Below are 71,881 nucleotides of genomic sequence, written 5' to 3' on the forward strand. Positions count from 1 at the left end.
CTAGCTTATAGTCTTTTTATTTCTTTCATGAATCACATCTCTCGATAGTTCCATTCTCAATGTTTCCCTAGATCGAACCCTCATCCTTTAGTACGCTTTTTTTGAAGCTTGTCGGTGTTTTAGACCGTCAACCCGCCTAGGGGGTACCCTAGGTGGTCTTTTATGCGGTAAGGTTTGTCGAGAATCAAGGAACCAATGGTGACGCAAGGAACACGATTTAGACAGGTTCGGGCCGCTGGATCGCGTAATACCCTATGTCCTGTGTGTTGGTTTTGTATTGATCTTGAGAGAGATGCCTTTGAGGGGGGTCCCTGCCCGGCCTTATATACACGGGAGGGCAGGGTTACAAGTCTGAGTCCTAGTCGGGTACTATTACAGAGTTCTACTCGGTAATGGCCCGAGTAGTTTTCCATAAACATACAAGACTAATCCGAGAAGGATACGCCCATCCTTGTTCTGACCTTGTCCGAGTACGTCCCTTGGTGGGGCGTCCAAGGCCTACTCGTGGACTTGGGGTGTATGCCCGACAAGCCCCCGAGTACTTTGTAGTCGTGCGCCACAGTCTTGGGCATTGCCGGCGCCATCCGAGTAGCTTGGTCGTAGAGGTTGCAGATTGAAGTGCTCGAGTACTGTCGCGTGGCTGGAAGGTACTCTTTTTGCTTTCTTCGAGTTGTCTCCGTTCCCGAGTAATTTTATATGGTAGTGCAATGTCAATCGCACTCCATATGGAGTAGCCCCCGAGCCTTAGGTTGAGTCGAAGAGTCAGGCTTAGGGTCAAACCAGCTTTTGTCCATTTTACCCTTGGAGATCTTGAAAAGAAAAAACTGACCAACGGGTACGGTACCCGCAGCCCCCGAGCACTTAGGCGATTTCTGTCGTTGAAGTGGTCAGCAGTCCGTTGAATAGAGTAGCCGTTGGGTGTTTAAGGCGATTGATACGCGATTAATCTGTCCGTTGCGCAACTGACGCGTGGAAACCGGAGCCGGCGGAGATAAAACTGGAAGGCCCCCTTTCGGTTGCTGTTACGCCGTACGGTAATCAGATCCCTTTTCTTCCTTTTCTACGCCTCCGCTCTGTGTTTCGCCGCCGCCAGTGACGCCGCCGCCGCCATTGACGCTTTTTGAGAAAGATCCGAGTGTGAGCCCTTTGAGGTTGAGTCCGTCGAATGCGCACCAAGAAGATGGGCAAGAAACCCGAGAAGATCCAGGGCAAGGCTCCGGCGACGGGCAAGGTCAAATCCAAGAAGGGGAAGGAGTTGGTGCTGCCGGCGTTGAAAGTGGGGCCGACGAACCAAACTGCGCCGCCGCCGCCTGGGGCAACTTGGCAACACTCGGTGATGAAGGAGGAAGCTGTCCAGGCGCTAGTTGATGCGAAGCTCCTTCAGCCGAAGGAGATTCTTGAGTGGCGCCCCGCGTTTCCCAATGCGTGGCAGTTTGAGGAACATCCTGCCGAGATGGTGATGCTTGCGCATTTTGTGGAAAGGGGATTGGCGGTGCCCACCTCCGACTTCTTTAGAGGTATTCTTGAGTACTATAAACTCCAGCTCGTCCACTTGAATCCCAATGGTGTACTGCACATGTCTATTTTTGTACACCTGTGCGAAGTTTACCTGGGAGTACCTCCAAGTCTCGAGTTATTTAGGAAGCTGTTCCGTTGTAAGCCTCAGCCGAGTGCTCAGTGGACGAAAGTCTTTGGAGGCGCCGGGTTGCAGCTTAGGAACTCGGGCGCGTATATTGAGTATAATCTGACCGACTCCCATGGGGAGTGGAAGAAAAGGTGGTTCTACATCGGGAACCATGGACTCCACTTGCCTGTGGTGACTGGTCATGAGCCCAAGCATGCGGAGAACTGGGTGAGCGAGCCTGAGGACACCCCTGAGCTTGATCACCTAATGCAGCAGATCACCAAGTTGAAGGCACTCGGTTTGACTGGGATCAATGTGGCGGCCAGCTTTCTGAAGAGAAGGGTTCAGCCGCTCCAACAACGTGCTCACTCGGGAAGTGAGTACGTAGGTCTGAAGGATCCGTCGCGTATGTTCGATGAGGACATATCCGATGATGACGTAGAGGCGCTGCTGGCTAAGTTTTTTAGGAACTATCAGGGAGTACCAGTAATCCTTGCAGCCCTTCATCAGTATGATGCCTGGTACGAGCCAGAAGTGGTAAGTGTTTTCCTCCTGACTTGTCCTTTCTTTGACTTGTGATTCTTGCTGCTGATACTGATTTGTCGTTTTGAAGTTCCAAGTTCTTGCCGGCTACTTGGCGCAGTCGGAAGAAGAGTCGAAAGCTGTCGTCGAGGAGTCGGAGGACGAGCCTTCTCCTCCCGTTAAAAGACGCAGAGTAGTCCGCAAGATGTCTGCGGCTAAGTCTGCTTCAACCCCTAAGAAGTCTCGGGGTACCAAGGTATGTAGTCGGTAACATATTTGTTACTGATGGTTTTGAACTCATTATTGATGTGCCAAATTTTGTCTTGGTTCGTGAAGGCTGTGGATACGGCGCTTGGTGAAGATGAGGCTATTTCTGAAGAAATGGCCGTGACCGACCCAGAAGTCGGTGATGTGGCTGTTAACATGGTGCCGGAGAGGGTACCATCAACAGATACTGGGGTAGCCCCCGAGTTAACCGTGTCAACTCCATCGGACATCATGCCGCCTATTGCTGACCAGGCGGTCTTGGGGCTGCCTGCTGGAGTAGCGGGTACAGTGAAGGAGGTGTCGCCAGTACTCGCTACTGGTACCTTGCTGTCCAATGTGATCGCCAGTGGTAAGCGTTGTCCCCTCTGGTTGTATTCATTCGAGTAGTATTTTAGTCTTAACTTCGGTTTTGTAGGCCTTGGCGAGAAGACAGCGCCCGCGGCGCCTAGTACTCGGCCACCTGTCGCCGAGAAGAAGCGTGTGCGACTACCACCACGTTCAACCCGGTGAACGTCCTTGTCTTTTTGAATGACTTTGGGTTGTCTTGAAATCATGTAGTGACACTTTTGTGGTGCAGAGATGCAGAGGAGACTATCCCTGTAGAGACAGGGGTAGTGCCAGATCCCTCGACTACAACATCTATTCCTTTGGAGGACTTAACTGTCGAAGAGGTACCCGAGGTTGACGCCGGCCGTCTTGGAGCTACTATGTCAATGCTTCAAGACGTGATTCGCTCGGTGGAGGTTTCCGCTGCTGCATCGGGTTCGGGGAGCGCTGCTTTATCGTCATCTACTGGCGGATCGCTGACCGTAGTAGATGTTGAGAAAGCCAAACAAACGACTGCTCCAGGTATTTTGATGTAGTCTGTTTATTGTAGTCGTGGCCGATAGCTGACGCGATGAATGTTGTAGGTGCTACTCTGGGTACGGTTCCTCATCTTGTGGAGAGTACTCAAAGGGCAGTACCTAGCCTGCCTTCTGATTTGGAGTTCCAGAGAGCCATCGATGTTTTCCGAGGCTTCCAGGTAGATTTCCATGTTGATTTTGTTGTATGACCCGAGTAGTCGTGAGTCTTGAAACTTATCACACCATACTTGGATGCTTTCAGGAAAGAAGCCATCAGTTGGAGCAGGAATGTGCCCGACTGACAGAAGCTCTTCGGGTTCATGAAGTCGGGGTGAAGTCCTTTGCCGTGGAACGCGCGGGTCACGCGGTTCTGCAGGAAAAACTGGAGAGCCGCTACAAGTCCTTGAACAAGAAGTATCAAGGTAAGCATTGCGACTACTCTGAGTGCGTTCAATTGTAGTTGGCTGTGGCCTGAATTCTTTGTTTTGTAGAGCTGAAGAAGCAGGAAGCTGCTGCAAGGAGCCAAGTCATCGACTGGAGAAACGCTCATGACCGGGTGGCAGATGAAGCCGAACATCTTCGGGCAGCGCTGACGGAAGCACGGGCTGCTTGCGAGCATCAGCGGGACCGAAAGATGCAAAATGGCGTGATGCTTGCCATGGCCATGGTGGCATGTAGAGATCATGCCCAGACCCTGGGAAGACTTCGGGGCGAACTCCAGGAGCTATCTGGAGCGGCCGAAGACTTGGTGAACGCCATAGCTCCCGTGGAGGAAGGCGCACAGCCGCAATCGCTAGTCGAGCGACTAAGAGCTGCCCCGAGTAAAGTAGCGGGACTTTGCAAGACTGTTTGCAAACAGGTTCTTGCAGTTGTGAAGTCCTACTACCCGAGGGCAGACTTGTCGGCAGCTGGAGATGGCGTGGCTCTCAACTGCACAGAGGAAGCATATGCACAGTACCTCGAGGAAGCGGAGCCTATTGCAGCCAAGATGTCGGAGTTTGTTTCCCTAGAAGAGCTTTGAGCTTTTTGTGTGTACTCTTGTTCTTGTACCGAGTACGTTGATACTTTTGAATATCAAGCTTTTGGATTTTGAAGTTTGTTGTCTTGCAAAGAGTAGTTTTACTCCATTTTGTCCAATCCAGAGTACTGGAGTTGGCTGGGCCCGACCCTCTAGGGAGGAGATTCGTCCCGCCTGACCTTGAGTCTTGGGGTCGGCTAAGCCTGACCCCTTCGAGGGTAAAAACTCCGCCTTGCCCGACCCTGGGTCCTGGGGTCGGAGTAGTCGAAGGCCCCGAGATGTAGGCCATGCTTGGCTTGTACTAGTCCCGAGTGTCAAGTAGTCGTAATGCTGTTTGAGTACTCGTCTTTTGAGGGACACGGGTGTACTGTACTCTTTTGTCTTTTGTGGATGCATGGGTGTACTGTACTCTTTTGTCCTTTGTGGATGCACGGGTGTACTGTACTCTTTTGTCCGTTGTGGCATGAGTGCGGTCACATGGGCAGAGTCAAGAGTCATCAGACTCATTGATCACGGGTGCATAGTAACTCTTGACCAGGTGGTAGTTGGGGCTTTCAGCTATAAATAGGGTCATCTGGTGGGCGAACCTGTTGGGATACGAGGTAGGCTACACTAGCGCAAAACAAAAATTTTCTACCGCGTAAAACAGGAAAACTGCCGTATAAGGATCACGGGATTACCACTCGACGCACTACTGGTGCGGAAGATGTAGATTCGCGTCAATACAACGAAGTTGATCAACGTAGTCGTACGTAGTTGATCACGTCGACGTCCAGCAGCTCCTCAGCAGCTCGTCCACGTGCAGCAAGATCTCCCTCATGTCGCGGCTCGTCATCGGCTCGTCGTGGCTTGTCGGTGGCTCGTCGTGGCTCGTCGGCGGCTCGTCCAAGTGCTGCAGGCGCAACACCTCCAAGGTATCCACACGTGCAGGGAGGAAGCGTCACAAGCCGGACTGCTAGATCCGTGAGTTGCAACAGGCGAGGGCCTGGGAGGCGCGGCAGATGAGTTTCACCAAAAACGTGTAAACCCTAGGGCGCCCCCACCCCTCTATTTATAGAGGTTCCTAACGGGCCTCTGGGTCCGAGGCCCATTAGTATTTCTAAACCTAATCCAACTCGGATCACATCCGAATTGGGCTTCCAGCCCCTTAAGTGTGTGACCTTATGGGTTCGGATACGTATAGACATGGCCCGAGTACTCCTACTCGGCCCAATAGTCGGTAGCGGCCTCTAGCAAGACGTGCCAACTCCTATACGCACACGAAGATCATATCAGATGAACCATCACAACATAATATACATGCTATTCCCTTTGCCTCACGATATTTGGTCTAGCTTCAAGCCGACCGCTCTTTCTCGATCCTGTGATTCGGAATCCCTTTGTAGGTTAACTCTTAACCGTACGTAGCATGGCCATGCATTTTCGGATCCGATCACTCGAGGGGCCCAGAGATATCTCTCTCAATAAGAGAGGGGCAAATCCCATCTTGATTGACCATGTCTCACAGCATGCTTCTTGACAAACCCGAAAGCTACCTTTATAACTACCCTGTTACGGCGTAGCGTTTGATAGCCCCTAAGTAGGTCGATCCACATCTTGAATACATGCGACAATCTCAGGTTTAAGGACAAAGCGTATATGTTGTTTAAAGAGAGAACTACTTCTCGTGTTGGGTCAGTCCTAGCACATGTCTCCACATGTGCCCACATTATTAGTTCAACATCACCATGTCCATGACTTGTGAAACATAGTCATCAACTAATACATGTGCTAGTCTAATATTCATGTGTGTCCTCACATGAACTCCGACTAGGGACAACTTTAGAATAACCATACAAGTAAAGAGTTTCACACACAATTCACATAATTGCAAATCAATTCAAGTAGCCTTTAATGGATATTCAAGGAACACAATACAAATCATGGATACAAATGGAATATCATCATCTCTATGATTGCCTCTAGGGCATACCTCCAACAGAACCAACTCAAGTTCCTGAGTAGCGACGGATTGCCTTCGGTTGCTTCTATTTGAGTGTAGAGAGCCATCAAAGAGTGCACCGGTGCTAGAAGATTCCTCGTAGATTGAGGCCACCTTCCCTCCACAGACTCCTGCCCTCATAGGGATAGCCGCGATGCTAGAAGAATCCTCGTAGGAGGTTTCGTCGCACGCCTCATCTTGGAGCTCATGATCCAGTGGGGTACGCGCTGGAACTCGCGAGTGATGGGTGATGAGTGCTGCGGTCTTTATCTCGCTCTGAAAGGGGTGGAGGTGCGGCCGTAGAGTAGATGGGCTCCGCAAGGCTAGCAAAAGAGCAGCCTTGGTTCCCTCTAGGCGCGTCGTGCCGGTTTCGTCGTTGCCGCTGTCAAGGCAGTGGCAATGCTGGAGTTCCTGGCATTGCCTTGGGTAGGGTACCTGGGCATGGCTGTATTTTGTGCAGCTTCCTTGCGTGTGGGCCCTTCCTCTTGTGGTCGACAGACCTGAGTGGCCTTGTGATATAGTAAAAGCCTGAGGCTTAAATGCAGCCCGCCAGTAGGCAGTTGCTTGTAGTCTTCGTGTATTCCAAGTACTTGTACTCGTATGTAACTTGATGTACTCTTGTTTCAGTAAAGATTGATACGAAGATTTTTGTACCGGGGCAATAATCCTTGTTATGCTGAAAGCTCATGTCGAAGCTGAGATACTTTAAAATCGGTATTTGGGCAGTCGTCCTGAGTAGTTGCCTTGAAGTGATTACTCGGGTGCTGCTATGGTTAATACCGACAGAGATGTTCGATATTCCAGGAATTTGGCATTTGTTCTCCTGAGAGCTCTTGTAGTCTGTAAGATCCGGGTCCCGTAACCTTTGATACGATGTAAGGACCTTCCCACGGTGAATTGAGTTTATGCAATCCTGACGTGTCTTGGATACGCTTAAGGACCATATCGCCCGAGTTGAAAGATCTTTCCTTGACGTTGCGGTTGTGATAACGCCTTAAACCGTCAAGGTATGTGGCAGATTGCACTAGTGCTGCGCATCTTGTTTCTTCTAAACTGTCTACATCTGTTTGCCGTGTTTCTATTGCAAGTTCTTCATCGTATTGTTCAACGGATGGTGATTGCCACATGATGTCGGCGGGTAGTATGGCTTCCGAGCCATATACCAGAAAATAGGGTGATAGTCCCTTAGTCTTGCATGGTTGGGTACGTAGGCCCCACAATGCATTGGGTAACTCTTTGAGCCATCTGCCACATTTGGTGTTGCCAACGTCATGTAGTCGTTTCTTCAGAGCGTCGAGTATCATGCCATTAGCACGCTCGACTTGTCCATTGGCTCGCGGGTGAGCAACCGAGACATAGCGGACATCGATGCCATTGTTCTCGCAATATTCCCAAAAGTCGTGATTATTGAAGTTTGACCCTAGGTCTGTGATGATCCTGTTGGGAAAACCATAGCGATGTACGATTTCATCCAAGAAGTCGAGGACTCGGTCTGCCTTGGGGCAAGTGACCGATTTGACCTCGATCCATTTGGTGAATTTGTCGATTGCCATGAGTACTCTGTTGAATCCTCCTGGTGCAGTTGGTAACGGGCCTATCATGTCGAGCCCCCAACAGGCAAATGACCATGTTGGAGGTATTGTGACTAGTTTGTAGGCCGGCACATGTTGCTGTTTTGTGAAGAATTGACAACCTTTGCATTTCTCAACTAGTTGTTTGGCGTTGGCCAAAGCCATTGGCCAGTAGAAGCCCGCTCTGAAAGCCTTGCCAACTAGTGTCCTCGAAGAGGCGTGGTTGCTACAGATTCCTCTATGAATCTCTTCTAGGATTTCTTGGCCATCTTCTCTGGTGACGCACTTCATGAGTACTCCAGATGATGCACCTTTCCTGTAGAGCTTGTCTCCAACTAGAACGTAATTCTTTACTCGCCGGGAGATTTGCTCAGCTTTATTCTTGTCGGATGGTAGCTAGTGATCTTTGATGTAGTCGATGACGGGTGTCCTCCAGTCGACTTCTATCATCATGATTTCTCGGGAGACGTCGGCAGTCGAGACTACTGGCGGTGTGACCTATTCAGGTATGGATGGCTTGCGTAGTTCGTGTACGAAAATTTCTGCTGGAACTTCTGCACGAGTTGAGCCCATTTTGGATAAAACGTCGGCGGCAACGTTGTTGTCGCGGACGATGTGATGAAACTCCAAGCCTGAGAATTTGTTTTCCAGTTTACGGACTTCTTTGCAATCAGCGTCCATGTTGTCCTTGTTTCAGTCCCACTCGTCATTGACCTAGTTTATGACGACTAGGGAGTCTCCATACACCAGTAGTCGTTTGATGCCGAGGGAGATTGCAAGGCGAAGGCTGTGTAGCAGTGCTTCGTACTCGACTTCGTTATTAGATGCTTCCCAGAGTATCTGCAGCATGTACTTGAGTTGGTCTCCCTTAGGAGAGATGAGTAAGACGCCTGCAGCAGCTCCTTCAAGTTTGAGGGATCCGTCAAAGTACATTACCCAATGTTCCGGTTGTTCGACTGGTGTTGGAACTTGATTTTCAGTCCACTCAGCTATGAAGTCGACCAAAGCTTGAGATTTGATGGTTGTCCTTGGCTTAAAGTTCAAAGTGAGAGCTCCGAGTTCAACTGCCCATTTGGAGATTCTACCCGTGGCATCTCTGTTATGGAGAATTTCGCCGAGCGGGAAGTCGGAGATGACTGTGATGTTATACTCTTGGAAATAATGGCGCAGGTTCCGGGAGGTGAGCAGAATAGCGTATAAGAGCTTTTGTATCGGTGAATACTGAGTTTTGGAGTCCGAGAGTACTTCGCTGATGAAGTAGACAGGTCGTTGGACCTTGTAAGTGTGGTCTGGTTCAGACCGTTCGACTATTATTGCCATGCTGACGATATGAGTAGTAGCGGAGATGTATAGGATCAAGTCTTCGTTCGGAGAGGGAGCGGTGAGTACAGGAGGCTTAGACAAAAAGTCTTTGAGTTGTGTTAATGCCTCGTCTGCCTCTTCCGTCCATTTAAACTTGTCTTGTCGTTTGAGAAGCTTGAAGAAGGGTAGTCCTCGTTCTCCAAGTTTCGAGATGAACCGGTTGAGAGCGGCCATGCAGCCTGTGAGTTTCTGCACATCCTTAATGCTGGCTGGTACCTGCATGTTTGTGATGGCAGATATCTTCTCCGGGTTTGCCTCAATGCCGCGATGGCTAATGATGAACCCGAGTAATTTGCCGGATGGTACTCCAAAGATGCACTTAGTAGGATTGAGTTTCCATCGGAAAGCGCGGAGACTGGAGAAAGTTTCCTCCAAGTCAGCAATGAGTTCCTCTCGGTTTCTTGTTTTGATGATGACGTCGTCGACATAAGCTTCGACATTGCGATAAAGTTGCTTTTCGAAGCACATCTGTATAGCCCTTTGATAAGTTGCTCCTGCATTTTTTAGTCCGAAGGACATTGTTTTGTAGCAGAAGGCTCCAAAGGGCGTGATGAACGCTGTTTTGGCTTGATCTTCCTCTTTGAGGCTTATCTGGTAATAGCCGGAGTAGCAGTCAAGAAAGCATAGCAAGGTGCACCCGGCGGTGGAGTCAACCACTTGATCGATCCTGGAGTAGCCCGAAAGGATCTTTTAGGCAGTGTTTGTTGAGGTCAGTGTAGTCGACACACATTCTCCATTCGTTATTTTTCTTTCGAACAAGCACAGGATTGGCGAGCCAGTCAGGATGAAAGACTTCTTTGATGAATCCTGCCGCGAGTAGCTTGGCTAACTCTTTTTTGATTGCTTCTCGTCTGTCTTGAGCGAACCGGCGTAGTCGTTGCCGTTTTGGAGTAGCTTTGGGATCGACATTGAGAGAATGCTCGATCAGTTCCTTGGGCACACCTGGCATGCCAGCTGACTTCCAAGCGAAGATATCATGGTTAGCCCGAAGGAAACTGACGAGCGCGAATTCCTATTTAGGATCCAGCCCTGTTTCGATCAGAGCTGTCTTGGAAGGATCTTCGGTCTGGAGGTCGACCGATTTGAAGTCTTGCTCACTATTCACAAATTGATCTGCTCATGATTTATCTGTGATCTACAAAAGAATATGAATGAATTGTCTGAAAAAAAACATTATAATTGAGGGAAAATTGGTTGTGATACCCTTCTTAATCGTTTCCATAGTGAACACAAAATAGATAATTCTCTGAAGATGTTTGTATGCTCAACAGGAATTTTGTAAGAATCCAACGAGATAAGTGTGGCGGATCCACTTCGGATCTATTGGTTAGACATGATTTAGCCGCCTGATATGCGACACTCATGCCTAAGCCAATTAAACACAAAGTGCCGTCGGATTTTCCTCCGATTTAACCACTTGAACAGGACCGATTTAGCAGACTCACACAAAGGTGAGCGGTTCCAGAGAGTACAACAAGTCCACCAAGATAACAAATTAACCACTGGATTTAGTTGCGAAAAGAACATCAGAGTTTTACAAGTTTCCTGAAAACAACAGAAGGTAAACACTAGCGGAAGCAATCGTCGGGGTCGGATGTCCTGGTGAGGCTAGCCGGGACATCACTGGTCCCTCTCCTCGCCGTCCGAGGAGGGGTCCCACTCGACCGTCCAGCCCGTCGGGAGCTGGGGCGGCCAAGCGCCAGCAAGAGAGGGGTCGGGAGCAGCAACTTCACCTGAAAAACAGGAGCCACAACAGGGCTGAGCTACTAAGCTCAACAAGACTTAACCGATAGGAGTAAAACTACTCCACACTTCTAGACATGCAGGGCTTTCTGGCTGAGGGGTTTGCTTGCCAAAAGCACTAGGTAAAACCTATTTTCAAGTTTTAGCTCCGGTTCTACATTCATTAGCCGGTCTAGGTTTGCAACCTATTCTAAGCAATCCTAGAGCCAAACAAGGTATGAATATATATCACCAAACCATGTCATCATCAGATTCCTCATTTACTCAGGGTGACATAGCGATCAAGCAATCTCAAACTGTGAGAGGCAGACGAATCGATTCGAATTCTTAAACCATGCATGGTGAACCTAGCCTCACGACATCCACGTACCCGGAGGTCGCTTCCTGTGTCGGCCTTCCCCATCAATCCCCTAACCCGTGTCGGGCCCATTTCCTTTGGTGCAAGGTTCCACAGACCCGGCCTCTGCCGTTCTGTGACCACACATGCCACCACGTGCGACATCCAGCAGGGGAAACTCCGTTCCAAGAACAATGGGGCGACCGCTCACGTCTAGGTTCAATCCGGTACTAGGCTTCCTCATCCCATACTAAGTATGAGGCTAGTACTTTCAAACACTTGATCACGAACACCACCACTGTCGGGCCTTAGCAAGTTTTCATAGACAGACGGGGCAACCATCCGTCCACCAAAGAGTTACCAAAACCCTGCCCCGTCCACCGTCCTTATAGTTATAACAGAGAGGTAGACATGCAACTCCTACAACTCGCGAGTGACAGGAAATCACTCAGCTTTTACCGTCTCCTAATTAAGCAATGCAACTACTCGGTCCAACAGCTAGTGTTCAAAACATGGGAATAACTAAGTCATGTATCTAGGGCTTCAAACAACTCCTATACTGTAAATGCACAAGCATGTTACAGAAGGCATGCGCAAGTTTGGAAAACAACGCAGGGTTTTCATGCAACCGGGGCTTGCCTTCGAGCAAAGAGGAAGGGAACTGCTCGACTTCGGGGGCGACTTCGGCTTCAGCGGGCAAGAGCTCAGCTACAGCTTCGTCTTCTGGTGCCGGGTGCAGCTCGTAAAAGCCGTCGGCGAGGCGTAGCTCTACACAAATGCAATGCAAGAGTTAGCATAGACGGTTATTTTAACAGCAACACTTGCTCTCCTGAGCCCAGAAACTCGCGACAAAAGAGCAGGAGGGTGGGGAGGTTCAAGAGAGCTGGTGAAGATCAAAAGGCAAGGGTCGGAAAGGAACTTATGATCTGATCCTTGAACTAGAGGAGGTGGTATACTAGGGATCCTCCGACGCAAGCGCTGAAGGGTTCCGAAGTTTTACACATACACCCTCGGGTTGAAGAAAAAGATCACAGCCGAGCCCTCGGGCGAGGCGGATAGGGTCGGCGGAACAGATAGGGTCGGGCGAGACGGAACCGGGGTCGGGCGGATAGGAGGGGTCGGGCGAAGCGGACTGGGGTCGGCAGCTTACCTTCTTTCTACAGGGAAGGTTTGGGGTCGGGAAGAAGCAGACTTGGGCGGGGGGACTAAGGCTTTGAACAACGGCTAAGACCTGCAGTACTCCGGTGACGGCGGTGCTTCTTGCAGATCACAAGAGAGCTTTTACGCAGCACGGAGGAGCAAGCGGCTGGGTGGCTTGGGGAAAACTGAGGGAAGCTGAGGGGAGAGTCCCTCAAGAGCTTAGCGGGCGGCGCTAGGAGCTTGAGCAGGGAGCAAGAGAATGGCTGAAGGCAACAATGGCGGAGGAAACTCCGGCGGGCTTGCGCATTCCTTTATATAGCTGCTGGAACGGGGAAGGGAAGCGGCGCGGGAGAGAGAAGGGGAGCGGCGCGAAGGCCGGGGAGAGGCAATGGAGTGCTCTGCCGGGGCGGTGATTGAGCGAAGAGGGCGGTGGTGCAGGACTCGGGGATGACGCCAGCGGTCATTGGGTTCTGTCGTCAGGGCGGCGCAGGAGCGGGTATGCCGGTGGTTGAGATTTAGCGGAGGCGGGCATCGTCGTGCGGAGGATTTGATAGAATCGACTGGTTAAACGGCGCTAGAATCGAGGGCGCACAGGTGAAAAGACATGCAGCCGCGGGCGCGTGGGCGAGCGCGGAGCAACAGATTGTCGGGCAGTTTCTAGCAGGGCGGGGGAAAGGAGCTGTCGCTGCCGTGGCCAGGGTTGGCGATGGAGGAATCGTCGTGTAGCGGAGACCAGGCGGCGCGACTGAGCTCGAAGTGACGGAAAAGACGAGCGACATCGGGCTCTGCGGCTGGGATCTGGCGGTGTGATGATGGGCGCGGGAGGTGTGGTGCTGCAGAAAGGTTGCAGAGAGGCTTCCACCATCATTGGGAAATGGGGCGCGAGGATCCATTCGGTCACGAGCTAGAGACAAAACTGAGCGGCGGGCGTCGGAGAAGATGAGCCATGCGGTGGGAAGACCCTGAAGCGGGCATGCAACTCGAGTGCTCCGGTCGCGGAAGATCTGGGGAAAAGATCTCGCGGGTCCACCGGGCGGGTAGAACAGCGTTTGGGAAGGACTTAGAAGATCCGACGGTGGGTTGGTTTGGCAGGGTCGGAACCGAAGCAAGCGGGGAGGGGTCGGGTCTCAGGGGTCGGGGCCGGTCGGAAGGCTGAGCACTCAGGCGTGGCAAAACAAGGCAGATGATCAGGGCTAGGATACGATTAACATGAAAGATTTGGGGCCAGTCGTCACAGCCTACCCCTCTTAAAAAGAATCTCGTCCCGAGATTCAGATATCAAAAAGGGGTGTGTGGTTCTTACCTCCTTGGCAAGATAGGAATCCTGGGAAGCGCTTGTTCAGATATTCGTCCATTTCCCATGTTGCTTCATCTTTGGTGTGGTTTTTCCAGAGAATCTTGTACATTTTTACCACTTGGTGCCGGGTATGCCTTTCTTTCTGGTCAAGGATTCGGTCTGGGTACTCGGCGTAGGTCAGGTCGGGTTCTATCCGAAGCTGCGCTTGCTCTAAGATCTCTGCTGGAACTCAGACACATTTCTTCAGTTGAGACACATGGAAAACATTGTGTATGGACGATAGTTGTTCTGGGAGTTGGATCCTGTAAGCAACGGGTCCACATATCTCCACAATCTCATAAGGGCCAATGTAACGGGGAGCTAACTTGCCTTTTACCCCAAACCGTTGTACTCCTTTGGTCGGGGAGACTCGAAGATACACCTCATCACCAAGGTCGAACTGCAGGGGTCTTCTCCGCCGGTCGGAATAACTCTTTTGTCGAGATTAGGCAGCCTTGAGGTTGGCTTGAATTACCCTTACTTGCTCTTCGGCTTCTGTCACTAAGTCAGGGCCATAGACCTATCTTTCTCCTGTTTGGGACCAGTTCAAGGGTGTTCGGCATCTCCGGCCATACAGGGCTTCGAACGGTGCCATCTTCAAACTGGCCTGGTAGCTGTTGTTGTAGGAGAATTCTGCCAAGGGCAGGCACTTGTCCCAATTCTTGTCATAGTGGATGACACAAGCTCTTAACATGTCTTCGAGGACCTGATTTACTCTCTCGGTTTGGCCATCGGTTTGAGGGTGATATGTCGAGCTACGGATGAGCTTGGTGCCCATGGATGCTTGTAGCTGTTCCCAAAAGCATGCCACAAACTGAACTCCTCGATCAGAGATGATGGTCTTGGGTACACCGTGTAGGGAAACTATGCGGTCGAGGTACAACTCTGCATACTGCTTGACTGTGTGGGTGGTGCGGACAGGAAGGAAGTGGGCGGTCTTGGTCAAACGGTCAACTATAACCCAGATGGAATCATAGCGCTGTGATGTAAGGGGCAATCCAACTATGAAGTCCATGCTGATGTCTTCCTATTTCCAAGAGGGAATAGGTAGTGGCTGAAGGGTACCTGCTACCTTTAGATGGCTAGCCTTGACACGTTGACAGGTGTCACATTCTGAAACATACCGAGCTATCTCCGGTTTCATTCCACTCCACCAAAAGATTTGACGGAGATCATGGTACATCTTATTGTTGCCAGGATGGATTGAGAACTTAGAGAGATGAGCTTCGTCTAGGATTTGCTTCCTCAGCTCGGGGTCAGCTGGTACACCTAGTCGGTTTTCATAATGCACACCTCCAGTTTCGTCCTGCCGGAATTGCTTATATCCTTCATCCTTCACTGAGATCTTCCTGATGATCCGCTGTATTTCCTTATCCTTTACTTGTGCTGACCGGATTTGGTCTTCCAAAACTGAGTCAAGGGTGATGTGACCAAGGGTTCCCTGAGAAATAATCTCCAAACTGAGTTTTCCCATCTCGTGACACAGAGTCTTGGTGAAAGCTGTTACCAACAAGCAGTTGCAACGGTGCTTGCGACTAAGGGCATCGGCCACCACATTGGCCTTGCCGGGATGATAGTGAACTTCCAAATCATAGTCCTTTATCAACTCCAACCATCTTCTCTGGCGCATATTGAGGTTGGCTTGAGTGAAGATGTACTTGAGGCTCTTGTGGTCGGTATAGATGTGGCAATGGGTTCCCATCAGATAGTGTCTCCATATCTTCAAGGCATGTATTACTGCTGCTAGCTCAAGGTCATGGGTTGGGTAGCTCAGCTCGTGAGGTCGTAATGCTCGTGAGGCATAGGCAATGACTCGGTTGTCTTGCATAAGAACACACCCAAGTCCAGTGCCGGAGGCGTCACAATACACATCAAACGGCCTAGAAGGGTCGGGCTGAGCCAAAACTGGGGCTGTGGTCAGCAAGTGCTTCAGGGTCTTGAAGGCTTCTTCACACTTGTAGTCCCACACGAATTTGACCTCTTTCTTCAACAACTCTGTCATCGGCTTGGCTATCTTAGAGAAATCCGGTATGAAACGCCGATAGTAGCCTGCCAATCCAAGGAAACTTCTGATCTGGTGCACTGAGGCAGGAGGCTTCCATTCCATGACTTCCTGTACCTTACTGGGGTCGACGGCTATACCATCCTTGGAAATAGTGTGTCCCAAAAACTTGACACTATCTAACCAAAACTCACACTTGGAGAACTTGGCATAGAGTTGGTGATCTCTCAGCCGTTGGAGAACTACATGGAGATGATCGACATGTTCTTCTTCGCTCTTCGAGTACACTAGGATATCATCAATGAACACCACTACAAACTTGTCCAGCTCGGGCATGAACACCGAGTTCATGAGGTACATGAAATAGGCGGGTGCATTGGTGAGTCCAAAGGACATGACCAGGTACTCGTATAGTCCATATCTGGTAGAGAAGGCCGTCTTGGGTATGTCGCAGGGTCGGATCTTGATTTGGTGATAGCCAGAACGAAGATCGATCTTGGAGAACACTTTTGCTCCGGCTAACTGATCAAACAAGACATCAATGCGTGGCAGTGGGTACTTGTTCTTGACGGTCACAGCATTGAGGGGTCGGTAGTCCACACACATACGTAGACTGCCATCCTTCTTCTTCACAAACAGGGCAGGGCAACCCCAAGATGATGTGCTAGGTCGGATGAAGCCTTTTTCCAACAGATCATGCAACTGGGTCTTCAACTCGGCTAGCTCAGCAGGAGGCATCCGATAGGGTCTCTTAGATATTGGTGCGGTGCCAGGGATCAACTCTATGGAAAACTCCACCTCTCTATCAGGGGGCATACCAGGCAAGTCTTCCGGAAATACGTCAGGGTACTCACAGATAACAGGGAGGCCTTCCAGACAGACTCCCGATAGAGGGTATGCACATGTAAGTGCAGACTCAGGATGTGTCAAGGATAGGGTAGAACTGCCATGGAAGGGTGAGCTGATGTAGAGAGATCGGGCTGCTGTATCTAGAACCACATGATGTTGGGCCATCCAATCCATACCAAGGATGACATCTATGCCTCCTAGATCAAGGATGATAAGGTTTTCCTTGAAGAGGGTCGGGCCTAGCTGGAGAGGTACAAGAGTAACGATCTGATCCGATGTTATCTTCCCTCCAGGAGTGGCGATCACATAAGGTTCCTTAGTGTGACCAACATCCAGCTCACATCTTTCCCTAGCCTTACTCCCGATAAAGCTATGAGAGGCTCCCGAATCAAACAACACAACAACAGCTTGATTTAAAACAAGGAAAGTACCCATCATTACTGGCGCACCTTCGGGGAGCTCGGTCAAGCTGGTGTAGTTGAGTCGGCCTTGTCGGACTTGCACCTTGGGTCTTCTTTCTCTGTTTGCCATGGGGTTCTGACTTTGGTGTGGATGCTTGTTCCTGGGGCAGTCCTTTGCAAAATGCCCTTCATTGCCGCAGGTAAAACAGCGGCTACTAGCTGCAGGGCGAGGTGGTGTTGGTGGGGTCGGCCGGGGCACCTGCGGTGGGAAGCCTGGAAGACGGGGCGCTGCTGCTGGCGGGGGTTGGGCAATCCACCTTCCTGACTGCTGGGGTCGGCCAGGGGCTTGTGGAAGAACCATCCAGAACCTTCGGGTGGGCTGACTCAGAAACGCCACGGAGGCTTTCCTCTTCTGGTCGGCTTTGAGAGCTTGCATACAATCTTCTTGAGAGATGGCCAGGTTGACCAACTCATTGTAGGTGTCCACCTTGATGGGGTTCAACCTTTCCCTGAGCTCCAAGCTCAGCCCTCTGCGGAATCGGTCCCGCTTCTTTTCATCCGTGTCCGCATGGTAGCTGGCATAACGGCACAGGTCATTGAAAGCTTGAGCGTAGTGCAGCACATCTCGGTTTCCCTGGGTAAGGGCCAGGAACTCGTTTAGCTTGCGCTCCAAGAGACCTTCTGGAATGTGATGCGCTTTGAACGCCGTCTTGAACTCATTCCAGCTGACCACATGGCTAGCCGGCAGCATGGCATGGTAGTGATCCCACCAAAGCCGTGCGGAGCCACGCAGCTGTTGAGCTACAAACCGAGCCTTGATGTTGTCGGGGCATGGGGCGGTGAGAAGCTCAAACTTGGATTCGATCGTACAAACCCAGGCGTCAGCGTCGAGCGGTTCTTGTGTCTTTTGGAACAAAGGGGGTTGTGTCCCCAAAAAGTCCTCATACCGAGCGACATGCGGCTGCTGCTGAGCCCTTCCACCATGGGGCTATTGCTGTTGTCCTTGTACCAGATGCCTTAGCAGCTCAGTTTGAGTTGCGAGGATTGCCTCCAGCGAAGATGGGGGCGGGGGTGGGGGAAGATCCGGTCGCTGCTCGCTACTGCCAGGCACAGAACCAGACCTGGTGCGATGCGCCATCTGCAAGAGTTAGCGTTCCATTAAATTTATAATCTTAGGAGTACTCCAACAAATGGAACGTATAAGTTAAATTTTCCAATGCAACTCTTGCCGACAATGCAACACACGTCCTCATAGGGAAAAATACACTTTTCTCATTCTCATATTTGCTAGCGTCTATCTTAGCCTTGTACTCAACTTCGGGCGAACCATGTCCTATCCAGACTCCTATAATCCAACTCAAGCCAAGGGGTCGGGCTAGGCGATTTTCCCGAGAAAAAGGGTCGGCAACAATCCATACTTAAAAAGGGTTGGACGAGGCGGAAACTGCCTCGAAGGGTCGGCGCACCCGATCTCACAAACCGGGGTCGGCCAACTGAACAGACTCCCAGAAAACAGCGTGTGGTCGTGGCGTAACTCACTTAGCTTAGCATTCCAACATTTGCAAGGGTGAAAGGCCAGGCACCAGAATTGACTTTATACACGGCGGTGTTCCAACACAGGGAGTACTCGACTCAAGGCTAACCTATTACAATCTTTCCAAAAATTTAGGCTGCCGAGGAGTACAACAAAAGAATGATTCCCGGAGAACTCTTTAATCTACAAAGGGACACTATGAGTAGGAGAAGGGGCGCCATCTTCTTCGATATCCATGCTGGACGCTCCTTCATCCTCCTCAGGGTCCTCTTGAGCTTCGAGCTGCATGTTGAGGGCATGCATATCATCGAGCTCAGCTTGATGCTCCTCCAAATGAGCATTGGCAACCGCCAGCTCCATTTCTATCTCCATCTTCTCCTCCGACAGCTCTATCATGCCGTCCACCAGGTCGGCGACTTCTCCCTCGAGCTCGGAGATCCGGTCTTGCATGTCGTGGATCTGGATACCCCGTTGGATAAGCTGGTAGGTTTGGCCTACCATATCTCTCCTTGCTGACTGGAGGTACCCGTGAGCATCCGCTGCGGTCCGGGTGAAGAGGGTCATAGCTCTCCCTTGAAGCTCGATCAGCCGATAAAGGGCTGCCATACACCTGACATTGGTGGAGATGGTGACCATGGCGTATGTGGTGGCTAGCACCTCAATATTCCCAACGCGGTCGAGCCATGCCGGGTCCAGCCGGTTCCTGGCGGGGAACAGGCCAATCGGGTCGAGCGTGATCTCCAGGGGATGCAGCTGGCAGAACTGGGTGAGAAGCTGGAGGGCGGCAGACTCCCAAGTGTCCTCCGGGGCAAGGCCGTAGGCTGATATGCCAAAAGAGGGCCAGTCGGGCCGCACAGGGGGAGGAGGTAACCACAGCCTGCACTTGGCACGTCTGGATGCCCTGCTCCAGATATAGTCGTCCGGCGTACAAGGGTGGGGACTGGTACCCAAACCACTTCAACGTGTCCCACAGAATCGCGGGAAAACCCTCAAAATGCAGACATGTCGACTGGAAAGTACCATCCGCTCCAAATAGAACATGCCCGGGAACAGCCATCTGGAACCAAGAAACCGAAACCACGTGAGATAGACTCCAAGGGTCAGGGGTCGGACAGAGAGCATTCGGCTGTAACCGAGAGCAACTGGAAGAAACTAGAAATCCTTAGAACCGAAAAGAACTCCTCCGAACAAGGTTGCTTTTGAGAAGGAAACCTTATGGCTTTCTGGTTATGACGCATGCACGGCCTACCTTACTCTTAACCAAAACAACTGCCCGAAACTTGGGTCTTACGCGGTTAGTGCCGGTGACAAGGCAACACTTACGTCTCTCCCTATAATAGCTAGTCGGTTCTAACAACGTCTCCTAACGAACACGGTTAGTGTACCTGCAGAAAAACACCAACACACGAACCTTTCGTGCCAGCACTCACGAAAGCGTTCCCAAACATTACCGCTCACTATAGGAACGTCACCCATGCGTTTAAGGCTGCATGGACAGCACTCAACCGTGGAAATAGGTTCCCTTTGAATGGAACCATACAACCCTTCGCATACTCGCGATGCGGAATCAGCACACGTATGACAAACGTGGCGAACCAACCGTGCTGATAGGTTCGTTGGAATCGAACCGTACCAACCTTCATATGGAGTACATACGGAACCTGCGCACGTGTGATAGACGTGGGCGAGAACAACCATGATGATAGGGTCCTTTGAATAGAACTCCCTACCAACCTTCGCATGCTCGTGATGCGAAACTCGGCACACGTATGATAGACGTGGCGAAGTGCTGGAAGGGTTAGCAAGATAACCAAGTAAAATATTAGTCACCTAAAACAACCCCAAAATCCCCTAGGGCCTCTCGCACTAAAGCCATACTTAACGATCGTACGAGATTTTTCAAAAGTTTCTTGCAACTTTTATCTTTTCAAAGAAGTGTGTTAGGGCTTGTTGGGTTCTCTGTACTGCTAAACCTGCTCTGGTACCAGCTGTGGCGGATCCACTTCGGATCTATTGGTTAGACATGATTTAGCCGCCTGATATGCGACACTCATGCCTAAGCCAATTAAACACGAAGTGCCGTCGGATTTTCCTCCGATTTAACCACTTGAACAGGACCGATTTAGCAGACTCACATGAAGGTGAGCGGTTCCAGAGAGTACAACAAGTCCACCAAGATAACAAATTAACCACTGGATTTAGTTGCGAAAAGAACATCAGAGTTTTACAAGTTTCCTGAAAACAACAGAAGGTAAACACTAGCGGAAGCAATCGTCGGGGTCGGATGTCCTGGTGAGGCCAGCCGGGACATCACTGGTCCTTCTCCTCGCCGTCCGAGGAGGGATCCCACTCGATCGTCCGGCCCGTCGGGAGCTGGGGCGGCCAAGCGCCAGCAAGAGAGGGGTCGGGAGCAGCAACTTCACCTGAAAAACAGGAGCCACAACAGGGCTGAGCTACTAAGCTCAACAAGACTTAACCGATAGGAGTAAAACTACTCCACACTTCTAGACATGCAGGGCTTTCTGGCTGAGGGGTTTGCTTGCCAAAAGCACTAGGTAAAACCTATTTTCAAGTTTTAGCTCCGGTTCTACGTTTATTAGTCGGTCTAGGTTTGCAACCTATTCTAAGCAATCCTAGAGCCAAACAAGGTATGAATATATATCACCAAACCATGTCATCATCAGATTCCTCATTTACTCAGGGTGACATAGCGATCAAGCAATCTCAAACTGTGAGAGGCAGACGAATCGATTCGAATTCTTAAACCATGCGTGGTGAACCTAGCCTCACGACATCCACGTACCAGGAGGTCGCTTCCTGTGTCGGCCTTCCCCATCAATCCCCTAACCCGTGTCGGGCCCATTTCCTTTGGTGCAAGGTTCCACAAACCCGGCCTCTGCCGTTCTGTGACCACACATGCCACCACGTGCGACATCCAGCAGGGGAAACTCCGTTCCAAGAACAATGGGGCGACCGCTCACATCTAGGTTCAATCCGGTACTAGGCTTCCTCATCCCATACTAAGTATGAGGCTAGTACTTTCAAACACTTGATCACGAACACCACCACTGTCGGGCCTTAGCAAGTTTTCATAGACAGACGGGGCAACCATCCGTCCACCAAAGAGTTACCAAAACCCTGCCCCGTCCACCGTCCTTATAGTTATAATAGAGAGGTAGACAAGCAACTCCTACAACTCGCGAGTGACAGGAAATCACTCGACTTTTACCGTCTCCTAATTAAGCAATGCAACTACTCGGTCCAACAGCTAGTGTTCAAAACATGGGAATAACTAAGTCATGTATCTAGGGCTTCAAACAACTCCTATACGTAAATGCACAAGCATGTTACAGAAGGCATGCGCAAGTTTGGAAAACAACGCAGGGTTTTCATGCAACCGATGCTTGCCTTCGAGCAAAGAGGAAGGGAACTGCTCGACTTCGGGGGCGACTTCGGCTTCAGCGGGCACGAGCTCAGCTACAGCTTCGTCTTCTGGCGCCGGGTGCAGCTGGTAAAAGCCGTCGGCGAGGCGTAGCTCTACACGAATGCAATGCAAGAGTTAGCATAGACGGTTATTTTAACAGCAACACTTGCTCGCCTGAGCCCAGAAACTCGCGACAAAGAGCAGGAGGGTGGGGAGGTTCAAGAGAGCTGGTGAAGATCAAAAGGCAAGGGTCGGAAAGGAACTTATGATCTGATCCTTGAACTAGAGGAGGTGGTATACTAGGGATCCTCCGATGCAAGCGCTGAAGGGTTCCGAAGTTTTACACATACACCCTCGGGTTGAAGAAAAAGATCACAGCCGAGCCCTCGGGCGAGGCGGATAGGGTCGGCGGAACAGATAGGGTCAGGCGAGACGGAACCGGGGTCGGGCGGATAGGAGGGGTCGGGCGAAGCGGACTGGGGTCGACAGCTTACTTTCGTTCTACAAGGAAGGTTTGGGGTCGGGAAGAAGCAGACTTGGGCGGAGGGACTAAGGCTTTGAACAACGGCTAAGACCGGCAGTACTCCGGTGGCGGCGGTGCTTCTTGCAGATCACAAGAGAGCTTTTACGCAGCACGGAGGAGGAAGCGGCTGGGTGGCTTGGGGAAAACTGAGGGAAGTTGAGGGGAGAGTCCCTCAAGAGCTTAGCGGACGGCGCTAGGAGCTTGAGCAGGGAGCAAGAGAATGGCTGAAGGCAACAATGGCGGAGGGAACTCCTGCGGGCTTGCGCATTCCTTTATATAGCTGCTGGAACGGGGAAGGGAAGCGGCGGGGGAGAGAGAAGAGGAGCGGCGCGAAGACCGGGGAGAGGCAATGGAGTGCTCTGCCGGGGCGGTGATTGAGTGAAGAGGGCGGTGGTGCAGGACTCGGGGATGACGCCAGCGGTCATTGGGTTCTGTCGTCAGGGCGGCGCAGGAGCGGGTATGCTAGTGGTTGAGATTTGGTGGAGGCGGGCGTCGTCGTGTGGAGGATTTGATAGAATCGACTGGTTAAACGGCGCTAGAATCGAGGGCGCACAGGTGAAAAGACATGCAGTCGCGGGCGCATGGGCGAGCGCGGAGCAACAGATTGTCGGGCAGCTTCTGGCAGGGCGGGGGAAAGGAGCTGTCGCTGCCGTGGCCAGGGTAGGCGATGGAGGAATCGTCGTGTAGCGGAGACCAGGCGGCGCGACTGAGGTCGAAGTGACGGAAAAGACGGGCGACATCGGGCTCTGCGGCTGGGATCTGGCGGTGTGATGATGGGCGCGGGAGGCGAGGCGCTGCAGAAAGGTTGCAGAGGGGCTTCCGCCGTCATTGGGGAAGGGGGCGCGAGGATCCATTTGGTCGCGAGCTAGAGACAAAACTGAGCGGCGGGCGTCGGAGAAGATGAGCCACGCGGCGGGGAGACCCTGAAGCGGGCATGCAACTCGAGTGCTCCGGTCGCGGAAGATCTGGGGAAAAGATCTCGCGGGTCCACCGGGCGGGTAGAACAGCGTTTGGGAAGGACTTAGAAGATCCGACGGTGGGCTGGTTTGGCGGGGTCGGAACCGAAGCAAGCGGGGAGGGGTCGGGTCTCAGGGGTCGGGGCCGGTCGGAAGGTTGAGCACTCAGGCGCGGCAGAACAAGGCAGATGATCAGGGCTAGGATACGATTAACATGAAAGATTTGGGGCCGGTCGTCACAATAAGAAATTTTGTAGGAATCTCCATACAAGAAAGATAGGAAACTCTGTAAGAATCTCCTTGCAAAAAGATTGAAAATCGAATCTTGGACCACTCCTCTCAGCGGGATTTGGGGGTTTCTTTGGTCGAAGCTTCGGGCTTCTTTGGTCGAAGCCGAAGCTGGTAGAGAAGCACCTTTCGGAGCTCTGCTAGAGGGATCTAGCTCTACGATAGGTAGCAGTTTCCAACGAAATACTGGAGTCTAATTTGTGAGACGACTCTATTAAGCCTAATTAGTCCATGATTTGACAATGTGGTGCTACAATAACTATTTGCTAATGATGGATTAATTAGGCTTAACTATTTGCTAATGATGGATTAATTAGGCTTAAAAAATTCATCACGCGAATTAGCTTAGGAATTCTGCAATTAGTTTTATAATTAGCATCCTAATTAGCATCAAATTCTGATGCGACAGGACTATGCTTTTGCCCTGGTATCCAAACACCTTGTTGCTGCAGCTGACATGGGCTCCCAACTCGGTGTGGCCTCGAGGCTTCCACCTCTCTGTCACTGTCAACCCGAACCAGCCATGGCATCCTCCGCGGCGTCCGGCGAGGAGCCGGCCCCTCTCCTCCCGGCCCTCCTCTTCTTCCGGCTCCGCATGGACGACGACTTCGACGCCGCGCTGCGCCAGCGCTACCGCGTCCTCGACTTCTTCGTGTCGGGCGAGCCCCTCCCTGCTTTTCTCGCCGGCGCCGCGGCCTTGCCGGACCCGCCCCGCGCCGCGGTCGTCATGGGAGGCGCCGCCGCCCGCGTTGACGCCGCGCTCCTCGACGCCGTCCCGTCCCTCGGATTCGTCTTCAGCACCGGCGCCGGCGTTGACCACATCGACCTCGCCGAGTGCGCGCGCCGCGGCGTCGCCGTTGCCAACTCCGGCACGGTCTACTCCACCGACGTCGCCGACCACGCTGTCGGCATGATCATCGACGTGCTGAGGCGCGTCTCGGCGGCCGAGCGGTTCGTCCGCAGCGGCCTCTGGCCGGCGCAGGGGGACTACCCCCTCGGCACCAAGGTCCGGATCTTTTCTTGAATGGAGTCATACTTTCCTTATTAGCGTCTTGAACTGATCTTATCATTTCTTTATAATCAAGTGGTACAAAATTTGAAGAGATCTGCACACCCACCCTGGAAAATTTTGGGTTAAAATGTTTGACAGAACGCCGGAAGTATTATTCAAGCACGAACTTGTTTATCATGAAAGGATGAAGATTTATGTAGTTGGATTGACCCTTAGATTGGTTATACTCTTGAATTAACAGGCTTAACATCACAGCAGGATCCTTTAAACATTTTATGCCATCCATTGCCGCTGATTCAAGTTCGCGTGCAGCTTTAACCTTGTGGAGTTCATGTAGTGTTCCCAACTTCCAGTCCAATAACTCTGCAGTAACACATTCTTACTTTGATGCTTTCAGCTAGGCGGCAAGCGTGTTGGCATCATTGGATTGGGGAACATTGGTTCACTGATTGCAAAGAGGCTTGAAGCATTTGGTTGTATCATCCACTACAACTCCAGAAGACCAAGGGATTCAGTCCCCTACAAATACTTCTTTAATGTTCATGATCTCGCTTTAGAATCAGATGTGCTTGTTGTGGCATGTGCATTGAACAAGGACACACGGCATATTGTCAACAAGGATGTTCTAGAGGCCCTGGGAAAGGATGGGATCATCATAAACATCGGTCGAGGAGCAAACGTCGACGAGGCAGAGTTGATCAGGGCGCTGAAAGAGGGAAGGATTGCAGGAGCTGGGCTTGATGTCTTTGAGAATGAACCCAAGGTGCCAGCAGAGCTCTTCTCCATGGACAATGTGGTAATGACGTCCCATGTTGCGGTTTTCACATCAGAGTCCAGGTCTGACTTGTGGGACACCACAATCGGTAGCCTTGAAGCCTTCTTCTCTGGGAAGCCGTTGCTCAGGCAGGTGCTTCCCTGGTAGTAAGGTCACGTTGCAGCTCGATCGATTATTCGATAGCAGGATGTTGGAATACAATTTGATTGTATCTTTTTCAAATGTGTGGCATGGGATTTCAGAATGCATCTCTTTATTCTGTACTGGAAAGAAAAACAAAAAAGGATTACTTGGTGGGGGCTAAAAAAGTAAAAGAAATGAAAAAAAAAGCATACTCCATGCCAGAGTAGTCTCTTCTTTGCGGTGACAGTTTTACTTGAAGGCAGTATGGGTCCTTTATAATAAAGCAAATTATTTCACACATCATCTGTTCATTACACGAATTATTTCTAGCTCACATAAACCTTTTCGTTTCAATTGTACTGACTTGAGCTTGGGTAACGTTGTAGATCAATAGTTTCCTTTTACAAGAAAAAAAGAAGAAATTGTGGATGTAATAGGTATCTTGGAAGGAAGATGGCTTAGAATGTAAACGCAGTCCAGTTAAATTATAGGTCTTGATCAATAGTCACATCTGGATAATGATCCAAGAACTCCTTCGGATCATTGTTCTGGATGCATGGTATACTACTGGCAAGGTCGTTCGGGTTGGGAGCCTATGTAGGATCATTGTTTGCATGATAAGATCAAATCATAGAATTGGATCTTAGAATAATGAATTTATCAGCTTTTGAAGAATAATGCATATTAAAGGTTGTGGTTTTGCTAAAATTAATTTACTTTTGTAAACTTGAGTACCTCTACGATATCGATCCAACTCGAATTTTTAACAATATTTCATCATAACTTGATCATTTCAAAGAGTCTCACCTATTAATTATTGCTTTACTTAATATACCACAACATGTAAAGAGTATTTAAACTAAATAGATAAAATGTAATTTCTTGGAATAATTTCATTTATATCATCATTTAGTATGCACTTGCTGCACAAGAGAGAGCTAATTTGGATCTCCATCGTGAAGCAATATGTCAATCTTTCGCTATGCAAACTATATAAGCGCTATCGCCCTCAGTGGCAATACTATTTGCTAGAGCTAATAGCTAAAAATAGCTCCCCATCCTATATACTAACCCATAAACCAAAATAAAGCGTGAGAGAAATCCAACTTTTTTTTAACCGAAGTTAGCAGGGGAAAGCCCCACCTATTTTTATACTTTTTATTCCAGACCTGTTTAATTCGCTCTCACGGGAAGTTAAATCCGAGCCTGCTGGATGCTACTCAGGTACTCTAACCCCTAGGTTAGAGGCCCTTTCGCAAAATCCAACTTCTTTTGGGGGCCTAAAAATAATAAGTAAATTCTCTCAATGCTACTGGAAATTATAATGGTTCCTCATATGCCATCAAAATTTTTAGGTCTCCACATATGCCAGATTTCATATCCATCCTATGCAATTCCTGTTAGGTGGCGGATAAAAAGGTTAAGTGGCACGTGACGGATATCCAGACCTAAAACATCGGCTAATTTAAGCAAAGAAGACCACGGGTCAAAGCAAACAGGGCCAGATAAGGGGCTGCCCCCTCATCGCCCGACTGACCAGCAGTACCCGAGGCGGAGGCCCAGGCCTCGAAAAGAAAAGGCCGACGACTTGGCCCAAGACATCCCACAGAAGCCTAGACGTAATGATCGGCCAAGCCTATCATGGCCCCAAGGCGTAGCTAGTTCTGCCCGATGGGACGGACGCAGACACGCCCACGTGGGCTGAGGCAAGGGGGCGCAGGCCAGCCAGTCGAGTGCACCATTTTCCATGCCCAGGAAGGTAGGACAACCACGTCCGGACGAAAAATCTCCAGTCAGAAACAACACTGTAGTGCTAACTCAGGCACGCCAATTCCCCGTTCGACATGATGACGGCGTTAGGCGATGTGACTGGGGTAGGCGCTGCTTCTGGATACGTGTAGGGGCTGGGCTCGATAACCAAGGTGGTTTGGGTACAACCCCCACGGAAGGTTTCCATGGAGATAGAGCCAGGAGACGCCCCGACTGAAGGGCGGGACCCACCACGGCCAGCCAAGGGGAGGCGCCCGACTGCGTAGTAGATCCACGACGATTGGCAATGTGACCCTCCCCATGGGCCGTGTATATAAGGGCATAGGGGACGAGAAGGGGATTCGACCCCCAAGTAGAACACACACACACATACGCACCGTTTGTAACACCCTACTACAGACTTGAGCTTCCGAACCCAGGAATAAAGAATCCACATCATGAACTGGATGTAGGGCAAGTTGCTTGAACTAGTATAAACCTCCCGTGTCTCGTAAGCTAACCTATCCAAGGATTCACGTGGCAAATCTTCACTAGTTGACGCTACTAAACATCGACAGTTGGCGCGCTAGGTAGGGCCTGCTGCGTGATCATCATCCCTCTTTGGATGGCTTTCCCCCTCGCCCACGACGGCCGCACCTTCATTCCCGGGAGTGTCGGTGTTTTAGACCGGCAACCCGCCTAGGAGGTACCCTAGGTGGTCTTTTATGCGGTAAGGGTCGTCGAGAATCAAGGAATCAATGGTGACGCAAGGAACACGATTTAGACAGGTTCGGGCCGCTAGATCGCGTAATACCCTACGTCCTGTGTGTTGGTTTGTATTGATGTATGTTCTGGTCCTGAGGATTCTGTTTTGAGGGGGGTCCCTGCCCGGCCTTATATACCCGGGAGGGCAGGGTTACAAGTCTGAGTCCTAGTCGGGTACTATTACAGAGTTCTACTCGGTATTGGCCCGAGTAGTTTTCTATAAACATACAAGACTAGTCCGAGAAGGATATGCCTATCCTTGTTCTGATCTTGTCCGAGTACGTCCCTTGGTGGGCCGTCCAAGGCCTACTCGTGGACCTAGGGTGTATGCCCGACAAGCCCCCGAGTACTTTGTAGTCGTGCGCCACAGTCTTGGGTACTGCAGGCACCATCCGAGTAGCTCGGTCATAGAGGCTGTGGATTGAAGTGCACGAGTACTGTCGCATGGCTGGAAGGTACTCTTTTTGCTTCTCTGAGTTGTTTCCGTCTTGAGTAATTTTTATATGGTAGTGCGATGTCAATTGCACTCCATATGGAGTAGCCCCGAGCCTTAGGTTGAGTCGAAGAGTTAGGCTTAGGGTCAAACCAGCTTTTGTCCATTTTACCTTTGGAGATCTTGAAAAAGAAAAAACTAACCAACGGGTACGGTACCCGCAGCCCCCGAGCACTTAGGCGATTCCTGTCGTTGAAGTGGTCAGCAGTCCGTTGAATAGAGTAGCCGTTGGGTGTTTAAGGCGATTAATACGTGATTAATCTGTCCGTTGCGTAACTGACGCGTCGAAACCGGAGCTGGCGGAGATAAATCTGGAAAACCCCTTTTCGGTTGCTGTTACGCCGCACGGGCATTAGATTTGTTCTTCTTTTTCCTCTGCTCCTCCACTCTGCATTTTGCTTCCGTGAAAACCGCCGCCGCCGCCATAGCCCCGCTTTTTGGAGAAAGATCCGAGTGTGAGCCCCCTCTTATCTTGAGGTTGAGTCCATCGAATGCGCACCAAGAAGATGGGCAAGAAACTCGAGAAGATCCAAGGCAAGGCTCCGGTGACGGGCAAGGTCAAATCCAAGAAGGGGAAAGAGTTGGTGCTGCCGGCGCCGAAAGTGGGGCGGACGGACCAAACTGCGCCGCCGCCACCTGGGGTGACTTGGCAACACTCGGTGATGAAGGAAGAAGCTGTTCAAGCACTAGTTGATGCCAAGCTCCTTCAGCCGAAAGAGATCCTTGAGTGGCGCCCCGCGTTTCCCAATGCATGGCAGTTTGAGGAACATCCTACCGAGACGGTGATGCTTGCTCATTTTGTGGAAAGGGGACTGGCGGTGCCCACCTCCGACTTCTTCAGAGGTATTCTCGAGTACTACAATCTTTAGCTCGTCCACTTGAATCCCAATGGTGTACTGCACATGTCTATATTTGTACATCTGTGCGAAGTTTATCTGGGAGTACCTTCAAGTCTCGAGTTGTTTAGGAAGTTGTTCCGTTGCAAGCCTCAGCCAAGTGCCCAGCGGACGGAAGTCTTTGGAGGCGCCGGGTTCCAACTTAGGAACTCGAATGCGTATATTGAGTATAATCTGACCGACTCCCATGGGGATTGGAAGAAAAGGTGGTTCTACATCGGGAACCATGATCCTCGCTTGCTCGTGGTGACTGGTAACGCGCCCAAGCATGCGGAAAACTAGGTAAGCGAGCCCGAGGACACCCCAGAGCTCGATCACCTGATGCAGTAGATTACCGAGTTGAAAGTACTTGGTTTGACTGGGATCAACGTGGCGGCCAGCTTTCTGAAGAGAAGGGTCCAGCCACTTCAAAAACGTGCTCACTCGGGAAGTGAGTACGGAGGTCTGAAGGATCCATCGCGTATGTATGATGAGGACATATCTGATGATGACGTAGAGGCGCTGCTGGCCAAGTTTTTTAGGAACTATCAGGGAGTACCAGTAATCCCTGCGACCCTTCGTCAGTATGACACCTGGTACGAGCCAGAAGTGGTAAGTATTTTCCTCCTGACTTGTTCTTCTTTGACTTGTGATTCTTGTTGCTGACACCGATTTGTTGTTTGAAGTCCCAAGTTCTTGCCGGCTACTTGGTGCAGTCGGAAGAAGAGTCGGAAGCTGTCGTCGAGGAGTCAGAGGATGAGCCTTCTCCTCCTGTTAAGAGACGTAGAGTAGCCCACAAGATGCCTGCGGCTAAGTCTGCTTCAACCCCTGAGAAGTCTCGGGGTACCAAGGTATGTAGTCGGTAACTTGTGTATTACTGATGAACTTGAAATTCGTTATTGATGTGGTGAATCTTGTTTTTGGTTCGTAAAGGTTGTAGATGAAGCTGTTTCTGAAGAAATGGCCGTGTCCGACCCTGAAGTCGGTGATGCGGCTGTTGACACGATACCGGAGAGGGTGCCATCAACAGAAACTATGGTAGCCCCTGAATTAACCGCGCCAACTCCGTCGGCTACCATGCCGCCCATTGCTGACCAGGCGGTCCTGGGGCTGCCTGCTGGAGTAGCGGGTACAGCGAAAGAGGTGTCACCAGTATTTGCTACTGGTACCTTGCTGTCCAATGTGATTGCCAGTGGTAAGCGTTGTCCCTTCCGATTGTATTCATTTGAGTAGTATTGTAGGCTTGACTTCGGTTTTGTAGGTCTTGGTGAGAAGACGGTGCCGGCGGCTGTTCCCGCGGCTCCGATTACTCAGCCGCCTGTCGCCGAGAAGAAGCGTGTGCGACTGCCGCCCCGTTCAACCCGGTGAGCCTTCTTTTCTTTTTGAATGTCGTTGAATTGTCTTGGAATCATGTAGTAACACTTTTGTGGTGCAGAGATGCAGAGGAAACTATCCCTGTAGAGACAGGGGTAGTGCCGGATCCCTTGACTACAACATCTATTCCTCTGGAGGACTTCATTGTTGAAGAGGTACCTGAGGTTGACGCCGGCCATCTTGGAGCTACTATGTCAATGCTGCAAGACGTAATTCATTCGGTGGAGGTTCCCGCCGCTGCGTCGGGCTCAGGAGGCGCTGCTTTGTCATCATCTACTGGCGGATCGCTGGCCGTAGTAGATGTTGGAAAAGCCAAACAAGCGACTACTCCAGGTAAGTGCCTGTAGTCTGTTTATTGTAGTCGTAGTCGATAGCTGACATGGTAAATGTTGTAGGTGCTGCTCTGGGTACGATTCCTCATCTTGTGGAGAGTACCCAAAGGCCAGTACTCAGTGTGCCTTCTGACGTGGAGTTCCAGAGGGCCATTGATGTTTTCTGGAGCTTCCAGGTAGATTTTGTTGATGTTATTGTGTGACCCGAGTAGTCATGAGGCTTAAAACTCACCATACCTTACTTGGATGTTTTTAGGAAAGAAGCCATCAGTTGGAGTAGGAATGTGCCCGACTAACAGAAGCTCTTCGGGTGCATGAAGTCGGGGCAAAGTCCTTTGCCGTGGAACGCGTGGATCATGCCGTTCTGCAGGAGAAACTGGAGAGCCGCTACAAGTCCTTGAACAAGAAGTATCAAGGTAAGCATTGCGACTACTTTGGGCGTGTCCAACTGTAGTTGGCTGTGGCCTGAGTTCTTTGCTTTGTAGAGCTCAAGAAGCAGGAAGCGGCTGCAAGGAGCCAAGTTATCAATTGGAGGAACGCTCATGACCGAGTGGCAGATGAAGCCGAACATCTTCGGGCCGCGCTCATGGAAGCACAGGCTGCTTGCGAGCATCAGCGGGACCGAAAGATGCAGAATGGCGTGATGCTTGCCATGGCCATGGTGGCATGCAGAGATCATGCCCAGACCTTGGGAACACTTCGGGGCGAACTTCGAGAGCTGTCTGGAGCGGCCGAAGACTTTGTGAATGCCATAGCCCCCATGGAAGAAGGTGCAGGACCGCAATCGCTAGTAGAGCGACTAAGAGCTTCCCCGAGTAAAGTGGCAGGACTTTGCAAGACTGTTTGCAAACAGGTTCTTGCGGTTGTAAAGTCCTACTACCCGAGGATAGACTTGGCGGCAGCTAGGGATGGCGTGGCTCACAACTGCACAGAGGAGGCCTATGCGCAGTACCTCGAGGATGCGGAGCCTATTGCATCCAAGATGTCGGAGTTTGTCTCCTTAGAAGAGTTTTGAGATGTTTGTATACTCTTGTATTCGAGTACATTGATATTTTGAAATTCTGAGCCTTTGGATTTGTTGTCGTTGTCTTGCGAAGAATAGTTTTTACTCCATTGTGTCAAATCCTGAAGTATTGCAACTCGGCAGGGCCCGACCCTCTGGAAGGGGGATTCGTCTCGCTCGACCTTGAGTTTTGGGGTTGGCTAAGCGTGACCCCTTCGAGGGTGAAAACTCCACCTCGCCCGACCCTTGGTCCCGGGGTCGGATGCGCCCGACCCTTCGCGGGTGGAACTCCGCCTCATCCGACTTTGAGTTTAGGGGTCGGCTAAGCCTGACCTCGTTGAGGGTGAAAACTCCGCCTCGCCCGACCTTGAGGTCGGAGTAGTCGAAGCCCCCGACATCTAGGCCATGCTTGGCTTGTAGTAGTCCCGAGTGTCGAGTAGTCGTAATGTTGTTTGAGTACTCGTCTTCTGAGGGACACGGGTGTACTGTACTCATCTGTCCTTTGTGGATGTACGGGTGTACTATGCTCTTTTGTCCTTTGCGGATGCACGGGTGCACTGTGCTCCTTTGTCCGTTGCGGCATGAGTGCGGTCACATGGGCAGAGTTAGGAGTCATCAGACTCATTGATCACGGGTGCATAGTAACTCTTGAGCAGGTGGTAGTTGGAGCTTTTGGCTATAAATAGGGCCATCTGGTGGGCGAACCAACTCAAGCTCCTGAGTAGTGATGGATTGCCTGCGGTTGCTTCTGTTTGAGTGTAGAGAGCCATCGAAGAGTGCACCGGTGCTAGAAGATTCCTCATAGATTGAGACCACCTTCGCTCCACAGACTCCTACGCTCGTAGGGATAGCCGCGATGCTAGAAGAATCCTCGTAGGAGGTTCCCTCGCACACCTCATCTTGCAGCTCGTGATCCAGTGGAGTACGCGCTGGAACTCGCGAGTGATGGGTGACGAGTGCCGCGGTCTTCATCCCGCTCTGAAAGAGGTGGAGGTGCGGCCGTAGAGGAGATGGGCTTCGCAAGGCTAGCAAAAGAGCAGCCTTGGTTCCCTCTAGGCGCGTCTTGCCGGATTTGGCGTTGCCGCTGTCCAGGTGATGGCGGTGATGGAGTACCTGGCAGTGCCTTGGGTAGGGTACCTGGGCGTGGCTGTATTTTGCGCAGCTTCCTTGCGTGTGGGCCCTTCCTACGGTCGGCAGACCTAAGTGGCCTTGTGATATAGTAAAAGCCTGAGGCTTAAATGCAGCCCGCCAGGAGGCAGTTGCTTGTAGTCTTCGTGTAAGCCGAGTCCTTGTACTCGTATGTAACTTGATGTACTCTTGTTTCAGTAAAGATTGATATGAAGATTTTGTATCAGGGCAAAGATCCTTGTTGTACTGATGGCTCGTCGAAGCTAACACCCCTTGAAGTCAGTAGTCGGGTAGTTGTTCCGAGTAGTTGCCTTGAAGTGAGTACTCAAGTGCTGCTATGGGTAGTAGCGACAGAGGTGTTCTATATTCCAGGAGTTTGGCACCTGTTCTCCTGAGAGCTCTTGGAGTCTGTAAGATCCGGGTCCGGTAACCTTCGATACGATGTAAGGACCTTCCCACGGTGAATTGAGTTTATGCAATCCTGATGTATCTTGGATACGCTTAAGGACCATATCGCCCGAGTTGAAAGATCTTTCCTTGACGTTGCAGTCGTGATAACGCCTTAAACCATCAAGATATCTGGCAGATTGCACTAGTGCTGCGCATCTTGTTTCTTCCAAACTGTCTATATCCGTGCGCCGCGTTTCTATTGCAAGCTCTTCGTCATATTGTTCAATGGATGGTGATTGCCACATGATGTCGGCGGGTAGTATGGCTTCCGAGCCATATACCAGAAAATAGGGTGATAGTCCCGTAGTCTTGCATGGTTGGGTACGTAGGCCCCACAAGGCATTGGGTAACTCTTTGAGCCATCGGCCGCCTTTGGTGTTGCCGATGTCATGTAGTCGTTTCTTCCGAGCATCGAGTATCATGCCATTAGCACGCTCGACTTGACCGTTGGCTCGTGGATGAGCAACCGAGACATAGCGGACGTCGATGCCGCTATTCTCGCAATATTCCCAAAAGTCGTGATTATTGAAGTTTGACCCGAGGTCTGTGATAATCCTGTTGGGAAAACCATAGCGGTGTACGATTTCATCCAAGAAGTCGAGGATTCGGTCTGCCTTGGGGCAAGTGACCGGTTTGACCTCGATCCATTTGGTGAACTTGTCGATTGCCACGAGTACTCTGTTGAATCCTCCTGGCGCAGTTGGTAACGGACCAATCATGTCGAGCCCCCAGCAGGCAAATGGCCATGTTGGAGGTATTGTGACTAGCTTGTAAGCCGGCACATGTTGCTGTGTTTGTGAAGAATTGACAACCTTTGCATTTCTGGACTAGTTGCTTGGCGTCGGCTAGAGCCATTGGCCAGTAGAAGCCTGCTCTGAAAGCCTTGCCAACTAGTGTCCCCGAAGAGGCGTGGTTGTCGCAGATTCCTCTGTGAATCTCTTCTAGGATTTCTTGGCCATCTTCTCTGGTGATGCACTTCATGAGTACTCCAGATGATGCACCCTTCCTGTAGAGTTTGTCGCCGACTAGAACGTAATTCTTTGCGCATCGGGAGATTTGCTCAGCTTTATTCCTGTCGGATGGTAGCTGGTGATCTTTGATGTAGTCAATGACAGGTGTCCTCCAGTCGACTTCTATCATCATGATCTCTCGGGAGACATCAGTAGTCGGGACTACTGGCGGTGTGACCTTTTCAGGTATGGACGGCTTGCGTAGTTCGTGTACAAAAATTCCTGCTGGAACTTCTGTATGAGTTGAGCCCATTTTGGATAAAACGTCGGTGGCAATGTTGTTGTCGCGGACGATGTCATGGAACTCCAAGCTGGAGAATTTGTTTTCCAGTTTACGGACTTCTTTGCAATAAGCATCCATGTTGTCCTTGTTTGGGTCCCACTCATCATTGACCTGGTTTATGACGACTAGGGAGTCGCCATACACCAGTAGTCATTTGATGCCGAGGGAGATTGTGAGGTGAAGGCCATGTAGCAGTGCTTCGTACTCGGCTTCGTTATTAGATGCTTCCCAGAATATCTGCAGCACGTACTTGAGCTGGTCTCCCTTGGGGGAGATGAGTAAGACACCTGCGCCGGCCCCTTCAAGTTTGAGGGAACCGTCGAAGTACATTACCTAATGTTTTGGTCGTTCGACTGGTGTCGGAACTTCATTTTCAGTCCACTCAGCTATGAAGTCGACCAAAGCCTGTGACTTGATGGCTGTCCTTGGCTTGAAGTTTAAAGTGAGAGCACCGAGTTCGACTACCCATTTGGAGATTCAACCCATGGCATCTCTGTTATGGAGAATTTCGCTGAGCGGGAAGTCGGAGATGATTGTGATGTTGTGCTCTTGGAAATAATGGCGCAGCTTCCGAGAGGTGAGCAAAATAGCATATAATAGCTTTTGTACCGGTGAATACCGAGTTTTGGAGTCCGAGAGTACTTCGCTGACGAAGTAGACAGGTCGTTGGACCTTGTAAGCGTGGCCCGGTTCAGACCGTTCGACTACTATTGCCGTGCTGACGACATGAGTAGTAGCGGAGATGTATAGGAGCAAGTCTTCGTTCGGCGAGGGAGCGGTGAGTACACGAGGCTTTGACAGAAAGTCTTTGAGTTGTGTAAATGCCCTCTCTGCCTCTTCCGTCCATTTGAACTTGTCCTGGCGTTTGAGAAGCTTGAAGAAGGGTAGTCCCCATTCTCCAAGTCTCGAGATGAACCGGTTGAGAGCGGCCATGCAGCCGGTGAGTTTCTGCGCATCCTTAATGCTGGCTGGTGCCTGCATGTTTGTGATGGTGGATATCTTCTCTGGGTTGGCCTCAATGCCGCGATGGCTAATGATGAACCCGAGTAGTTTGCCGGAAGGTACTCCAAAGATGCACTTAGTAGGATTGAGTTTCCATCGGAAAGCGCGGAGACTGGAGAAAGTTTCCTCCAAGTCAGCAATGAGTTCCTCCCAGTTGTTGTTTCAAAGCTTTGACATTGCGATGAAGTTGTTTTTCAAAGCACATCTATATGGCCCTTTGATAAGTCGCTCCTGCGTTCTTTAGTCCGAAGGACATTGTTTTGTAGCAGAAAGCTCCAAAGGGCGTGATGAACGCTGTTTTGGCTTGATCTTCCTCTTTGAGTCTTATCTGATGATAGCCAGAGTAGAAATCGAGGAAGCATAGCAAGGCGCTCCCGGTGGTGGAGTCAACCACTTGATCAATCCTGGGTAACCCAAAAGGATCTTTCGGGCAGTGTTTGTTGAGGTCGGTGTAGTCGACACACATTCTCCATTCGTTGTTTTTCTTACGAACAAGCACAGGATTGGCGAGCCAGTCAGGATGGAAAACTTTCTTGATGAATCCTGCCGTGAGTAGCTTGGCTAACTCTTTTTTGATTGCTTCTCGTCTGTCCTGAGCGAACCGGCGTAGTCGTTGCCGTTTTGGAGTAGCTTTGGGATCGATGTTGAGGGAATGCTCGATCAGTTCCTTGGGCACACCTGGCATGTCAGCCGGTTTCCAAGCGAAGATATCATGGTTAGCCCGAAAGAAACTGACGAGCGCGAATTCCTATTTAGGATCTAGCCCTGTTCTGATCAGGGCTGTCTTGGAAGGATCACCGGTCTGGAGGTCTATTGACTTGAAGTCTTGCTCACTGGCAGGTTTCACCTTCGTGGAACCCGACTTGGTTTTCGGGATCTCAAGTTCAGTTGGATGAAGCTTTTTTGAGGCGGTGAAGAATTGCTGCATGGGACTAGGAGATTGAGTAGTTGCAGCAATTTCCACAACCTCGGTGTCGCATTCGTAGGATCTCTGGAGATCTCCTCGTAGCGTGAGCTCTCCTTTGGGACCTGGCATTTTGAGTACCAGGTAGACATAATGTGGTATGGCCATAAACTTGGCTAGTGCTGGCCATCCGAGTATGGCGTGATAAGATGTTTCGAAGTCGGCGACCTCGAATCTGATGTACTCGGTGCGGTAATGTTCCTTAGTTCCGAAGGTGGCTGGAAGGACAACTTATCCCAGTGGTATTGCCGCGTTTCCGGGCACAATGCCGTAGAAAAGGGAATCCGTTGGGGTAAGCATTTCAGTGATGTCGAGGCACATTTTCCTTAATATTTTGGTGAAAATGACGTTGAGACCGCTCCCGCCGTCGATGAGTACTTTGGTTAACTTTGAACCTACCACGACTGGATCCAAGACTAGTGGAAAATGGCCTGGTTCTAAAAATTTTGTCCATTGATCTTTTCTGCTGAAAGAAATTGGAACTTCCGACCACTTTAGCGGTGTGGGGTCCGTCAGCTCGATGGCCATGATCTCCCTGAGTACGAGTTTGTTAGTTCGCTTGGATGCAGTGCCAGGAATGCCGCCAAAAATGACATTGACGGTTTTTGAAGCTGGTTGGAAATCGCCGTCCTCATCTTCGTCGTTGCAGGCTTTGTTTTTACCCTTATCTCTGTTTTTGGCATACTCTTCAGGAGTTGGTGGTGCGGGTAAGTCTTGCATGACTCGGCGCATGCTGTAACAGTCTAATGCAGAGTGCTTGCTAGTCGGGTGCCATGGGCACTGCTTTTTGAGTAGCTCCGTGAAGGTTGGTCCGTCGTCATTTCTGCGATGTCCCTTTTTTCCGGAGCTGGTCATGGCGGCAACAGTGTTGTCAGGTTTCCTTTTGCGATTGTGGTTACCTGGGTAGGAGTTCCGAGCCTCGTTATGCCGAGTTTTATCTGTTTCATTGTTGTGGATGTTGTCGCGTCCGCGGTTACGGTGGGAACCGAACCATTCCCGTTCTTTGTCTTCTTCATCGGCCCACTGTTGCACCATGAGTTTGAGTTCTTTGACATCGGCTGGTTGTCGGCGACCGAAGTCTTGGTATGTTCGTCAATCATAGAGTCCATTTTGGAAGCACTCAATAACGTCTGCTTCGGAGATGTCCACTATAGTAGCCTTCTTTTCGAAGAACTGTCACAGATAGTCGCGCAGGGTCTCGCCCTCTTTCTGCCTAATTTGTCTTAAGTCGATCTTGTTGCCTGGTCGAGCCATGGAGCCAGCGAAGTTGTTGGTAAAAGCCTATGTCAAGTCTGCCCAAGAGTCAATGGACTTGGGTTTGAGTGACTCGAGCCATGTCAGTGGTGCGGGTTCCATGCATATGGGGAAATGAATGACCTTGGTGTCGTTGTTACCCCCGGCTGCTTGGACGGCTAGCGAGTAACAGCACAGCTATTGAACTGGGTCCTGCTTGCCATCGTACTTGGTAATGCCGGTTGGTTTGAACTTTTCGGGTAATTTTGTTTTCATGACCCGGTTTGTGAAAGCAGGAAAGTGATTGTAGCTGTCGACTTCTCGTTCGCGCCGACTGTTGAGGATTTCTCGTAGATCGCTGAAGTTGGACATCTCGCGGACCTTCCGAGTAGGGCGAATACTTTTAACCGAGTTGGTGCAGTTGACTTCACCCACATCCTTCTGTCGAGTAGGAGCTTTATGCTTGCTCCACGAGTTGTGCGATTAGTCCATTGCCACGCTGCACGAGTTGAGTTGTGGCTGCGTTATCCTTATCTTGAGGCATCAATGTCGTTAAAAGGTTGATTGAAGCGATGGCCACGAGTGGAGTATTGTGCTCCTGAGCCTGGACTGCGTTGAAAGCCCGTTCAAGATTTGTAATAGGAATATTTGTAGCCATCGATTGTCATCGCTCAGCTCGAGTGGCATTGCGTGCCCTTCATTGGTTGCGCTGTTCGGAAGTTTCATTGTGAGGGGCATCAGCTGTAGACTCATCTTCAGAGATGCGGTCGACCTGTGCTAGTCGCTTGGGGGTTCTATTCTGACTAGTACTCGGGTTGTTATTCTGAGTAATAACAAGTATCTCCCTATCCGGGCAGTAGCTTCCGGAACTTGATGTAGCAATCTCTGTATAGCTTTCTTCGTGGTTGGACGTAAGTGGAACGCCTTCTTGATATGGCAGGTTGTCTATATGGGCGACGAGGTGCGAGTCGTAGTCACGGTCGAGAAAAGATGGTCGCAATCTCGGCCAGTGAACGAATCTGCCTTGTGATGTCGAAGTTATTACCAACCCTTGGGCTGGACCAGATAATGGTATCTCTGGTGAGTAGGATGAGTCGGAGTCAACGTCCTCGTCATGCCCGAGTTCAACTTGGGTTTGAGCAAGAAAACCTTGGTAGACTTTTGTCGCGTTGCGGAGTCCGTGCAGGAACCGCTTTGAAGTCAAAACTGATTTGGATGCTGACTGGGGCCGCCGAATCCGAAGCGAGTCCGACCCTGAGTCCAGGGGTCGGCTGAGCCCGACCCTTTGGAGGAGTAGCTCCACCTCGCCCGACCCTGAGTGGAATTTTGCCTCGCCCGATCCCGAGTCCTGGGGTCGGGGGTGCCGGACCCTTTAAAGGAGTTCCGCCTCGCCCGACCCCAAGTCCTGGGATCGGGAGAGCCGGACCCATGAGCGAGACTCCGCCTCGCCCGACCCCGAGTCCTGGGGTCGGCGGAGCCCGACCCTTTGGAAGGATAGCTCCGCCTCGCTCGACCCCGAGTGAGGCTCCGCTTCGCCCGACCCTGAGTCTTGGGGTCGGTGGAGCCCGACCCCTGAGCGGGGAAACGGAGCAGTCCGAGGGGAAGTCGGATCCGACACGTAGTCGAACTCGAACTCGTTGACATTGAAATCTTGATTTTTTCTGGTCAAATCTTCTGGTTTCTTCTCGTGAAAGTCGACGATCTGGTGCCGGAACGATCCCAAGCCTTCGGCAACGCAGAACCAGGATCCACAAACGAAGGTGGCGCCGGCTTCAATGAAGGAGACGGGCCTGATGATGACTTTCGCCATTGAGTTCACGCTGAGAAACTCGACGAGCGCCCCTACCTGGTGCGCCAGCTGTCGGTGTTTTAGACCGGCAACCCACCTAGGAGGTACCCTAGGTGGTCTTTTATGCGGTAAGGGTCGTCGAGAATCAAGAAATAAATGGTGACGCAAGGAACACGATTTAGACAGGTTCGGGCCGCTAGATCGCATAATACCCTACGTCCTGTGTGTTGGTTTGTATTGATGTATGTTCTGGTCCTGAGGATTCTGTTTTGAGGGGGGTCCCTGCTCGGCCTTATATACCCGGGAGGGCAGGGTTACAAGTCTGAGTCCTAGTCGGGTACTATTACAGAGTTCTACTCGGTGTTGGTCCGAGTAGTTTTCTATAAACATACAAGACTAGTCCGAGAAGGATACGCCTATCCTTGTTCTGATCTTGTCCGAGTACGTCCCTTGGTGGGCCGTCCAAGGCCTACTCGTGGACCTGGGGTGTATGCCCGACAGGGAGCGACATCCCCTTCGGGAGCTTGGACTTCATCGCCACCACCACGGGCAACCTCCAGCTCATCACGACGCCCGCGAGAGGACAAGTGTTACGCTTTGGCAGCCTCAGTTTCGTCGCCAACACAAATGGCATCCTCGAGCTTGGTGGCCCAGCAACTCTGCACGCCGCCAACATGAGCGTTGCTGCCAACAACACCCTCCTCGACGTCGATGCAGACGCGATTGCCCGTCGCATTAACAGCTACCTCGAGCCGAACCCACCTCTCGAAGAGATTGAGGCCACCCTCTACGCACCGGTGAACATCTTCTCCTAGTTGACAGCGAAAGGCTCGGAGCAGATGGAGGAGCGCAGCCGTGAAGCCATGATCAGCTTCCCCTTCGACTTGTAGAACGCGGGGCAAGCCTGCTCGTGGAAATTACGAGGAGCGACCATCCGTACCCCACACGTGCCCATCTTCATCAGCATGATGGACTACGCTCCGGCATCCATCCACGACCTCCTCGACGACGACGCCAGTTACGGTTCGAGCTCAGAACTGGGACCCTACGGCAGTGAGCAGCCGTCACGGGAGTGCAACATGGCGGGCCTCATGGACGCCCTCATCGTCGAGGAGCCCATCACGCAGACTCCACTAGATCAGCTAATGGCGGAGTAGCGCAAAACCTATGCCCAGGAGCAGGCGAATTGCCTGAAAGCCTAGTGCGCGGAGCTCGAGGTGAAGCAGCAGCAGCTAAAGCGGGAACAGGCAGAGCTAGAGCCCCAACGACGGTGGCAAGGAGACGCCACACGAGTTCACGCCCGGCAATTCCACCGCGAAATCATCCAAGGAGTCGAAGATGTGCCCCGCTTTGCGCGAGCACGTCAGAACATAGCCATTGCAGCCATGATCCTCTACTCCGTCCCCGAACCAAGTGACCCAATAGCCAGGCAGATCCACTGCAACCTACAAGGACTTCTAGAGACGGTGGCCGTGCAACAAGCTTAAAGCTCCCACGCAAGGGGACATGAAGCGTCGGGGAGTAGGTGAAGCCATGCTAGCTTCAGGTACGATGAAGCCTTTACTCGATCGGGCGCTTCTTGATGCCCAGGAAAGAGCGACCAAGCCCCCGCCATCAGTCAGCACGCCCCGACCGCGTGGATACATGCTCGAGTTTGCCTAGAAGGAGGAGGCAGGCCACGACGACTGGCGTGGTTGAAGCCCTAGTCTGATGGACCTGGACCCCAAGCCTTCTGGCGGAGGATCCGCAACACGCCTTTTCCTTCACGCTTCCGACCTCCGACGCACGTTACCAAGTACACTGGGGATACCAACCTTGGAGTATGGCTCGAGGATTACCGACTGGCCTGTTGGGCCGAAGGAGCTGAGGACGAGTACTTCATCATTCAGTACCTCCCTCTCTGTCTGGTCGACTCCCCCAGGTCTGGCTTGAGTATTGCCGCATGGTTGGATCCAGGATTGGGCAGACCTAATCACCTGAAGGACGTCTTCATCGGCAACTTCCAGGGCACATACACCTAACTCGGGAACCCCTGGGATCTGAAGAGCTGTAGGCAGAGTCAGGAGAAACCCTCTGGGATTACATCCGACAATTCTCGAGGCAGTGTAACAAGCTCCTCGACATAGTCAACACAGACATAGTCGGGGCTTTCATCTCCGACACAACTGCCAATCTTTGGTGCCAAAGCTCGGATGCTGGAAGCCGTGAACCATCAAAGAGCTACTGGATATCGCCACCAACCACGCCTCAGGGGAGAAGCCATGGACGCGGTGTTTGAGCGCAGCAAAGGGAAGGCAAAAAGGGAGGAAGATGAGGCCACAACCTCCCATGGGCACATGAAGAAGAAGAAGAAGAACAAGCCACGACAAGAAAGCGAGCTCGTCACGACGGCGGAACGATCCGAGAAGAAGGGCGAGAAGCCCCCGACCGACTTCTTCGAGAAGATGCTCGAGGGATTGTGCCCCAACCATGTGTTCCTGGCCAAACACCTCTACAAGGACTGCTCCCTCATGAAGAAGTACCTGCATGGGAACCTCAAGGTGGCTGACCCAAAGAAGAAGAAAGCTGAGGCCCCCACCCCAACAGACAGAGGGAAGACTTCCCCGAGCCGGATAGATGCCTCATGATCTTTAGGGGCCCGGACGCCTACGAGTCGAAGCGACAGCAGAAGCTGACCGACCGGGAGGTGAACGCTGATGAGGACATCACTCCTTTGGATGCACACGATACTCCTCAAGTTGTACAAGGACCAATCACTCAAGCTAGAGCACGACAAATGAATCAACAGGTGAGCTCATTCTTAGGTATGTCCTTTCATGATTATAAGAATGAGATACTACCTAATGATATTATTGTGATTAGGAACTTAGGAGAGGACCAGCAAGGATATGGAGATAGTTTTGGAAGTGGAGGAGACCAGCAAGGGCGCCCAAATCAAGTTGGAGAAGCAATACAACTCGGGTTCATTTCAGCCTCGGATTCCAGGAGCAACAAATTGGATGCCCCGGTGGCATACGGAGGCCATTTTGGACGTTCTTTATATGGATGGAAAGATAATTTTGAGGAGCTTCCAATGGCAACAGTTCCACTGCAAAATACGGCCGGAGTCAACAGGAATCGTCGAAAGAAGTTGACATCCAGAATCTGTCCGGGTGCTGCGTCACCGTCGTTGGGCCGTTGGCCCATGTATCCTGTCGAGCCCATTAGGGGGCGCGTCCCTAGGGGTATGCACGCCCCAAACCCTTACTTTCTCAGTAGCCGCCATCCTTTGAGGGTTAGGTTTTTCTTAGATTCATTCTTCACACTTTGTGATAGAGTTCGCCTTGCACCGGACTGATTAGGCTGCTGCGATTGGTTTGTGAAACCTCAACTTGAGTGCTTAATCATTCATCTGCAATTTGGATTGTGTTCTTCTCATTCTTGCTTGTGTTCTTGGATTCGCTTGCAGGGATTAGCCTTCTTGGCGAGGTCATCCGCGTCCTAGAAGGGGGTGATAACCAACGGAGCAGTGGTGTAACGATCGTGGGGTGAATCTGTTTCGGCAGGAGCCCTGAATCGCCAACGTCGAGTCTCCTCAAATCCAACATACCCTACCTAGCAGAAGATCGGGACCAACACCCCTATTAAACGCTGTCGAACCAACGGTCCCAACATACTTGAAGTGGTCGGAGTCCACAATCACCTTCGATAGGTCAGACCATCCCAATCTCGTACGACGTCCGGGAAGGTTCACGCTAGCGGTAGACCCAATCATCGGGCCCAAGCGTCTCTCCAAGTTGCTAATGGATGGCGGAAGCGGCCTCAACATCCTCTACATCAACACCCTCGACTTCATGAAGATCAGTCGGGAGCGCATCTGGCCAACCGGAGCACCCTTCCATGGTGTGATCACCAGGAGGTAGGCCATCCTACTCAGGCAAATCGACTTGCCCATGACGTTTGGAGACCGGATGAACTTCCGGACTGAGACTCTCATGTTCGAGGTAGTAGACTTCAATGGCTCCTACCACGCCATCCTCGGGAGGCTGTGCTACGCCAAATTCATGGCCGTCCCTAACTACGTTTACCTCAAGTTGAAGATGCCTGGGCTAAAGGGCGTCATCACTGCCGGGCCAAGCTTCGCGTATGCGACCAAGACAGCTGCTAGCTCACCTCCAAGATCGTCGCAAAAGAAGAACTGACAGAGATCGAGAAAAACGTCATCTCGACTGCCCTTGACTCCAGCAAAGGCACCATCGTGTCGGTGTTCCAGTCGGCCGAGGAGACTAAGGAAGTCAAGATCGACAGCAACGATCCGACCATGAAGGGACGCATTGTGGTGACCCTCTCCAACAAATAGGAAGGCGCGCTCATCAACTTCCTACACCGCAATTGGGATGTCTTCGCATGGCAACTGTCCGACATGCCACGAATTCTGAAGGAAGTCACCAAGAACCACCTCCATATAAAGTCGAACGCGAAGCCGACCTAGCAGTGCCAATGGCGCTTTGATGAGGAGAGGTGGAAGGCGATCGGCGAGGACATCATGAAATTGCGGGCGGCGGGTTTCATCAAGGAAGTGTACTATCCAAATTGGCTTGCCAATCCCGTACTTGTAAAAAAGAAGAATGGGAAATGAAGAATGTGTATTGACTATACCAGCCTGAACAAGGCTTGTCCCAAAGACCCCTTCCCATTACCTCGAATTGACCAAGTGATCGATTCGACCGCAAGATGCAAAATCTTGTGTTTTCTCGATGCTACTCCGGCTACCACCAAATATCGATTTATGAGCCCGAACAGCTCGCCACATCATTCATCACACCGTTCGTCTCATATTATTACGTAACAATGCCGTTCGAGCTGAAAATGCCAGTGCAACTTACCAGCGATGCATGCAACAATGTTTCCAGACCAGATAGGGAAAAACCTCGAGGCATACGTTAATGATATCATGGTAAAGTTGAGGAGGGCGTGCGACCTCATAAGCGACCTTGAAGCCACTTTTGCTAATCTGCGAAAGAATAGCATTAAGCTAAATCCCAAAAAATGCGTGTTCGGAGTCCCGAAGGGGAAGCTCCTCGGTTTCATGGTTTCCAAACGTGGCATCGAAGCCAACATGGAAAAGATCTCCATGATCCAAAACATGGGTCCAATCACTAGCATTAAAGGGGTACAGAGGTTCACAAGTTTCCTTACTTCCTTGAGCAGGTTCATCTGACGACTAGGGGAACGAGGCATGCTGTTGTACAAGATGCTCAAGAAGTCCGACCAGTTCCGTTGGACTGAGGAAGCCCAGGCAGCCCTCGACAAAATCAAGACCTTCCTAACTACACCTCCAGTGCTGGTCTCCCCGATGGTAGGGGAACCCATCCTACTGTACATCGTCGCGACACCACAAGTTGTAAGCGTCGCACTAGTAGTCGAACATGAGGAGCTTGGCCACACGCTAGCTGTACAGTGCCCGATCTACTTCATTAGCAAGGTCCTGTCTGGTTCCAAAACCAGATACCCGCAGGTCCAATAGCTCTTGTATTCCATGCTCATAGCAAAATGAAAATTGCAACACTACTTTGAATCCCACCCGATATCGGTGGTGTCTAGCGCGCCCCTCGGCGAGATCGTGCACAATCAGGACACGATCGGACAAATTGCAAAGTGGGCAATCGAGCACATGGGATGCAAAATCTTATACATTCCCCGAACCACAATCAAGTCACAGGTCTTGGCCGATTTCATCGCCGAATGGACCGAGGTTCAGATACCGACTATTCCCAAGTGCACGAGTGCTGGACCATGTACTTTGACGGGTCAGTCCTGAAGGAGGGCATGGGGGGCTGGAGTCGTTTTAATCTCACCACACGGAAATAGGCTCCGATACACGGTTAGATTACACTTCAAAGCCTCAAACAACGTCACGGAATACAAGGGGCTGGTCAACGGACTACAAAACGCCTCCGTGTTAGGCATGCAATGACTCTACATCCTAGGCAGTTCCAAGTTAGTCATCAATCAAGTCACGAAAGACGCCGCCTACAAAAAGCCAAAGATGGAAGCCTACTGCCAGGATGTCAGAAAATTGGACAAATTTTAGGGGCTCGAGCTCCACCACATCCTCCGAAAATATAATAAAGCGGCAGACAACCTAGCTGAACTTGCATTGAGCAGAGGACTCGCCCCTGACGGCATTTTCATCAATGACCTCCATGAACCATCCATCCGACTCAAATCGGTGGATTTTTGCGACACCTGTCGAAGCTCTAGAACACAAGATGCAAGAGCCCGCCACACTCTTAGCTAACAATGATAGCCGAACCACCGCAACCAAACCCATGCTTGTAGCGGGTGAAGTCAAGCTTGGGGAGCCTGACTGGAGAACCCCTTTTCTCGACTACCTATTACAGTATGCACTCCCTTCCGACAAAATGGAAGCAAGACGCCTCTCTCGGTGAGCAAAGACTTTCTTGATAATTGGGGATGAACTCTACAAGCAAAGCCCGAGCAGGATCCGCATGCATTGCATCCCCCGCGCATAGGGCAAGCAGATCTTGCCTGACACCCACACAGGGGTTTGCAAACACCACGCATCCCCAAGAACACTTGTGGGCAAAGCCTTTCGACAAGACTTCTACTGGCCGACTACCATGCCCGACGCCAAAAACCTGGTGCGTACGTGCCAGGGTGCCAGTTCTACACAAGACAAACGTATCTCTCGACACAAGAGCTACAAATGATCCCCATCACGTGGCCCTTCACAGTCTGGGAGCTTGACATGATAGGACCTCTCAAGAAAGCACCCGGGGGCTACGACCACCTTTTGTTCAAGGTTGACAAATTCACCAAATGGATAGAAGCTAAGCTGAAAGTGTCACTCAGGTCAGAGCAAGCGGTCAATTTCATGTTGGACATCATCCATCATTTCAGGGTACCCAACTGCATCATCACCGACAAGGCAACAACTTCACTGGGGAAAAGTTCCTAGAGTTTTGCGATAGTTATGGCATTCGAGTCAACTGGGCGTCCGTAGCCCACCCGTGAACCAATGGCCAAGTAGATCGGTCTAATGGCATGATCCTACAAGGCCTCAAGCCTCGTATCTATGACAAGCTCAAGGAATTCACTAGGCAATGGGTGGACGAGCTCCCCTTCGTGCTTTGGAGTTTGAGAACAACGCTCAACAGTTTGATGGGCTTCACCCCCTTTTTCGTGACCTATGGTATCAAGCAGTGCTCCCGATTGAGCTAGACTACGGCTCGCCAAGGGTTTGCGCATACGGGGAAGAGCAATCGGAGCAAGCACAGCAGGACGACATCGACATGCTAGACAAAGCTTGAGACATCGCCCTGATCCGGTCAGCAAAGTACCAACAAAACCTGCGATAATACCACAACAGATGCATCAAAGCGCACTCCTTCAATGTCGAGGACCTCGTCCTCCGAAGGGTGCCATCCTCTAAGGACAAGCACAAAATATCACCACCTTGGGAAGGGCCGTTCGTCATCGCAGAAGTGCTACAACCAGGCACGTATCATCTCAAAGACGTCACAGGCAACATCATTACCAACTCATGGAACATAGAGCAGCTATGCCATTTTTTTCCCTAAAGTGTACCCGACTTAAAGCAAGTCGTACGATCTAAATAAAAGCTTGTGTCATTTCCCAACTGAGCAAACCGTGCCCATCCACAAGTCGATCAGCACGGGTCGCTCGGGGGCTAACCAACATGTAATAACTCAACCCTTCGAAGGGATTGCTTTTACCCCTCTGAAGTCATTTGAATCTTATCACTAAACCCTGAATCGCCCTCAAGGTCGATAAGACTAAACGGCCAAATGCCTAAAAACCACAATGGGATGACCCAGGTTTTCAAGGGCCGCATCAAAAAAGTTTTACCAACTCGAAAAGGGAAGAAGTTAGAGTATGGCAGATAAACAAAAACTACCAAAAGGGTTCACCATACAAAGTTCACGAAACAAGAACACACATAAATTGTTCATACATGCCCACACGCGGGCAACAACCAAATAGCAGCAGCGGCACAACTAATTCTTTTTCTCCTTCTTCCCCAGCGCAAGCTCCGGCGAGATCCTCTCACTCAATGTCGTCCAAACATCTATGGGCCCACCAAAAGGTTTGGACAGTCCTACAATATGGGGCTATACACCGAGATGTGTTAGACATAGAGACTACGATGCTAGATGGCCTGGTCTACATGGAGGACAAGAACTAGTCGAGGATTAGGAAACTACTTGTAGCAATTAGAGTAGGATTCTCTAGTCGAATCCGACTAGTATTCTTGTAAACAACCGACATGTAACCCTGCCCCCAACAATATAAGGTGAGGCAGGGACCTTCTCCAAACAAGTTCAATCGATACAATACAATCAACACACAGGATGTAGGGTATTACGTGACATAAGCATCTCGAACCTGTCTAACTCGTGTGTTCGAGTTCACCTTCGAGTTCCTAATCTCGATGAGCTCCACGCATAAAACACTACCTCGGGTACCCCCTCGGTAGGTTGCTAGGTCTAAACACCGACAGCTGACGTGCGAGGTAGGGGCTCTCACTGAGAATCCACTGGCAAACTCGATGGCTCATGTCATCATCAAGCCCAATGCCACATTTGAAGTGGGCGCGATGTTCACCTTCGGCTCCTAGGTTTGCATCACATGTGGCACTGAAAACTTCCACCGCCACATCACGTTGGCCCCGGAGGAGAAGCAGTACAACTTTCGAGGTTGGAGGGGCAAGTCTGAGTACAACTCGACTTCTCCCACCAGTCGGACTAGTTCCCACGAGTTGGCGCTTAAGCCATCGTGTGAATCGGTCTACAACACAAGTCGATTCCCATTCGAACTATGAAATTCAGGTGCTACCTACCAAGCTACCCTATCAAGATCACAATCCAACTTGAATTTAATCGAGGAACCTGATTACTACTCGGATCCAAACAAGGAGACCCCGTTATCAGGTCCACAACTGGGCCTAGTCATCACGTCTACTCCACAAGGCATATTCGTCTACTGGCTCAACATGAAGCCACCTGCTCTCGCCAATGATGATGAGTCACGCCTTGTCACCTACCTTAACACTCTCCCATATAAAGAGGGAACTCTTCTATCACCCATCTATGAAGAAGATGGCTCCACAAAGGCTATCACGTCAAGTTCGGGTAGTTTCTCTCTGGAGCAGGAACTTCTCGCCATCGTTGCTGCACAAGAAGGTGAAGGTGAAGAACCACCAAAAAGAAATCCACGGCACGAACGTCACCCAGATGATGTCTCATAGGATGAACTCACCGCTAACATGGAAGAAGAAGAGACTGAATCTCAAAGGAATTGACGGCGAGCAAGAAACACGGCAAGAGCAAATCATCACCGCCACCTTGCATCGGACCTACCCATCATGAACTTGGATCACACATTTGAAGCAGTTCAGTTGCATCATCACCATACTCCTCTCGCAACCATCGCATCTATTGACCTGATTACTCGGGCAATGCTGCAAAACAAGTACACCAGGCAACTGGCTCAGCTGATGGAGCATACATACGAGCCACTCAATCAGCAAAGTTTCATACACGCGGTTGGAAGCACCTCATCCCATCACAGCTGTAGCGCTAGACCAAGTCAAAATGAGGTTCTTAGAATTGAGAACCCCGGACCAAGTCAGCGCAGGGCTGAGTAGTCGGCCGGAACCCTCGGGAGGTTGTCGCCACCGTGGGCCCCATCCAGAGCCTGAACCCCTAGCACGTGTCGGATTTATAAGCCTAGCAGTCCACCAGGGGGTTACCCAGGTGGTTGATTTGTAGGTGAGGGTTATTGTGAAACCAAGAACTCGAAGATCATCGTGAGAATATGAATGGACACAGGGGATTTAGATAGGTTGGGGCCTCCAGAGAGTAATACCCTACGTCCTATATATTTGGTGGATTGTATTGCTCAAAATTGATCTAATGATCTATTGCCCTTAGGGGGCGCCCTTGACCACCTTATATAGTCTTATGACCAAGAGTTATAAGTCAGTTTGAATCTAATCTACTTAGTCTTTACATGGAAAGCAATCTAAGTCGGACCATAAAACATGTCCCATGATGTCCGGGTAGTTTTGGATAGTCTTGTTGCCTTGTCATGTACTCCAAGTAACTTTATATCTTTGGCCCACACGCCCTAGTCGGGCGACCCACTTGTTAGGTCCAGCCAGTATCCTGGTCAGTGGGGACCCATGGGGTACCCATATCCCACAAGCCCTCAAGCAATGTGTAGGCGAGCAAGAACTTGAGGTCATCACAGCGAAGCTTGAATTTAGGTCAGCTGAAGCTACGATGATGTCATGGTGACGGTGAGGACGCGCAGTGCTCAAAGAAGAAGAAAAATTCGAGCGAACGCAGGGCCAATGCGCAAAGTGAAGATGATCGCTAAGTTGATGGATGCTAATGTCCAGCAGGTCAGAGCGATGGGTGCGGAGGGCGTCGCAAGGCGTACTCCGTAGGAATAGCCCCTGAGCATTGAAGCGATTAGGATAATCGGTCCAATGGTCAAAAAAGAAGTTTGTCTCTTTGAAGCAGTTCTCAATGCCCGAGCACAGAGATAGGCACAGCCACAGAAGCCTACCGACTAAAAGAAAAATGTGTGCCCAAATCTCTAGAGATAAGGTTTGAAGCAATGATAGGTAGGCGACAGAAGGTCCTTGTTCACGGGGGTGCTGCTTCATCCGAGCAGCTGCACGGGGATACTGTTTCATCAGAGCAGCTGCACGAGAGTATTGTCCATCAATACTTGAGGATAAGGCTGGCTACCCTTGAGTACTGTGGAGTCACGATGGTAGAGAAGGTCTTTGTTGTGCATCTTCATGGGTTCCCTATAGAATCTTGGAAGGTAGCCAGTAACCTAGCTATAAATAGACCAACTCTTCATCTTGCATAGTCATGGCTTGAGTTATAGTGCTTGTAGGCTTGAAGTTTGTAGATTTTGATAGGAGTGGCATCCACCAATAAGCCTGATGCCAGAAGGATTCTCGTGAAGAACACCCGGATGCTCCTTTCCTTCATAGTCTCTGCGATCGAGTCGTGAGGTAATGATGCTAGAAGAATCCTCGTGAGGAGGTTGTATTGTGAACCCTTCCAACTTTGTCCAGGATACCGGCAAGTTTCTTGTATTGTGCTTTTTTCTTTTTTTGTGTTGTAGCTTCTTATCCTAGGACGTCGTCTATCCTGGAGCTGTTCACAGTCTTCTGTAATATGAAACGTTGGGAATTTAATTTTAGCTAACTGAGAGCATGTTTTTGCTATTCCTGGTGTTTTATGTGGCCACAGAGGTGTGCTTTCTTGAAAGTGGAGCACTGATCCCTGTAGTTGGAAAAATTGGCTATGCCGCAGAGGCCTAGCCTAGCAAAACTGGTTGCTGAGCCTCCGAGGGTAAGGACTAGTGGAGCCATGGAGGTGCGCCGAGTAGAATTAGGTGCCCAGTCCCCAAGGGTGAGGATTGGCAGAGCCGCAGAGGTGCGACGAGTGGAATTAAGCGCCCAGCCCCCAAGGGTGAGGACTAGCAGAGCTGCGGAGGCGCGCCGAGTGGAATTAGGTGCCCAGCCCCCGAGGGTGAGGACTGGCAGAGTGGCAGAGGCACTCCGAGTAGAATTAGGTGCTTAGCCCCCGAGGGTGAGGACTAGCAGAGCCACAGAGGCACGCCGAGTAGAATTAGGCCCCTAACCCCGAGGATGAGATTTGGCAGGGCCGCGCGGAGGTGCGCTGAGTAGAATTAGGTGCCCAGCCCTTGAGGGTGAGGACTGGCAGAGCTGCGAAGGTACGCTGAGTAGAATTAGGTGCCCAGCCCCAAGGGTGGGGTGTAACGAGGCCACGGAGGCGTGTTATAAAGAATGCAACAAAAATTCCGCAAAATCTATCATGCGCACACGACGTTAACGGAAGGATCAAGAATTTCGCCCAGCACATTGCACGGTGTTAACAGAACGCCCACGATTTCCGTCCGTATCTCACGCCGTCATCTTCTTTAAAGGCACGAGGAGCACAGAACTGTTGTCACTTGTATCTTCAACCTTGCGCAGCGCCGCCACCTTGAGCTCGCTGAGCACTTCACCGCCGCACTTGCGAACCCTAGGTTGTGCCGCCACATTCCATAGTCCTCTCGCACATGCGCCGCTGTCACCGTCAACGCCTGAGCTACTGTGCCACCGCTGCCCGAGCCGCTGCGCTGCTTTATGCGCAACAAAACCCTAGTGCTCTTTAGATCCAAACTACAAAGTTGCAAAGCAATGGCACAGCCCAATGCTCCATCTCCTTCCTCGGTGTGGATGAAGAGCATGATGACATAGGAACGGATCCAGGCCCTCATCGACCGTGGGCTCCTTGGTTCGCAGGCACTGCTCGACTGGAAGCCCACCGCCGGTCAGGAGTTCCCGTCGGAGGACATGGGGGAGGTGGTGGTCTTCGCGCCATTCTTCAAGTGCGGATTTAGGATCCCCACTGGAGATTTCTTCCACGGCCTCCTCCATTACAACAAGATTGAGTTGGTACACCTTAACCCTAACTAGATCCTGGATATTTCTACCTTCATTGATTTGTGCAAAGCATACTTAGGCATTCCCCCAATTCAATCTATGGTGCTACCTTTACCAATTGAAGCCCGTAAATACCAAGGGTAGGAAAGATCAGGTTATTAGGGGGGCTGGATTCTTGTTGCACCCCAAGAGGGTGCACGAGTACTTTCACCTTCAGCTGAAGGATTCCCACAAGGGATGGCACCGAGTGGTTTCTTATCGCTAATCAGAAGCCCGAGCTGCTGCCACGTACGGGTTTTGGGCTAGTGTCGGTGTCCAAGTGGCAAAATCTACCAACCTTAGAGGAACAGGTCCAAGTTGTCAAGCTGCTGGTGAAGATCGTCGACCTGAAGGTGCGGGGGCTGACACCTATGGCCATTGGCATCAATTTCTGTTAGAGGGCAATGTAGCTGATCAAATAGCGAGTAAACCCGTCATTTGAGTACTCAGGACTAGATGATCTGACTTAGGAAGTCTCTAGCAAGGTTCCCAACGAGGAGATCATTGCACGGGCGTGCGATTTCTTCATGGGACTTATCAGCAACAGGGATGTCCCCAAGGCATTCTTGTTGAAGAGGCCATCGCCCACCCCGATAGGGTTGGATTCAACTTTGTTTTGGTGGGCATTTGTTTACTTGTGATGTTTCTGACTTGAAGTATTGACATGATCAGGATGATGCTTTTGTTTACTTTTGTCCACCCTACTGCCTGGCAGGGCGCAAGCGGCGCTACCCAAGATTTGTCCGCCTAATGTGCCAGTTGCGCCCCCTCCCAAGCTCGACTTTGACTCGGAATCCTTGTTTGGGTCAGTTGCGAGCGCAGCCGGTGAGAGTCAGGGTGCTAGTCGGCAGACCTGGCAGGCTGTGACGAAACAACCCCTTTCCATGGCACCCCAGTCAAGTGGGAAGAGGAAGAAGCTAGCTGGCAAGAAGAAGGAGAAAACCTTGCCGAGTACCGGTGCCCCGACCAGGTGGGCCAGCAAGGTGGGATCTGACACGTCGAGCTTGGCTGCTAAGGACAATGAGCCGGAACCTGTGAAGACCACTACTGCTGATGCGGCACGCCTCAAGGAGGCATTGAAGGCGAAGATGCGTGGCGGTCTGAGCGAAGGTGCAACCATGCCACCTCTGCAACTGCGCCTAATGCTGTGCTTAATGGAGAAGAGAACTCTGTAAGTGTTGCTGCCTTTATACTTTCTATGTTGAAGATTGTTGTGTGATTTTGCGTAAATTACTTGTTGGTGATGGCCGTACAGAACTGGCATTCGGTCTAGCAACAGCATCACATAGTTGATGAAGTGCTCAGGCCATACTGAGGCCACTAGTGGTCGCACCATCGAGCAGCCAGCAGCCACAGAGGTCGGGACTGGAGATGGTGGTTAGACTGTAGAGATTGTGCCGAATCCTATGCCTCAACCGGTTGAAGTCGGCACTAAGGCTGCCGACGACGGTATGACTGACCCTGAGGTCCTAGAGGAGGAGGAGGAGGAGGAGGAGGAGGAGGAGGAGGTCATTGAGGTCGAGGGGAAGGCCCAGGAGGACGTCGAGGTTGAGGACGAGGAGGATGCTGAGGGGGACGCTGAGGCCAATCTTCAGCAGGGTGGGGCGCTCATGGATGATCTATTGCCCGATTTGTTGGAGGTATGCCCTAGAGGCAATCATAGAGATGATGATATTCCATTTGTATCCATGATTTGTATATTGTGTTCATTGAATATCCATTAAAGGCTACTTGAATTGATTTGCAATTATGTGAATTGTATGTGAAACTCTTTACTTGTATGGTTATTCTAAAGTTGTCTCTAGTCGGAGTTCATGTGAGGACACACATGAATATTAGACTAGCACATGTATTAGTTGATGACTATGTTTCACAAAGTCATGGACATGGAGATGTTGAACTAATAATGTGGACACATGTGGAGACATGTGTTAGGACTGACCCAACACGAGAAGTAGTTCTCTCTTTAAACAACATATACGCTTTGTCCTTAGACCTGAGATTGTCGCATGTATTCTAGATGTGGATCGACCTACTTAGGGGCTATCAAACGCTACGCCGTAACAGGGTAGTTATAAAGGTAGTTTTCGGGTTTGTCAAGAAGCATGCTATGAGACATGGTCAATCAAGATGGGATTTGCCCCTCTCTGATTGAGAGTGATATCTCTGGGCCCCTCGAGTGATCGGATCCGAAAATGCATGGCCATGCTACGTACGGTTAAGAGTTAACCTACAAAGGGATTCCGAATCACAGGATCGAGAAAGAGTGGTCGGCTTGAAGCTAGACCAAATATCGTGAGGCAAAGGGAATAGCATGTATATTATGTTGTGATGGTTCGTCTGATATGATCTTCGTATGCGTATAGGAGTTGGCACATCTTGCTAGAGGCCGCTACCGACTATTGGGCCGAGTAGGAGTACTCGGGCCATGTCTATACGTATCCGAACCCATAGGGTCACACACTTAAGGGGCTGGAAGCCCAATTCGGATTTGATCCGAGTTGGATTAGGTTTAGGAGTACTAATGGGCCTCGGATCCAGAGGCCCATCAGGAACCTCTATAAATAGAGGGGTGGGGGCGCCCTAGGTTTTACACCTTTTGGCTGAACACTCTTGCCGCGCCTCCCACGCCCTCGCCTGTTGCAACTCGCGGATCTAGCAATCCGGCTTGCGACGCATCCTCCCTACACGTGTGGATACCTTGGAGGTGTTGCGCCTGCAACACTTGGACGAACCACCGACGAGCCGCCGACGAGCCACGACGAGCCGACGACGAGCCGCGGCACCGGAGGCGATCTTACTGCACGTGGACGAGCTGCTGAGGAGCTGCTGGACGTGATCGACTACGTACGACTTGATCGACTACGTACGACTACGTGATCGTCTTCTCTGCACCGACGCATATCTACATCTTCCGCACCAGTAGTGCGTCGAGTGGTAATCCCGTGATCCTTATACGGCAGTTCTTCCTGGTTATACGCGGTAGAAAATTTTGATTTGCGCTAGCGTAGCCTACCTCGTATCCCTACAGTGGTATCAGAGCCGTAGCTGCTTAGTTTTGGATTCGGGATGTGTGCATATGGAGATATGCGAGTTCTCTGTTTGATCTATGTCCTGATTTCGTGCCCTTGCTGCAATGGTAGTGTAACGACATACTCCTACCGGTCGGTTTCCTTCATCGGAGTTAAGTGATACACGTAAATCCAGTTGCAGTGAGGGAAGATCAATATGATTGGTCAAATCGAGATCCAGGGTCATACGCCAGGCGCATTAGATGTGCAATAGTAGATAGGATCTACTGCCGGGGTCGGGATTTTGCCGTATGCGTATGCTTCGGTAAATCAGCCGTAACTTTTCGGTACGATCTCGGATCGAGGCGATTTTTATACGAAAATTGATCTACAAAAAAAGTTACACATGAAATTCAACCGCTTCGCCATTTTCGGCGAAATTTGATTTCCCAAATTCGGCTTGGAAGATGGAGTTTCGGGCCTCTGAAGTTTGGAACGTTAGGACGCTTAACTCTGTTTTGCAGGATGTATGTATGTATCTTGTGATCAGTATGGCCCCTTTGTGTATGTGATGCATGTGTGTAACTCATTCGTGACCTGCGTGTCGCGCGTACGGCAACACGGCAGGAGCCATATGTGTTGTCACTTTATTGTATTTAATGGTCTGCGTACCAATCTGTGATGATCCAAGCAACTATGTAATCTTCATTACTAGATTCTTTACTAGCTATTAGGCGTAATAGCATGCTCTAGTTCTTGGAGGACTCATCACCAGGAGGATGGCGCACACGGAACATGGAGATGGAGATCACCATGGTGAACAGGTTCTATGGAGATGGAGATCACCATATGAAAACGGGCCATACTGTGTCACAACTGTGTGAATGCTATTCTGTTTATGTTTTACTTTCTGCATGCTGTGATGTTAGAAGTAGAACGATCCCTCACAAAGTTTAAGTTAGTATGCCCTCCCAACTAAAACTTGCACCGTCCCATGTCTTGTACAATTAGTGGTGGGTCTATGAAATTAGGGTGCCACTAGTTTTCCTTGACTAGACGGGTTTGTGTCGGACACTTACACGCATAAGGGTTGGTTTGCTTAACGAGGTCATCTTAACGGTTAAGGACCTTGGGGCATAAAGGTTGGGCGCCGAGACATGGAGATGTCACCCAACAATAGGAGTCATATGTGATATGATTAGCAAAAGTTGCTTACCGATCTACCTCGTTTGCTAGCGGTGATGCTAAAGCTCACTAGTGGACTTGTTAGTTGTGGATCCTGAATCACTAAGTTTCAATAGAGGGATATTGATTTTAGTGGGAGTAGATTCTGTTAAAATAGTTTAATGTAATTTGCTCTATCATGGATACGTTTGTCTTAGTGTATTTTGCATTACTTTTGTTGTAGATTAAATGGCACCTAGCAACACCACCACATCGTTTGCTTTGCGTTCGGTCCTTGAGAAGGACAAGTTGAATGGAACAAACTACTCGGATTGGATCCGTAACCTGAGAATTGTTCTCAGGGCTGAGAAAAAGGAAGATGTTCTAGACAACCCACTACCAGAAGAACCTGCTGAGGATGCACCCGCTGCTGCTAAGAATGCTTACAAGAAAGCATGTGATGCTAACCTCGAAGTAAGCTGCCTTATGCTTGCTTGCATGGAACCCGAGCTGCAGATGCAGTTCGAAACAAACCATGAGGCGCACGATATGATCGTGGAGCTTAGAGACATGTTCCAAACACAGGCCAGGACTGAAAGGTTCAATGTGTCTAAGGCCTTTGTTGAGAGCAAGCTAGCAGAAGGCGCAGCAGTAGGACCACACGTAATCAAGATGGTTGGTTACACTCAACGGTTGGAGAAGCTAGGCTTTCCACTGGGCCATGAGTTGGCCACTGATTTCATTCTTTCGTCTCTTCCTCCTAGCTATGGGAACTTCATCTCGAACTACCATATGCATGGGACGGAGAAGGGTCTGAATGAGCTGTGTGGCATGCTTAAAACAGCAGAGGCTGACATAAAGAAAAGCGCTAGTACCAGCCATGTGATGGCGATACAGAACAAGCCCAACTTTAAGAAGAAGGGCAATTCTTGGAAGAAGAAGGGCAAGGCTGGAACGTCCAAGCCAAACCCACCGCCCAAGGTTAAAGCTGGACCTGGACCTGCTCCAGATAAAGAGTGCTTTTACTGTCATGAACTTGGTCACTGGAAGAGAAACTGCAAGCAGTACCTAGCTTCGTTGAAGAACGGCGGAAGTAAGAGTACTTCTACCTCAGGTACGCTTGTTGTTTATGTTATAGACAACATATTTCTCGCTGATACAGTTATTAATTCTTGGGTATTTGATACCGGATCGGTTGCTCATATTTGCAATTCGATGCAGGGAATGATAAGAAGTAGAAGCGTGGAAAGAGGAGAAGTTGATTTCCGCGTGGGCAATAATGCAAGAGTTGCTGCTTTGACCGTTGGGACGATGCAACTCCACCTCCCGTCAGGATTTATTATGGAGTTGAATAATTGTTATTTTGTTCCTAGTTTAAGTCGAAACATTTTATCTCCTTCATGTTTGATGAAGGATGGTTATTCATTTGCGAGTGAAAACAATGGTTGTGTGATCTCTAAGAATAATATGTTTATGGCTTTTGCACCCATTGTGAATGGATTATTTGTTTTAAATCTTGATGGTTCACCTGTCTGTAATGTAAGTGCTAAAAGGCCTCGGCCTAATGATTTGAGTCCTACCTACTTGTGGCATTGTCGTTTGGGTCATATAAGTGAAAAGCGCATGAAGAAGCTCCATTCTGATGGACTTCTAACTTCGTTTGATTTTGAATCATACGAGACATGTGAGGCTTGCTTGCTAGGCAAGATGACCAAGACGCCTTTCACAGGATTTCCTGAGAGAGCAGTAGACTTGTTGGAACTCGTACATAGTGATGTATGCGGACCAATGAGCACGACGGCTAGAGGAGGATTCCAATACTTCATAACTTTCACTGATGATTTTAGTAGATATGGCTATGTCTACTTGATGAGGCACAAGTCTGAAACCTTTGAAAAGTTCAAGGAATTTCAGAATGAAGTTGAAAATCAGCGTGGCAAGAAAATTAAGGCCTTACGATCTGATCGTGGAGGCGAGTATTTGAGCCACGAGTTTAGCAATCATCTAAAGAGTTGCGGAATTGTTCCACAACTTACGCCGCCTGGAACACCTCAGAGAAACGGTGTGTCCGAGCGACGTAATCGAACTTTGTTAGACATGGTTCGATCAATGATGAGCCAGTCGGACCTACCGTTGTCATTTTGGGGATACGCTCTAGAAACAGCAGCTTTCACACTAAATAGGGTACCATCTAAATCCGTAGTTAAGACACCATATGAGATATGGACTGGAAAAGTTCCTAGTTTGTCTTTTCTAAAGATTTGGGGATGTGAAGTGTTTGTCAAGCGACTTCAGTCGGACAAGATCACACCCAAGTCGGATAAGTGCATTTTCGTGGGAGGAAACTTTGGGATATTATTTCTACAACCGATCAGAAGGCAAAGTGTTTGTCGCTCGGAACGGGGTTTTCCTAGAGAAAGAGTTTCTCAAAGGAGAAAAGAGTGGAAAGACAGTGCATCTTGAAGAAGTTCAAGATGAGCCAATCGGGCAAGAATCAATGAGTGATGCTAACGTAGCAGAACAAGTTGAGATACCCATGGCAAGAGAAGCACCGCCACAACCACGAAGGTCGGCAAGGCTCCGCGAAATGCGGGAAATATTATTGTTGGACAATGATGAGCCTGCGACATATGCAGAAGCAATGATGGACCCAGACTCCGAAAAATGGCAGAGTGCCATGCAATCCGAAATAGAGTCCATGGGAGACAATCAAGTTTGGAACTTGGTTGACCCGCCTGATGGTGTTAAAGCCATAGAGTGCAAGTGGATCTATAAGAAGAAAAAGGACATGGATGGAAATGTTCACATCTATAAAGCACGACTTGTCGCAAAAGGTTTTTGACAAGTTCAAGGAGTTGACTACGACGAGACCTTCTCGCCCGTAGTGATGCTTAAGTCCATTCGGATTATTCTAGCTATAGCTGCATATTTCGATTATGAGATATGGCAGATGGATGTCAAGACAGCTTTCCTGAATGGAAACTTAGCTGAGGACGTGTATATGATACAGCCCGAGGGTTTTGTCGATCCGAAAAATGCTGGAAAGGTATGCAAGCTTCAGAGATCCATTTATGGATTGAAGCAAGCATCTAGGAGTTGGAACATTCGTTTTGATGAAGTGGTCAAAGGGTTTGACTTCACCAAGAACGAAGAAGAGTCTTGTGTTTACAAGAAGGTTAGTGGGAGCTCTGTAGCATTTCTAATCTTATATGTGGATGACATATTACTGATTGGAAATAACATTCCTATGCTTGAGTCCGTAAAGACTTCACTGAAAAATAGTTTTTCGATGAAGGACTTAGGGGAAGCGGCATATATTCTGGGCATTAAGATCTATAGAGATAGATCGAGAAGGCTTATAGGTTTGAGTCAAGATACTTACATTGACAAAGTGTTGAAGCGGTTCAGCATGGAAGAGGCAAAGAAAGGGTTCTTGCCTATGTCACATGGCATACATCTCAGCAAGACTCAGTGTCCTTCGACTGCTGATGAGCGGGATCGCATGAGTAGAGTACCATATGCCTCGGCTATTGGATCTATCATGTATGCAATGATAAGTACTCGCCCAGATGTTTCATATGCGCTAAGTATGACAAGCAGACACCAATCTGATCCAGGTGAGAGTCACTGGACAGTGGTGAAAAACATTCTTAAGTATTTGAGAAGGACTAAAGATATGTTCCTCGTCTATGGAGGTCAGGAGGAGCTCGTTGTAACAGGTTACACCGATGCTAGTTTCCAAACCGACAGAGATGATTCAAAGTCACAATCAGGATTTGTGTTCACACTGAATGGTGGTGTTGTTAGTTGGAAGAGTTCCAAGCAGGAGACGGTGGCCGATTCTACGACAGAAGCCGAGTACATCGCGGCTTCGGAAGCCGCGAAGGAAGGTGTTTGGATAAGGAATTTCCTCATTGAGCTTGGTGTGTTCCCGAATGCGTCCATCCCATTGAATCTCTACTGTGATAATAATGGGGCAATTGCGTAAGCAAAGGAGCCAAGGAACCACCAGAAGAACAAACACGTAATGCGGCGATTTCATCTCATTCGAGACTTCATTAACCGGGGTGAGATCAAGATATGCAAAATACACACGGATCTGAACATTTCTGATCCGTTGACAAAACCACTCCCGCAGGCTAAGCATGATGCGCATGTAAGAGCTATGGGTATTAGGTAACTTCTAGATTGACTCTAGTGCAAGTGGGAGACTGTTGGAGGTATGCCCTAGAGGCAATCATAGAGATGATGATATTCCATTTATATCCATGATTTGTATATTGTGTTCATTGAATATCCATTAAAGGCTACTTGAATTGATTTGCAATTATGTGAATTGTATGTGAAACTCTTTACTTGTATGGTTATTCTAAAGTTGTCTCTAGTCGGAGTTCATGTGAGGACACACATGAATATTAGACTAGCACATGTATTAGTTGATGACTATGTTTCACAAAGTCATGGACATGGAGATGTTGAACTAATAATGTGGACACATGTGGAGACATGTGTTAGGACTGACCCAACACGAGAAGTAGTTCTCTCTTTAAACAACATATACGCTTTGTCCTTAGACCTGAGATTGTCGCATGTATTCTAGATGTGGATCGACCTACTTAGGGGCTATCAAACGCTACGCCGTAACAGGGTAGTTATAAAGGTAGTTTTCGGGTTTGTCAAGAAGCATGCTATGAGACATGGTCAATCAAGATGGGATTTGCCCCTCTCTGATTGAGAGTGATATCTCTGGGCCCCTCGAGTGATCGGATCCGAAAATGCATGGCCATGCTACGTACGGTTAAGAGTTAACCTACAAAGGGATTCCGAATCACAGGATCGAGAAAGAGTGGTCGGCTTGAAGCTAGACCAAATATCGTGAGGCAAAGGGAATAGCATGTATATTATGTTGTGATGGTTCGTCTGATATGATCTTCGTATGCGTATAGGAGTTGGCACATCTTGCTAGAGGCCGCTACCGACTATTGGGCCGAGTAGGAGTACTCGGGCCATGTCTATACGTATCCGAACCCATAGGGTCACACACTTAAGGGGCTGGAAGCCCAATTCGGATTTGATCCGAGTTGGATTAGGTTTAGGAGTACTAATGGGCCTCGGATCCAGAGGCCCATCAGGAACCTCTATAAATAGAGGGGTGGGGGCGCCCTAGGTTTTACACCTTTTGGCTGAACACTCTTGCCGCGCCTCCCACGCCCTCGCCTGTTGCAACTCGCGGATCTAGCAATCCGGCTTGCGACGCTTCCTCCCTACACGTGTGGATACCTTGGAGGTGTTGCGCCTGCAACACTTGGACGAACCACCGACGAGCCGCTGACGAGCCACGACGAGCCGACGACGAGCCGCGGCACCGGAGGCGATCTTACTGCACGTGGACGAGCTGCTGAGGAGCTGCTGGACGTGATCGACTACGTACGACTACGTGATCATCTTCTCTGCACCGACGCATATCTACATCTTCCGCACCAGTAGTGCGTCGAGTGGTAATCCCGTGATCCTTATACGGCAGTTCTTCCTGGTTATACGCGGTAGAAAATTTTGATTTGCGCTAGCGTAGCCTACCTCATATCCCTACACGATTTGCCCCCCTTGGGCGGAGGAAATGACCCTGACACCTTCGACGTCTCCACGGCTGACCTTGCTAGGGACGCAGTCCAGGACAAGAAGGATTGGGCCAAGTTGCAGCAAGTGGACTTCGAGTTTTGTCAGCTATTAATTGTAAGTTTGCCGACCGATTCGTAGGATGTATACTTGAAATACAGTTAATGTGCTGAACTCTTATTGATAGAGGTATGAACAGGGTGTGGTTGAGCATGCTCTCAAGAGGGCGAACGCGGTCCATCGTGCCGAGGAGTATCGTCTGAAGGTGGCGCGCCTGGAGGCCGAACTTGAGCTGGCAAAAAGCCAGCTGTCTCGGCATTCCATGGATAAAGTAGTGCATGATGGGCTCATGAGAGGTATGGTGTGCTGACCTATTTTGATCAATTTTGTCTTTGACAATCTTGATGCTGATGCAATGCTATGCAGACTTCGAGGCGCAAGTATCTAGACTCCAGCGAAGCCTTAAGGAGAGCAAGAGCACCAAAGCATGCCTAGAAGTTGACCTGGAGAAGGCAAAGACTAGCTTTGCTAGTGAGAAGGAGATTCTCAACTCGGAATTATCAGGTATGCAACACCAACTTGTTGAGTCATGTTTTCCTTGGATACCATCGCACTGATGCAATCTTGGTCAGTCAAACAGACTCCAGAAGAGGGAGGAGAGGCTCAAGCGGGAGCTCAAAGAATGTGAGGATTCCAACAAGCACCTCCAGGAAGAGCATGACACAGTCATGAATCGTGAGTATGCAGTATCCCGGAAGCTGGCCTATGAAGTCAATGCGCGCAAGGACCTCGAGCGCTATTTAGAGGACACTGTTGTAACCTCCAGAATGACTAACATGTAATTGCAGGGTTGGAGTTAGACCTGAAGGAGCTTCAGAAGTCGACTAGCTATGTGATGGACATGATCCAAGCAGATGCCGACCCATCCAAGCCAACGCTGCTGCTGGACTGTCTCAAAGCTGCGCCGGGTCAACTGAAGAAGTTGCTGAAGGATACCGCTGTTGAGTGTGTCAAGAGCACTTTTGCGCTGTTGGCTTTGCACTTCCCGACAACTCCCTTGGAGCGTGCCGCTACTAGAATCGCAGCCAACTTTGATGAGAACAAAATTCTTGAAGTTGCCGAGTAGTACCACGATGCGGCGGAAACTATTGTAAATGATCTGGACCTGTAAAATAAACATTTAAGATATATTAAACTGTTTTATAGAATGTTGAATGCAATGTTCTTATTTATATGTCAGATGAAAGAAAAATTACATCCCTCCCTTGGTGTATACAACAGGACAGCATGTAGTTGAGGCTTGTAGCCGCTAAGCACCTAGCCTCGCCTAACCAACGTCCTGCTGAGAGCGGATCTCGAGCTTGTAGGAGGGATGAATGCGAGGTTGTCTAGGTTTCGCTAGCTAGGACGCCAACCACACGAGTTAGTCGTATAGCCTTGAGATGGGGAGGAGTAAAAAGAATGACCCAGAGGTTAACGGGGGGAAGCCCCCAAGCTTGTGCACGAGCGGGCTACTGAACAGGACGAGCAGCCCCCAAGCATTTAAGGACAGCTCGGGAAAGAGAACAGTAAGGCAGTAGGTATGCAAAAAGAACCACAGGGGTGTTATTTATTCAGTATAGAAAGGGAAACAGAGTACATAGCTTTATATTCTAAGGGTAGAAGCGTTGTAGATGCTCAATGTTCCATGGATTGGGGATGCCAGAGCCATCAGCCCATTGTAGTCGATAGGTGCCTGGTTGGATGACCCGTTTGATGATGAAGGGGCCTTCCCAAGGGGTGGCCAATTTGTGCATGTCTTTGGTGGACTGGACTCGGCGAAGCACCAAGTCACCAACGTTAAAGGAGCGTTTCCTGACGTTGCAGTCATGGTAACGCCGTATCTGATGCTCATGGTGTGCATGCTGGATGAGGGCTGCCACGCGATGCTCTTCAAGGCTGTCGATGTCAACCTGCTAACTTCCTTCTACCTCGCCTTCTTTGTAATACTGGATGCGCAAGGCGCCAAAGGCCACATCAGATGGCAAGACGACTTTTGAGCCATACACCATAAAGAAAGGCGTGTAGTAGGTAGCCCGACTCTTGTGTTCTTAGGCCCCAGATGACATGGGGTAGCTCACATAGCCACTTCGTAGCGTTTTTTGACGCATCATCAAAGATACATGACTTCAGGGGCTGGAGAACCATCCCGTTTGCATGCTCTACTTGGCTGCTCCAGCACGAGTGCGCTACTAAGGAGTAGTATACATCAATGAGGTTGTCTTGGCAAAAATCCCAGAACTCGACGCCTGTGAACTGCGCACCAAGGTTAGTTATGATTCTATTAGGCACTCCAAAACTATGCATAAATTCTTCAACAAATTGAGCTGCTTTAGCGGACTCAATGCTGGTGACGGCATTGACCTCGATCCATTTTGAAAATTTGCCAACCACCACGAAAATATGTGTATAGCCGCCCAGAGTGGTTTTGAAAGGTCCGACCATAGCCAGCCCCCAGCATGCGAAGGGCCAAGATGGATGGTGCGCAGAGCCTGAGCCGGGAGGTGCTACTACATGGAGAAGAATTGACACCCTTTGTAGAGTTAGAGGAGCTCCTTTGCGTCGGCCACTACTGTTGGCTAGTAGAAACCAAAGAGGAAAGATTTGCTGACCAAAGTGCCTGAGGCGGCGTGGTTGCCACATGTTCCTAAGTGAATTTCATGCAGTAGTTCAATACCCTCACTGCGTAGAACACATTTCATCAGTATCCCTGTGGATGTAGCTTTTCTGTAAAGTTCTTTGTCAATGACAACGTAGTTTGCACTACACCGAGCTAATTTTTCATGCTCTATTTTATCCTCGAGCGCCATCTGGTCGGTGATCAAGGCTATGAACGGGGCACGCCAATCTTCTTCTGCCTCAATCATCATTACGTCCGTGGGTTTTGGGTCGGCTGAAGCCGGAGCGCTAGCATCGTTGGCCTGGTCGGGGTCCACGATTTGGATCGAAGGTTTTCGGAGATCTTGAACAAATACGCTGGCTGGAACCTGCGCGCGCTTGGAATCAAGTTTGGACAGGATGTCAGCAGCGATGTTATGGTCCCTTGGGACATGATGGAATTCGAAGCTGTTGAAGTGGGCTTCGAGCTTGCGGAGTACTGCACAGTAGGCATCCATGGAGTCCTTAGTGAAATCCCAATTCTTGTTAACTTGCTCAATGACAACTTTGGAGTCGTTGTAGGCAAGTATACGCTTGATTCCAAGGGAAACATCTATGCGAAGCTCGTGGATGAGAGCTTCATACTCGGCACCATTGTTGGTGGCCTTGTAGTGAATCTGGAGCACATGCTTGAGCTACTCGCCTTTGGGGGATATGAAGAGAACCCCCGCACCGACCCTTTCAAGGTTAAAGGAACCGTCAAAGTACATGGTCCAGTGTTCAGGCCTCTCCAAGGAGGGCAGCTTCTGGATTTCTATCCATTTTGCTACGAAGTCGGCCAGAATCTATGATTTGATTGCGTGACATGGGCAAAATTTAAGGTCAAACTCACCGAGCTCCACGGACCACTTGACAACTCGGCCGTTAACATCCCTGTTATGAAGGATTTCCCCAATGGGGAACAAAGATACCACACAGATCTTGTGTGCTTGGAAATAGTGACGCAGCTTTCTTGATGATATCAACACTGCATAGAGCACTTGGGTATAGCAGGTCTTGGAGTTGCTAAGGACTTCGCTAACGTAATATGCCGATCATTGCACCGCGTAAGCATGGCTGGATTCTTGACGCTCCACAACCAGCACGGTGCTAACCACATGCATTGTGGCGAAGATGTAGAGATACAACATTTCTTGGTTAGCTAGAGCTGTCATGACTGGAGGAGTGGTGAGGAAAGACTTGAACTCTTCAAGTACCTTGCTGGCCTAATCATCCCACACAAACTTGTCCGCCTTTTTGAGGAGCTTGAAGAAGGGCAGACCTTTTTCTCCAAGGTTGCTGATGAAGCAGCTAAGGGCCGCCATCATACCCGGGAGCTTCATGACATCCTTCTTGTTGGATAGTTTCATCATGTTTCTGATTGCATCTACCTTGACGGGATTGGCTTCGATGCCTCGCTGGCTGATCATGAAACCTAGGAGCTTGCCAGACATGACACCAAAAAGCACTTGTCGGGGTTAAGTTTCCAGCGGTAGGCCTGGAGGATGTTGAAGGTTTCCTCGAGGTCGGCTATGAAGCTTTCCTCATCTTTTGTCTTTATAACCACATCATCAATGTAAGCTTTGACGTTCCAGTGCAGTTGTGTTGTGAGGCAACCCTAGATTTCCTTCTGGTAGGTAGCACCAGCATTTTTCAACCCGAAGGTCATGGTATTGTAGTAGTAGATGCCAAAGGGCATTATGAACATCATCTTATCTTGGTCGGCAGAGTTAAGGGCAATCTGGTGATAGCCCAAGTAACACTCGAGGAAGCAGAGTAGGATGCTCCCCGTTGTAGAGTCTACGACATGGTCCATACGTAGAAGAGGAAAGGCATCCTTAGGGCAGTGCTTATTCAAATCAGTGTAATCAATGCATATTCTTCATTCACCGGTTTTCTTTCTTACGAGAACTGGATTGGCTAACCAGTCAGGGTGCTTACATTCACGAATGAATTCAGCAGCTAAAAGCTTATTTAGTTCTACCCTAATGGCCTCCTTGCGATCTTGGGTGAAGCAATGAAGTTTCTACTTGACCAGTCGTGCAGTCTTGCTCAAGTCCAAGGAGTGCTCAGCCAGCTCTCGGGGGACATTGGGCATACCTGCTGGCTGGTTTGAATGTAGGCGGCCAATCGACGGCCCTAAGGCGTGGGGTGAAAGCAGTGAAGCTGTCAATTGCTGTATCATTGTAATCGTCGAGTTAAGACTGGTCGGGAAGAGCCCTGCCGCGTCCTCCATAGTTGCGTCTGGGCGGATAGTAGTCATCTTTGTACATGTAGTCATACTTGCGCCTGGGCGGGTTGTAGGCGCCTTCAGGGGCACCATACGCACGTCCGTAGTCAGCACGGTGGCGCATCTCATTTTCTTGGCAACGTCAGTTGTCGCGCGTTGCGTTGCGGTTGGGCATAGGAGCGCTGTAGTCACGATCGTACTCGGCACGACGGCAGATCTCATACTTGTCGCACTCGTTGTGGCGATTATTAAGGTCGTTGCAGATGTCACAGTCTCGATGAAGTTCACGAAGCTCGTCGCGAAGATCATGCTGTTGTTCTGGTCAGCCAGGGTTGTTGTCTCCTCCTCTCCCACCATGGTGGTGGTTGTTATTGTTGTCACATTGACGGTCGTTGTTGTCGTTGTTATTAACAGAAGGGTTTGCATTGTTGTTAGCTGGCAGGTTGGCAGGCAGGTTGGACTGCGTTTTGCTCCACCTCTTCTTCGCAAATTGGGTCCAGCTGACCACCAGCACGGTCGCCTTGGCGACGGTTGGATCTACTATGCCTAGACCGACTTCGAGAGTGCCTGGACGATGTAGACTGAGAGTGCGCAAGTCAGTTGTTGAGCTGTTCTTCGAGCTGGGAGTTGGCAACTAGGAGTCACGCCTGAAGTCATCAAACTTGGTCTGAGTCTAGGAAATGTTCAAGCTCAGCAAAGGCAGCCCCCAGGTTAGCCTAGGGTGTGGCAAAGATGTTGTGACCAGCCTGTTTGAGGTCAGCTACAAAATTGTGGGCTCAGATAGGGCGCCTACGTCTGTCCCAGGCACCACCTTGGTCGGCATTGTCGCGGTCGTTGCGGGGCAGCTGGCACTGGTCACCTGCTGCATCTGCATTAGCAACAGGTTGCTGTTAGTAGAGGCAGGACCTTCAAGATGAGCAGCGGCACTAGAGGAAGCGCCCACCGACAGACCCTCCATGCGCGCACGCTTAGAGTCATCGTCATCAATCAAGATCCCCAGCATGCACTTCCAAGCGGAGGCCTCAGGGGGAAAGTGCGCGCTGTCAGCTGTGCCTCCTGGGGGCAGCAACGACTCGTCATCAGAGGAGAAGTTGGGCTCCTCCGGTTCTTCTTCGCCCGCGACATGACACCTCCGACGTAGCGCCTCGAACTCACTCTTCTTCTTCTTCTTCTTGGCATCCTTCTTCCGCTTCGCCTAAACAGCAGCCACAATCTTCGTGTCCCTCTTCCCCTGATCCTCTAGGAGCCTCCACTAGGGTGGAAGATTCAGCAAACCCTACAGCAAAAGAAAATCGACATCGGTCGCAAGAGAACGCTGGAGGACAGAAAGGAAAATCACAAAAAGGAGAATATTTAGTCGGGTAACTAACCAGGTTGGGAGGATTGTCAGCATGGAAGGCCATGGGATGGTCCCCAGGTACGACATCAGCACCTCCCGCCAAGCAGGACTGAATGCGCGCATGGACCTCCAAGTCAGGAAGCTCCTCGGGCCTCTCCCTAGTTGAGTCCTAAGGGTCTGAGTTCTAGAACATCGCATGGGCCTGCTACCTCGCGAGTTGGATGCACCGACTGAAAAACTCCCGCAGCAGTCCATCCCCGATGATCCCTTGTGAAATGCACTCATGGAAGATAGGGAGAATGTGATCCAATTTCTTCTTGTCCGACACCAGCACGCCCTAGGTCCACTAATCCTTCATGGTGGGGATGCCTCCTATGAACTGGGGAATGCCCGAGGAAGGGTTGTTTACCTAAAACCACTCCCCATGCCATCGTTTGTTGGAGGAGACGGAGGGAAGGTTGAAGTAGTCATTCCCCTTCCCGATCTACAGTTGGATCCTCGCTCCACCAATGGGGGCACTGCCTCCACCGCGCAACCCTGGGCAAGACTCAATCCGCATGGTGAAGAAGTGCGTCCACAGTAGGAAGTTCGCATGCACGCTGAGGAAGCACTCGCAGAAGGTGATGAAGACTGTGATGTGGACCAGCCCATTGAGGTTGAGATGCTGCAACTCCAGCTGTTAATGATGCAGAAGCGCCCGAAGGAATGGATGTGTGGCAGTCCGAAGCCTCACTCGAAGTCTAGAGCAAAGACCACCATCTCATCCGACCGAGTCACGGGGAAAGACTCCCCCTGCAGTAAGCTCCATCTAGATTCCTCCTGTGGAGGGAGGAATCCCATGTTCACGAGCTCGTGAATGTGAGCACCAGAGATCTCTGAGCGGTGCCAGGACCCCATGATGCAGCGACGGCGGCGATGGCTGGGGCGATGGAGACAGCAGGGCAATGAACCTAGTGAGCGCGTGCATCGGTACAAGGAGGCGGGTAAGCAGATGAGAAGCGAGAAGGAAGAAAGGCCAAACCCTACCACCCCGAACGATTCAATAGGGAGGGAGGGGAACCGACGGAATGCGCGCAGGCGTGGCGGGGCCCACCACTACCCACGTCGGAGTGTGGGAAGCGGAACCGTCAGCTATGAGAGTGGGATGGGCCCTAGCGGTGGGGAGCCGCAACCTGGTGGCGCCAGCGTATTGCACGATGTGATGCCACCTGGTCGCTAGGCTGCTGGCCTAATGGGCCGTGGACAAAAAAACATTTACGCATGCATGTCCACCGGCCCACAAAATAGGCGCGTGGTTCAAAGGCTTGCCTCAAAGTGGGCACCGAGGCTGACATATGCCAAATGAGTGAGGGGCAGCGAGGGATAGGCCCTTAGACAGCCCAAATGAGTCGGGAACAGCCACCAACTGAAGGAAATCCCTGACTGTGTTCAAATGTCACGGTTATGACCCCACTCATGGGCTGACCCCACGAGGGGAGGACAGCGAAGTCCCTCGAGTCAGTCGAATGACTCGGGAGCCAAAACAGGAGAGGGACCGGGTAGCGTGAGATGCTCCAAGAAGAGTGTGGCAGAACCACCTCGGATTAGCTTGATTAAGCAGGGTTAAGCCACCTAACATGCGACACTCCTGCCTAAACCGAGTTAATACGAAGTGCCGTCGGATTTCATCCGATTTAACCACTTTAAACAGGATCGAGTTTAGCAAACCCACACGAAGGTGAGTGGTTACAGAGAATACAACAAGTCCACTGAGTTGAACGAGTTTTACCCATTTAGTTCGGCCATAAAATCCACCATCGAAGTTTTACAAGTTTTCAAGAAACAACAGGGAAACACTAGCGGAAGACTTCGTCGGGGTCGGACATCCTTGGTGAGGCCAACCGGGATATCACTGGCTCCTCTCCTCGCCGTCCAAGGAAGGATCCCACTCGACCGTCCAACCTGGCGGGAGCTGGGGCGACCAGGCACCAACCAGAGAGGGGTCGGAAGCCGCAACTTCACCTGAAAAATAGGAGCCACAACAAGGCTGAGCTACTAAGCTCAACAAGACTTAACCGATAGGAGTAAGGACTACTCCTCCTTCTAGACATGCAGGCTGTTTGGCTGAGGGGTTTGTTTGCCAAAAAGCACTAAGTAACCCTATTTTCAAGTTTTAGCTCCGGTTCTAGGTTCATTTACCAGTCTAGGTTGTACCACCTATTCTAAGCATTCATAGAACCAAACAAGATGTGTAGATATAACAACAAACATTGCCATCATCAGATTCCTCATTTACTCAGGGTGACATAGCGATCAAGCAATCTCAAACTGTGAGAGGCAGACGAATCGATTCGAGTTCTTTAACCATGCATGGTGAACCTAGCCTCACGACATCCGCGCACCCGGAGGTCGCTTCCTGTGTCGGCCTTCCCGAGTTCCTTGGGTGAGGGCCAGAAACTCGTTGAGCTTACGCTCCAGGAGACCTTCTGGAATGTGATGCGCTTTGAATGCCGTCTTAAACTCATTCCAACTGACCACGTGGCCAGCCGGCAGCATGGCATGGTAGTGATCCCACCAAAGCCGTGCGGAGCCACGCAGCTGCTGAGCTGCAAACTGCGCCTTGTTGTTGTCGGGGCATGGAGCGGTGAGGAGCTCGAACTTGGATTTGATCGTACGAACCCATGCGTCAGCATCGAGCGGTTCTTGTGTCTTTTGGAACAGCGGGGGCTGTGTCCCCAGAAAATCCTCATACCGTGCGATATGCGGCTGCGGCTGTGCTCTTCCACCATGTGGCTGTTGTTGTTGTCCTTGCACCAAATGCCTTAGCAGCTCAGTTTGAGTTGCTAGGATTGCCTCCAATGGCGATGGGGGCGGGGGCGGGGGAAGATCCTGTCGTTGATCACTACCACTGGGCCCAGAACTAGACCTAGTGCGGTGCGCCATCTGCAAGAGTTAACGCCCCATTAATTTCATAACCTCAGGTATTCTCCAACAATGGAACGTATGGATTAACTCCCTTAATGCGACTCTTGCCAATGGTGCATCACACGTCCTCACAAAGAAAGCACATTCCTCTCATTCTCAGCATAGATAACCTCTACTTGACCTGGTACTCCACTTCAGGCAACACATGCCACATACAGACTCCTATGATCTGATCCACTCAAACCAAGGGGTCGGACACGGTCCGTACTTGAAAAGGGTCGGACGAGGCGGAAACTGCCTAAAAGGGTCGGCGCACTCGG

At 50.4% G+C, this 71,881-nt stretch overlaps 1 protein-coding gene across 1 annotated transcript; it reads left to right on the forward strand.

The window, feature by feature from the left end:
- The first annotated feature begins 24,154 nt into the window (after positions 1-24,154).
- On the forward strand, positions 24,155-25,931 carry LOC101779408 (glyoxylate/hydroxypyruvate reductase HPR3). The gene is made up of 2 exons (XM_004974932.3): positions 24,155-24,729; positions 25,133-25,931. Exons 1-2 carry the CDS (start codon positions 24,181-24,183, stop codon positions 25,655-25,657), a joined length of 1,074 nt encoding a protein of 357 aa, XP_004974989.1. The 5' UTR covers positions 24,155-24,180; the 3' UTR covers positions 25,658-25,931.
- Positions 25,932-71,881: the final 45,950 nt, after the last annotated feature.

This window comes from Setaria italica, chromosome VII, assembly GCF_000263155.2.
Source record: "Setaria italica strain Yugu1 chromosome VII, Setaria_italica_v2.0, whole genome shotgun sequence".
In the NCBI taxonomy this organism is placed as follows: domain Eukaryota; kingdom Viridiplantae; phylum Streptophyta; class Magnoliopsida; order Poales; family Poaceae; genus Setaria; species Setaria italica.

Excerpts from the sequence above, each read along its gene's own strand:
- LOC101779408 (XM_004974932.3), top strand. The coding sequence starts at position 24,181 with ATGGGCTCCCAACTCGGTGTGGCCTCGAGGCTTCCACCTCTCTGTCAC. Across the intron at positions 24,730-25,132 it reads ACTACCCCCTCGGCACCAAG|CTAGGCGGCAAGCGTGTTGG; the intron begins GTCCGGATCTTT and ends TGATGCTTTCAG.